The following is a 72,089-nucleotide window of genomic DNA, read 5'->3' as shown; positions in this document are numbered from 1 at the left end:
ATTTTGCCAAAACCCACTTTCCTTATTCAATTAAAAATCTCTATGTTCGTATCAGATCAGAAAAGCTTAATTAAATTCTATTCCCTTTAATTCTTCATCACCCTGCTTCTTAGCATGATTCTATTTCATTTCCATGAGTAATCTCCATAATAACCATAACACCAATTAACAAGGACCAGCCAGTGACAATCACAAATCAAATACCATAATGATATAGCACCACAGTCCCTTTAGCCTCTTCACTAAAAAATGCAGAATCCCCCATATCTTAAATTACTCAATCCCCTAAACCATTAAATGTAAACATAATCTCCACCTTCTCATCCTTTAAAGCATTAAAAACTAGCAAAAATTCCATAATTAAACCAGAAAGAAATGCCACCAGTACAGTCTTATTAGAGACCCAAACATCAGGGTAATGCTCAGTAGCCATAGACATTGCATAACCAAACAGCACTAATATCCCCCATAAATAAATTAAAAATACTATTAAACCTAGAAATGATCCACCAAAATTTAATACAATACCACAACCAACACCACCACTTACAATTAACCCAAGCCCACCATAAGCAGTTGAAGGTTTTGAAAAAAATCACACAAAACCAATCACAAAAATAATGCTTAAAATAATGTGTTATTATTCTCAGATGGACTCTAACCATGACTCATGACATGAAAAACCATTATTATTCAACTACAACATTAGTGACCAACATTCTGAAATCACACCCCTAATAACAATTATTGACAACATAGTTATTGATCTCCCAGCTCCATCAAACATCTCATCATGATGGAATTTTGGTTTTCTGCTAGGTATTTGTTTAATTCTGAAAATCTTAACAGGCTTGTTCCTAGTGATACATTGTACACCAGATATGATAACCACCTTCTTATCAGTCACACACATCTGCTGAGACATAAATTATGGGTGAATTATCCAATACATAATGCAAATGAGGCTTCCATATTCTTTATCTGCCTATTCATCCATGTAGGATGTGGCCTATACTGTGGGTCATATGACTTCTTAGAAACATGAAGCACTGGAGTTATTCTATTATTTACAGTCATAGCCACAGCACTTACAGGTTACCTACTGCCTTAAGGACAAATATCATTCTGAGGAGCAAGCAACAGTAATGACTTAATCTCCTTTCAGCAATCCCGTATGTTTGTACAGACCTTACTGAGTGAATCTGAGGTGGATTTTCAGTAGATAAAGCAATTCTCACATGATTCTTAGCCTTTCACTTTATCCTTCCATTTATTGTTGCAGCACTAGCTGCTCCACCTATTGTTTTTCCAGGAAACAGGATCTAGTAATCCAACAGGAATTTCATCTGACATAGAAAAGATCCCATTTCATCCATATTATACAATTAAAGATATTTAGGTGCCTTATGACTAGTTTCAATATTAATAATGTTTAGTCCTGTTTTCACCTGACTTGTTAGGAGACCCTGAAAAATCCCTTCAATACACCACCCCATATTACCCCAGAATGATATTTCCTATTTGCATATGCAATCCTCTGATCAATTTCTAGTAAACTAGGAGGGGCTTTATCCCTAATCTTTTCTGCTGCTGCTACTGCTAAGTCGCTTCAGTCGTGTCCGACTCTGTGCGACCCCATAGACGGCAACCCACCAGGCTCCGCCGTCCCTGGGATTCTCCAGGCAAGAACACTGGAGTGGGTTGCCATTTCCTTCTCCAATGCATGAAAGTGAAAATCTTTTCTATCCTAATCTTAATACTAAATACCATTACTCCATACATCTAAACAAGGAATCATGACATTCCAACAACTTTGCCAGTGTCTATTCTGAGTTCTAGTAGCAGACCTATCAACATTAATATGAATTGGAGGGCAACCATTAGAACACCCCTTCATTATCATCAGACAATTAGCATCAACCCTATATTTTTTCCTAATTCTATTACTAATACCAGTAACTAGTACCATCAGAAATAGTATCCTAAAATGAAGAGTCTTTGTGGCATGTTTGTTACTCTGGTCTTGTAAATCAGAAAAGGAGAATAATAAATCTCCCTAAGACCCAAGGAAGAAGCTATAGCTCCACCCTCAGCACTCCCCTCCTAAAATTCACGGTATACTTAAATATATTGATCTGTATATGTCACACATGGAAATACATTTCTTTAGGATGTACCAAAGAGTGGAATTGCTAGGAAGATCTTCAGATTTAATTTATAATACTTAATAGTTTTTCAAAATCATATATTTATGCTCTTATAAACTATCTGAAAGTTCCCAGTTGTCTACATTCTTGCTAACATATGATATTTTTATTTTAGCCATTTTCTTGTATATTAAATGATATCCTACTGTCTCCATTTTTATTTGATTAATCAGATAAAAGCAAACTATGGCCACTTTTGTGAAATGCATATTCAGATGTTTTGCCCATTTTTCTATTGAGTTGTCTGTAGTTTTGTTTTTTTATTTTTAAGATTTCTTTATATATTTTAAATAGAATTCCTTTGTTGCTAAGTAATGTGTGTTGTCTTCTTTTATTCCATGTATTTCCTATGAGCTATTTTATTGATGGAAATTTTTAATTTCTACTTCTAGTTTTATTATTTTGAACTTTAGTATAGTCCAATATTTAAATTTTTCTCAATAATTAGTTTTTATATCAACAATTTAAAAGTGATTCTATGTCATAAGATTATGTAACTATTGTTCCGTTTTTATCTTCTGTAAATATTATTGGTTTTATTTTATCCTTCTTTTTAAAACTCACCTAGAATGGTTTTTTGTTTTATTTTTTCTCAAGTGAACATTTTATTTTCTAGCAATATTTTTAATAAGACATCATTTTTCTGTAATTCTACAGTGTCATAGAATGATGATGTTTATGTGCTCTCTGTTGTATTCTATTCATTTATTTGAACATTCAAAAATAAATAGCTTACATATTTAATTACTATAGTTTTATAAATCTTGACATCCAGTAGCAAAAGTTCTTATACTGTGTTTTCTTATTCAAGATTGTCCTTATTGTTCTTGACCCCTTGCACTTCCTCATAAATTTTAGAGACACTGTCCATTTCCACAAAATTGAGATTATATTTAATCTGTATATTAGTTGCAGAGAATGGCATCTTTATAACATCTTTATAATTTTATTTTTTTAATCCATGTTTTATACAATTTTCTTAAAGAAATTTTGCCCATCTACTATTATAGCTTATATATGAATATAATATCAGAAAAAAGCACATAAATTATTAGTGAACAGTTCAATATATTTTCACAAAATATTCTTGTAACCAGCACCAGGTCAAGAAATAGAATACTATTAACATCCCAGAAGCCACTATACTCTCCTCTTCCAATCTACTTTTGAACTTTAAATAATGTGAATCATTCAGCAAATATTCTTTTATAGCTAATTTATTTTGATCAACATTGTATTTTTGAAATTTATAAAAATTTGAAAGTGAATATTTTATTCACTCTTTCTTATCACTATATACATTGCATTTTGTGAACACATGAATTATTTTATCCATCCTACTATTGATGGATAAAATAATTTTATATATTGATTTTCCCCCACTGCCACTTTGGAGCAGTCTCTCAGAGCTATCTGAGATGCTGCCTCCCTGGCTGCAGTCCTCATTTTGCACCAAATAAAACTTAACTCACAACTCTCAAGTTGTACATCTTTTTTTAGTCAACAGTTATGGCGACTGACAAAATGACCCCGAGTGGATTTCCTTCCTTCGACTGGACTCCATGAGGAACCAGAGCTTTGGTACCAGCAGTGACCACTTGTGCCCATCTGCCTCCTTGGGGAGTGCAGATGAATTTGGGTTTAATATAAGATAAATATTATATGGTGGAGGAAGATTGCAGATTAGAAGGACATGCACTCATCTTCCCCTGTGAGAACTCCAAAATTACAACTCGCTAAATGAACAACCATCAACAGGAAAATGTTGAATCCCACCACAAAAAGACACCACAAGCACACATCCAAGGGCAAAGGAGAAGCCCCAGCAAGATGGTAGATGGAGCATAATTGCATTTAGAATTAAACCCCATATCCACCAGAGACACTCGGAAGGCTCAAATAAATCTTGTGTGCACCAGGACCCAGAGACCCCACATAGACTGAGCCAGAACTGTGTTTGAGTGTCTCCTGCGGAGGTATGGTTCAGCAGTGGCCTGCCACAGGGGCAGGGGCTCTGGGTGCAGCAGACCTGGGTATGGCATAAACCATCTTGGAGGAGGTTGCCATTAACACCACCATAGAGTCACCAGAACTTACACAGGACTGGGGAAACAGACTCTTGGAGGGCACAAACAAAACCTTGTGCATACCAGTACCCAGAAGAAAGGAGCAGTGATGACAAAAGAGACTGACCCAAACTTGCCCATGAGTGTTGAGGAGTCTCCAGCAGAGTCGAGGAATGTCGGGGCGCTCGGTGCAGCAGTGCACCCATAAGACTTTTTGAAGGAGGTCCCATTATCTTCACTACCTCCACCATAGTCTGGCCTCAGGTCAAACAACCAGGAGGGAACACAGCCCTGCCCATCAACAGAAAATTGGATTAAAGATTTACTGAGCATGGCCCCACCCATCAGAACAACACCCAGTTTCCCCTTTAGTCAGTCTCTCCCATCAGGAAGCTTCCATAAGCTTCTTATCCTTATCCATCAAAGGGCCAACAGAATGAAAACCACAATTACAGAACACTAATCAAACTGATCACATGGACCACAGTCTTGTCTAACTCAATGAAATTATGAGCCATGCCATGTAGGGCCATCCAAGATAGATGGGTCATGGTGGAGAGTTCTGACAAAATGTGGCCTACTGGAAAAGAGAATGGCAAACCACTTCAGTATTCTTGGCTTGAGAACCCCATGAACAGTATGAAAAGGCAAGAAGATAGGAAACTGAAAGATGAACTCCCAAGGTCAGTAGATGCCCAATATGCTACTGAAGATCAGTGGAGAAACAACTCCAGAAAGAATGAAGAGATGGAGCCAAAGAAAAACAACACCCAGTTGTGGATGTGACTGGTGATGGAAGTAAAGTCTGATGCTGTAAGAACAATATTGCATAGGAACTTGGAATGTTAGGCCCATGGATCAAGGCAAATTAGAAGTAGTCAAACTGGAGATGGCAAAAGAGAACATCAACATTTTAGATTTCCAGAAAAGCATCTACTTCTGCTTTATTGACTATGCCAAAGCCTTTTACTGTGGATCACAAGAAACTGTGGAAAATTCTTAAAGAGATGGGAACACTAGACCACCTGACCTACCTCCTGAGAAATCTGTATGCAGGTCAAGAAACAACAGTTAGAACTGGACATGGAACAACAGACTGGTTCCAAATAGGAAAAGGAGTACGTCAAGGTTGTATATTGTCACCCTGCTTATTTAACTTATATGCAGAGTACATCAGGTGAAATGCCAGGCTGGATGAAGCACAAGCTGGAATCAAGATTGCCGGGAGAAATATCAATAATCTAAGATATGCAGATGATACCACCCTTACGGCAGAAAGTGAAGAACTAAAGAGCCTCTTGATGAATTTGAAAGAGGAGAGTGAAGAAGTTGACTTAAAATTCAACATTCAGAAAACTAAGATCATGGCATCTGGTCCCATCACCTTATGGCAGATGGGGAAACAACGGCGACACTGAGAGACTATTTTGGGGGGCTCCAAAATCACTTCAGATGGTGACTGCAACCATGAAATTAAAAGACAATTGCTACTTGGAAGAAAACCTATGACCAACCTAGACAGCATATTAAAAAGCAGAGTCATTACCTTGCCAACAAAGGTCCATCTAGTCAACACTATGGTTTTTCCAGTGGTCATGTATGGATGTGAGAGCTGGACTATAAAGAAAGCTGAGTGCCAAAGAATTGATGCTTTTGAACTGTGGTGTTGGAGAAGACTCTTGAAAGTCCCTTGGACTGCGAGGAGATCCAGCCAGTCCATTCTAAAGGAAATAAGTCCTGGGTGTTCATTGGAAGGACTGATGCTGAAGCTGAAACTTCAATTCTTTGGCCACCTGATGCGAAGAGCTGATTCATTGGAAAAGACCCTGATGCTGGGAAAGATTGAGGGCGGGAGGAGAAGGGGACGACAGAGGATGAGATGGTTGGATGGCATCACCAACTCTATGGACATGAGTTTAAGTAAGCTCCAGGAGTTTGTGAAGGACAGAGAAGCCTAACGTACTGCATTCCTTGAGGTTGCAAAGTGTCGGACACGACTGAGTGACTGAACTGAAATGACCTATTGATGGACATTTGCGAGATTTCCATTTTGGGGCTATTATGAATAGTACTATTATGAACATGTGATTCTTTTGGTAGATTTTGCCAAGCAGTTCTCCAAAATGGTTGTATTAATGTTGATATTTTTCTGCTACTTTTAAGTAATCTACTAAAAATGCTTAATTTCCATTGCTTCTGGTGAAGAGAAATGCAATTTATTTCTATTTTATATTTGCCTCATATCCAGCCATCTTATTAAGATTATTTATCAACTTTAATAATTTTATTTTACTTTCTTTGGAATTTTTTGCATATATAATTATGCTGTTTGAAAAGAATAACAGTTTTTTTTCCTCCTTTTAATTCTGATAACTTGACTTTCATCTATTGCACATATAATAAAAATAGTATTAATGACATCGTGTCTCCTTCCTGATCCCAGGAGAAAAGTTGATAATAATATACCAATAAAATTGATATTTGCCATGAGTTTTGCTACATTTTTTTTTGCTCCTAGTTTTCAAGTGTCTTTATCGTGATTAGATGTTGCATTTTATCATGTATGTTTGTTTCTACAGCCATTAAGTTGGTCATATATTTTCTTTTTTCTGTTAATGTGGATTACATTAATTGGCTCATATATTGATCTAATCTTTCATTTCTATGGTAAATGTAATGATTACTATGAATTAATCTTTGAAAATTTTTGGATTCAGTTCATATTCTTTTCTTTTTTATATGTTTTATAATTTTAGCTTTCTTCAGCTTTTCTTGCTTCATACCATTTCAGGAGGTCCTTGGAAACAGATTTAAGAAAGAACATTCATTTTAGTAAACTGTCAAAGGCCTTTCTGTCTGTATAAACTAGTGCAGTCTGAAACACCAAAATCTCAGAAGTAAAACTCAATAATATGCACATGCTTTCTAATCCAAATAAGTGTTCTAACTTCAAAGCCTCCACAAATTATGAAAACTCAGTTTTCTTTCAGACCCTTGTTGAACAAGATGAGAATGTGTCATCACAGGTTAGGTGGTTTAGAAAGCAGATTCTGACCCAGATTGGCATCCTGGAGATTTATCAGATAGTGAATGGGCTTGTGACCAACACCCCTGTTTTAAGGGAAGGGAAGAGGAAAGGGAAGGAAGCAGGTTTGTGCAGATGGATAAGGTTGGTTGTAATATAGTTTAGTAGGTGTCTCACTAATCCTGTGTAGAGTTCTCAAGCTAGAATTGCCTTTATATTTGTCCTAAGATATGGTGGGATGACTGGGCCTACCTATCACCATAATTTTCAGTCAAGGCTGCTTCCAGTGTATGTATGGTCCCTGACAAATATCTTTCAGTGAGACCTTGCTCTCTATAAGCAATTTCACTTCAAAAAATGGGTTACAGATTTCACAGGTCCATGATCATTTAATTATTGTCCAATTAATTGGTGAAGAATCTACAAAGTGTTCAGGCTTCAAGTCTTCTTGAGTTCCAGAAATCATAGTCTAACATTTGTGGCTATTTTCTTTTCTTTTTGTTAAAATTTTTATTTTATATTGTAGTATAGTTGATTTACACTATTGTATTAGTTTCAGGTATACAGCAAAGTGATTTAGTTATGCATATTCATATATCTGGGCTTCCCACATGTCTCAGTGGTAAAAAATTCACTTGTCAAACAGAAGGAACGATTTTGACCCCTGGGTTGGGAAAATTCCATGCAGGTGGGAAATGGCAAACCATTCCAGTATTCCTGTCTGGGTAATCCCATGGACAGAGGGGCCTGCTGGGCTGCAGTCCATAGCGTCTCAAGAGTCCAACACGACTTAGCAACTAAACAACAACATGTGTGTGTGAAGTCATGTCTGACTCTTCGATCCTGTGAACTGTAGCCAGCCAGGCTCCTCTGTCCATAGGATTTCCCAGACAGGAATACTGGAGTGGGTTTCCATGCCCTCATCCAGGGGATCTTCCCAACCAAGGGATCGAACCCCACATCTCTTGTCTCCTGCATTTGCAGGTGGGTTGTTTGCCGCTAGTGCCACCTCAAATCCAAACAACATCTCAATTCATATATCTATTAATTTTCAGATTATTTTCCCAGATAGGTTATTACAGAGTATTGGGTATAGTTCCCTGTACTCTATAGTAAGTCCTTGTTGACTATCTATTTTATACATCTTTACTGGCTACTTTCTTATTACCCACCCCCATCATCTGTGAGAAAAAGGGAACAACACTGTTATTCAATGCCATGACTTTTTGAAATCAGTATTGAAACAATATAAATCTTTTCCTGCAATTCCCTACATCATATTTTGCTAATATATTTCTATAAAAATATTTTATTTGTGACACATATTCTCTAAAATAAAAATCAAAGTATATGTATAATATATAACCATATAAATATATAGAGAGAAAGAATTAATTTTTATTTTAAATCGTTATAATCATGAGATTTTAAGCTTTGGAAAGTGTCCTCTGAAATAGACTTGATAAAAATAAGTATATTAAATTTTATTAATTAATTTTCAACACAAATTTATTGGAAGTCAACCTGTTACTGATATGTTTGGAGCTTTTACTTTTCAATTTATCACTTATTAATAGAAGAATACTAGTTTCCATATAAGTTCTATTTTTGTGTCTGGTTGTTATCAATATAAATACTAAGGAAACTCTTTTGCTTAAATAGGTAGAAATCAAAGTCTTATTACAGTGATGTCACTTTCTTTCAACTTCTGAGTTTTATGTCTTCCACCTAAACAATCACAAATTATCTAGCATCAGAAATTATTTTATGAAATACAATTTGTTCCTTCTTCAATGTGTTGAAAGTAAAAAAGCCACTGGAGTTTTATAAGCTTTATAAGTTTTATAAGTTTTATATGTATTATTTTAGCATTCTGTTTTTCAGCATCTATAGTATTATTTAGACTACCCTACGAGTGAGTAAGAGTGTGTATATGTGTGTGTGTGTGTGTGTGTGTGTATGCTAGAGGTTATGCTTTTAATCTGCAATGGGAAGAAACATGATTGATCGAAAATGAGGCAGTGGGAAAAATGGAATCAAAGCAGCAGTCTTCTTCTTAGGTGGATCAATACCAGTAATGAGTACAAATAGAAGTTGAACATTTGTAAAGTAATATACTTAAATCCATTTATATCTGTATTCTCCTTTTAAAGTCTTATTTTTCAAGGATACTAGTACCTCAGAATGAATACTAATAACGTAGTATAAATTAAGTGCTTGTGTGTGAAATGAACGAACAAGTGAATGAAGTGAAAACTAGTATGTTTAAACTTATTTAGTTAAATGTCATTCAATTTATAATTTGATTTATTATGATAAGTGTGCAATTTTTGGCAATCATTATATAAAAAATATAAGCTACAAAGCATTTTCAATGATATCATTTGTGAACATTGAAATTAATAATATGACATTGTAATGATGTTACAATTGGCAGACATAGAATTAAAAATTAATTTTAATTTTGGAGTTTCTTTCTTCTTTTGTACTAAATGAACATTTTTCTAGAAACTCAAAGCATTTTCATAAGCCTTTGAAAATCTTATAGTCCCTAAGCACTCTGTTTTTTGTGACTAACAGGTAAATTAGCCCTAATCCAGCCTTATATCCACTGAGAAAGAAAGGGGAGACATTACATTACAATACATTGTATTACATTACAATAAGCAAGGGCTTCAACTTTAGAACTTTTTTTGAACTGACCTTGATCATGGCTAGTTTATAATAGGAGTTGTCTCTTCTGCCTCAAACAGGCTTGCCTAAGACTGAAGTCCTACCATAGAGATCGGTACACCTAAGACAGGCCCCTTTTTGGAAACTTCATATAATAAACTTCGTATTTGGAGGTATACATGATACACATAAATGAGTCAGTCAGTTCAATTGCCCAGTCATGTCCAACTCTTTGCAATCCCATGAACCGCAGCAGGCCAGGCCTCCCTGTCCATCACCAACTTCCGGAGTTTATCCAAACTCGTGTCCATTGAGTCAGTGATGCCAGCCAACCATCTCATCCTCTGTCGTCTGCTTCTCCTCTCGCCCTCAATCTTTCCCCAAATCAGGGTCTTTTCCAATGAATCAGCTCTTCGCATCAGGTGTCCAAAGTATTGAAGTTTCAGCTTCAGCATCAGTCCTTCCAATGAACACCCAGGACTGATCTCCTTTAGGATGGACTGGTTGGATCTCCTTGCAGGCCAAGGGACTCTCAAGAGTTTTCTCCAACACCACAGTTCAAAAGCATCAATTCTTCGGCGCTCAGCCTTCTTCACAGTCCAACTCTCACATCCGTACATGACTACTGGAAAAACAATAGCTTTGATTAGATGGACCTTTGTTGGCACAGTAATGTCTCTGCTTTTTAATATACTGTCTAGGCTGGTCATAGGTTTTCTTCCAAGGAGCAAGTGTCTTTTAATTTCATGGCTGAAATTACCATCTGCAGTGATTTTGGAGCCCAGAAAAATAAAGTCTGACACTGTTTCCACTGTTTCCCCATCTATTTCCCATGAAGTGATTGGACCAGATGCCATGATCTTAGTTTTCTGAATGTTGAGCTTTAAGCCAACTTTTTCACTCTCCTCTTTCATTTTCATCAAGAGGCTTTTTAGTTCCTCTTCACTTTCGGCCATAAGGGTGGTGTCATCTGCATATCTGAGCTTATTGATATTTCTCCTGGCAATCTGGATTCCAGCTTGTGCTTCTTCCAGCCCAGCGTTTCTCATGATGTACTCTCATTAGAAGTTAAATAAGCAGGGTGACAATATACAGCCTTGACGTACTCCTTTTCCAATTTGGAGCCAGTCTGTTGTTCTATGTCCAGTTCTAAATGGTGCTTCCTGACCTACATACACATTTCTTAAGAGGCAGGTCAGGTGGTCTGGTATTCCCATCTCTTTCAGAATTTTCCACAGTTTATTGTGATCCACAAAGTCAAAGGCTTTGGCATAGTCAATAAAGCAGAAATAGATGTTTTTCTGCAACTCTCTTGCTTTTTCCATGATCCAGCAGATGTTGGCAATTTGATCTCTGGTTCCTCTGCCTTTTCTAAAACCAGCTTGAACATCTGGAAGTTCACTGTTCACGTATTGCTGAAGCCTGACTTGGAGAATTTTGAGCATTACTTTACTAGCATGTGAGATGAGTGCAATTGTGTGGTAGTTTGAGCATTCTTTGGCATTGCCTTTCTTTGGGATTGGAATGAAAACTGACCTTTTCCAGTCCTGTGGCCACTGCTGAGTTTTCCAAATTTGCTGGCATATTGAGTGCAGCACTTTCACAGCATTACCTTTTAGGATTTAAAATAGCTCAACTGGAATTCCATCACCTCCTCTAGCTTTGTTTGTAGTGATGCTTCCTAAGGCCCACTTGACTTCACATTCCACATAGGTATTGAATTTCTGACTTAAAGGTCTTACTCTTTTTAAAAATCATGTATGTTTTTCCTGGGCAAGAAAAAAATCAGGCTGAGACTTTTGAGAGTTATGTGTGGCCAAAGGCATGAGGGCCCACATGAAACAATGAAGAGTATTGAGAAGAATACAGTAAGAATAAAATTGGACTTCCCAGTGTCTCAGTGGTAAAGAATATTCCTGCCAATGCAGGAGACACAGGAGATGCAGGTTATTTACTGGGTCTGGAAGATTCCCTGGAGGAGGAAATGGCAACTGATTTCAGTATTCTCGCCTGGAAAATTCAGTGGATAGTGGAGCCTTGTAGGCTCTATGGGGTCGCAGAGTCAGACACCACAGAATGACTCAGCAAAGATTATACTTCTTCCTGTAGCTGGTTGAATGCTTTTTCAGTCACTTAGGTTTCCTATATCAATAACATCCAAATGATATTCCCTGCGTTAGAGCCATAAATAGGAACAGAGAGCAGATATCGATACAGAGACCGTATTTTTGACATGAGGCCTCTGTGAGCAGTGTCTCCCTGTAATTTTAAAAAGTTCTCTATTTAACATGTATTAATGGCAATTGGAAAGACTATCCAGAACTATTTTTTCCCATAATAACACCCTAGATTATCATGCTTCCTTGATCTCCAGTTGCACTTTTCCTACAAATCCTAACTCTAGGCAGATCTCACTATTGACAATCAGTCAGTACTCTTGCTTCCAGCCCATTGAACAAACTGCAGAAAGCTATCAAGAAGTGGTTCTCTTTGCTCCACCACAAATCCATATCACTCAGCCTTAGCAGGAAACTTATCCATCCTCTTCCATATCTAGTTGGCTCTGTATTTCATTTCCACAACTGCTGGTCTAGCTTTTCCCAACTGCTGGTCTAGCTTTCCCCACATTTCTAGAGCCCCACACTCATCCCACAACTCTCACTAGTGATCCTCTCTTTCTCTCTCTGAGATCCCATTGCTTTTGGCATATACAGTGGTCATAGCACTTAATCATTTTGCATCCCATCCATTGAGAAAATTAAACATAAAATTGTCCTGTGAGTAGTATAAGGTCACACAGCTGGTAAGAGGCAGAGACAGATTTAGAAGTCACGTTTTCTAAATCCAAATTTGCTGTTGTTTCTGTTTTGTCAAATAGCTCTCTTAGAAGGAAAAACAATTTTCCGTAATAAAAAGCTCCAGAATCTCAATATGGATGGAGAATCTTCAGAACTTAAACTAATTATCTAACAGTTTAGAATTATGACCACCTTTCTCTTTCCATGTTTCTTCATTAAATTAAAATAATCTGTCATCATATCAGTTCACAAAGAGGAACTATATTCCTTCAGTGGCTAAAAACACCTTCTCTTGGGTTAATGAAATAACTGGTCAGAATGGGAATTTCCCAGAGACTTCATGAGCTATAGTTTTTTGTTTGTTTATTTTTATGCTTATTGCATTATCTGCATTCAACTTTTGTTTATTTTCCCTTGGTATTTAGGAAAATCTGATATAGTTAACACTCTCACTTGCAAGAGCTGGTAAAATATATAGGCCTAAGGGGGTATAGGTCCGCAGAGTCAGACACATCTGAGTGGCTGAACTGAACTGAACTGAAGGGGGTAACCTCTAAGATGATGTCCAACAATCCTCATCTCTGGGTATTCACAGTTTTGTGTAATCCTCTCTTCATTAGTGTGGGCTGGACTGACTCACTTCTCACAAACAGGATACTCTAGTACTTGCAGGATGTTGCTTTCAGTATTAGGTTATAAACGGACTGTGACTTCCATCTTGGGATCCCTCTCTCCTCTCTCACTCTCTGTCTCTTTTTCTTGCTCTTTTCCTCTGAAGCTTGCCAATAACTAAGTGAGTAAGCTTGGAAGCTGATCTGTCACCTTGAAATTTGCCTTTACTTTTCATAAATTTTCTCCTCAAATAAGCAGTGGTTTTCTTAAGGGCATAAATCATGTCATATTTACCTGTCTATCTCTCACACTGTCTAATGTTTTATCTAATGCACATTATACATACATATTATGTCATGATGTTTTGAGTCAGTGATTCATTGTATATGCTTCAATCAAGATACCTTTATTGAATAAAATATTATTTGAGATTGTTTCTCTTATAAATTTCAACCATGCATTTATAAGCCATCATTCACAAATCAACATCTTTCAGGAAGAAAATGAGTGAAATGATACACAGACACAGAGGCTACTTTTTTACTTCAAACAATGTATTTGTGGAATTTTCATAAGACAAAAAAAGAAAAACATCCAAACCTTCACTCTAAACTATCATCAAGCCTGCAGAGAAGTGTATTTCTTGCACTAATATTATTAATAAGATAGATCAAATGGTTTATAAATCCCCAGGTAGCATGATTAAAAGTATGATGCAACGGTTATCATAAAAGACTTTTGTTTATTTAATTTAACAAAAAAGATCTCTGGCTCAATATCTTTTGTGCTCTATATTTTCAGTTTTAACAATTAATGTTGCATAGGGAATTCTTTATGCTAATGTTATAGCTCCTTGGTTGAGCCCTAACACCATTATCTGCTGTAATGAATAATTCATTCCCTGTTGAAAACTTAGCTATATCATTTTTACAGGATATGAATGAAACTTTGAAGTGCAATTTAGTTAAAAGAATTTAAGATTGTAGAGAATTCCCATAAACCATCAAAAAGTGCTGTGCTGGCAGTATTACCTAGCACTCCAGTGTAATCGCTTTACAGAAAGCTCATGTGAGATTCTAAATTTTGTTTCTTTTGTAAAAAATATTGATGGAGTTCATTTCTTACTGAACTTTTACACTGTGTAGTGACTATTTCTGCCTCTAAATATCTAAAACAATATGCGTTTTTTATTTCCGGTTGTAGCTCGAGGACCTAGAAAGTCACTGTAATAAAAAGCTGGCATTTGCTCTTCCAGTGTTGTGTTTGCCATGGAGAGAAGTATTTTCTAGTAAAGAACCCCGACATGGGAAAGGGCTTACAAATATCAAGAAGATTCACCAGAGGAATTAATGGACTTTCAGTTCATTGCATTCCTAAAACTCAATAGATGAAATTGTGGTAACCCATTCTAGGAAACCGGAGAAGGCAATGGCACCCCACTCCAGTACTCTTGCCTGGAAAATCCCATGGACTGAGGAGCCTGGTGGGCTGCAGTCCATGGGGTCGCTGAGGGTCGGACACGACTGAGCGACTTCACTTTCACTTTTCACTTTCATGCATTGGAGAAGGAAATGGCAACCCACTCCAGTGTTCTTGCCTGGAGAATCCCAGGGACGGGGGAGCCTGGTGGGCTGCTGTCTATGGGGTCGCACAGAGTCGGGCACAACGAAGTGACTTAGCAGTATTCTAGGAAACAAGCTAAACAGTTTAATTGTCTCAAAGTCTTAAAGTTTGTCAACAGTGAGAGCATCTGCCCTTCCTGACCCTGGAATCAGGGATGGGCTAGAATATATATGGAGGATGAAGATTTTCCTCAAAATTGGAAGAGGCTAGTCACCTTGGCCAAGATGGCAAAACATCTTAAAACTGGAAAAGCGTTAGGTTTACACCATGTGACATAAACAAACAGGAAAAATTTGTAACACTCCATAAACAAACAAGCCTTTGGGGAAATAACAAAAAAAAAATGTATTCCAATAAGTAAATTTGCTTATGTTCAATATACATCTTATAAGCACTTATTTCTCTTCATTGTTTTATCCAAGAGGAAGCTCACATTAAAATTTATAGCCAACTTGAGCATAACTATCTAAAAATATTTTCTGTAATCTACATATCTGTGGATTCTATTAACCTTTGTCTTGTTTTCTGATTAACTGGGTGTTATTTCAATTTTGCTTTTAATGTGCTTTATACCCTTCTAGAGGAGCCTGTTTGTTTGCTGTTTTAGTTACATTTTATATATTTATGGAAGCAATTGAAAGGATTCATTAAACTAGATAGAGAAGGAATAGACAGAAAAAGAAGGAGGAGGGAGGAAGAAGAAGCAAAAGATGAAGAAAAGGGGAGAAAGGAGGAAAGACGAGGAAGGATGGGGGAGGAAAGAGGGAAGAAGAAAGACTAGAAGGAAAAGTGGGAGTTAAGGGAGGAGAATGACAAAAAATGCAAGCAGGAAGGAATGGAGGGAGGAAATAAGATGTTAAGGTATTATTCTGGGATGGGAAATTCTTGAAGATGTATTTAAACTTGGCCCAAACCTACTCCATTGATGTTCGAAAAGCAAAAGCCCTCTGCAAACTAAAGACACTGTCTCGTGCTTTTCTCTGGCTTTTTGCTCCAGGTCCTGTTGCTGATGCCTCATACAACCTCATACAGAACCACTGATGGGTAGTCAGCTGCTTCATCAACTTACACTAGAATCTGCTTGCTTTGAGATTTTTAAAAAAACTTTATTGAACATTTTGGAGGGGACCTGTTGTGGTATTCACATTGTATAACTTGGGTAGTCCATAATCTCACTTTTTCACATCCTCCAACTCCCTCTTATTCTGCCATCTCTTTTTTCTTGATGTCAAAATAATTCAGAACAATTAATGACTCCTTTACTTCTTATGAGAAACAGTTATTCTCATTTGCAGACATTGCACAGGCCTACAAGATGACTGTATATACACATAAAGAATTTTTCTCTTCCTAAGGAAATTATTTGCCAATTATTAATATATTAACACATACATAGATATATGTATACACACATGTAAATATGTACATGTTTCTGGAAAGAAGGAAAAGGGAGACAGTGCTAGTCAGAAAACAACACTTAAGATATAGATATAAAATACTAAAAGAATCAAAAGGCAGAATGTTTCAGCAGTTAAAACTTTCTGGGATTCCCTGGTCAATCAGATGGTAAAGAACGTGTCTGCAATGGGGGAGATCTGGGTTGGGAAGATCCCTGGAGAAGTAAACGACAATCCACTCCAATACTCTTGCCTGGAAAATCCCATGGACAGAGGAGCCTGAAGGGTCATAGTCCATGGGGTCGTAAAGAGTCGGACACAACCAACACACACACGTGAAACTTTGGCTAGATTGAAATAATGGCTTCACCTACTGACTGGCTTTGAAACCTCGAGCAAGCTATTGAATTCAGTTTCTTCATTTATGAAATTAGTATATCAGCACTAGTACATAGCTTATGGACTCTTATGGGTCTTAAGTGAGATAATGTATACTGTACTGAAAACACTACTTAGAAAGTTATAGATAAGTGTTGGCTATCATTATCACACATGTGATAATTATAGAAATAAAGACAAGATAATAAGATGACAAGAAATGTATAAAGTCAGATGGGGGCAAATGTTCTGAAACAATGATGCAATAAACATAGTAAATATTAGATTTATTAGATAATTGTGCTAAAAAGAGTTTCTCCACAAGCAACCCCCCCATCCTCCCCCACCCCCTGAACACACACACACACACACACACACACACACACATTCTTATCTAAACCTCAACCTATCTGACTGCCTGGCTATCTCCATTACCCAAAAGTCTCAACTACAAGGGACTGGATAAAAGCGTTTTTCATGGCAGAATTGTGATCAGAAATGAAAGAAAAGAAAATGGTAGAAGAGACCTCTCTTCTTTCAAAGCTTTAAATACTCTGATTTATAAATCAATGTCCAGGTATAGAGAAAACACACTTGAAAGCAAATTGACCCCTTCAAAACTGAATTTTTTTAAGACCTCAGATATGAACAAAAGGCTGAGACACTGCAGATCACTGGTGGGATCTCATTATCTTTGAGGGAGATTATATATCCTATGTTGGTGAGCTGCTTGCTTTCTAGTCTAATGATCTCATAGTAAATTTCTTAGAGTGTAATGGAAAGGAAAAATGATATTCAATGAGATCCTATTCTCTGGAAATAGTGATAAGGATGCTACAGTAGCTGATTTGGGGCTACCTCCTTTCCTAGCACTGAGCATTATGGGTTTTTTGGTATTAGCCCCCTTCTCCAGATTTTAATTTTTAGCAGTTTATGAATAAGAGTAAGAGGAACTTTAAAACCACCACCTGTGGACTTTCAGATTCTCATTCTCTTAAGTCACAAATTTAAAGCGTGAGTTTTTTGAGGGAAATTAAAGCCTATGGTAGTATCACCAAGAGGATAAAAAGTAATAATCTTTTGAATTTGCTTTTGTGAAGATAAAAAATGCAGTCTTTCCATTTCTCTTAGATATTATTTTCAAGATAAAAGCACTATATTTCCAAACACTTCTATTGTCAGCTTTCTGGCATGTAACCCTTTTTCTTGAAAAATAAAAAAGGCAGAAATGTGCATAGATGCTTCTTAACTTGAATCTGAGGACATGGCACTGCACTTTCTCTCTTAAATATCATTTTATAAAACCAGAATTTGCTTCATTTATATTCCCTACACATCTCTCCCTTTTTGTCTGCCTTAGGTCTTTTAAATTTAGCTTCAAGAAAAGTGCTGTATTATGGAATCAAGTCCCCTTATCTTTCTTCCAGAAAGAATTGTGTGCAATATTTATTTCCCTTATGTTGCAATTTAAAGCACACAGGAAACTGTGTTGAATTCCATTGCTCCAACTCTCACCTCTCTGTCAAGATATACACATTTTTACATAGTGTATAATGAAGTGAAGCTATACATTTCTTCATTTTCTGCATAGCCTACCAGAATTTAGACTTCTAAACCCAAGGAAGTATTTACGTGTAATACTCCATGGGGTAAATATTTTTCATGTTTGACAGGGTGAATAATAAACAGAGTTCTATATTTTTTAAAACATACAGTTCCTACCTAACTTACTCCAGTAAATTGTAATTCCAGGGGTTAAAGAATGTGTACATACTTATGATGGTTTGCTCACAATTGGCATTCAGTAAGCATTTAAAATTTGAGGGTTGAATGGGTGAAGATCTCTCAGTTCTAAAGAATCCCCATGTAGTCAAAATAGTACATCAATTAAACTGCTTAAAGTAAAGATGTTATTAAATTTTTTTCACGTTTTTTTCTCTAAAAATGAAAATTGAGGCTGGACTTCTATAATCCATTTCTCCGGAAAACTTGGTATTTTTTATAAGTTTATGATGACCTGTCATTAAGTTTCATGAGCCATTTTTTCCCACAAAGGATCGCTGGTTCTCTGAATTAAAAAAATACAGTCAGGCATATGATTTTTAAAGGAAATTTTTAGGCAAAATAACTTACCCTATATACAGATTCATTGATCTAGTTTGTTTGTTAAATTTATATCTTGAATTTTCAAAAACCCACTCAGGAATTAAGTGTTTCTTTTAAATCATCCAAGGAGTTTAAAGTGTGAAAAATATTTCTTAGTATTTTTCTTGAAATTATGCGTGATAATTGATGAGAAAAAAGAGAATAAAGAAAGACATAAAAATTAAATTCATTGATTTGAAAAGCACATAAATTAGAATCACAAAGTAAAAACAAATCTTCTGTTGTCACTACAGTCGCCTTTAGCAATGTTTTCAGCACTCAGAAATATCAATGACTGTATGCATCACATAAATCCTTTAGGAATTAAGAATTGGAAAGAAAATGTTATAAAGAAAGGCACTTTGGGTGTAGTTACTGCTTCTGTCATCAGTTTCAAAAATATAAAAATTTCTAAAAAGAACAATAACATTTGAGCTTGAAAGGTTTCACCCGAGTTAAAAAAAAAAAAAGTAAAAAATAGTTTTCTGTGTATTTTTCAGAAAATTAATTTAGATAAATGTGGCATACCTACAATTCAGTTCAGTTCAGTAGCTCAGTCGTGTCTGACTCTTTGCGACCCCATGAACCACAGCACGCCAGGCCTCCCTGTCCATCACCAACTTCCAGAGTCCACCCAAACCCATGTTCATTGAGTCAGTGGTGCCATCCAACCATCTCATCCTCTGTCGTCCCCTTCTCCTCCTGCCCTCAATCTTTCCCAGCATCAGGGTCTTTTCCAATGAGTCAGCTCTTCACATCAGGTGGCCAAAGTATTGCAGTTTCAGCTTCAGTCCTTCCAATGAACACCCAAGATTGATCTCCTTTAGGATGGACTGGTTGGATCTGCTTGCAGTCCAAGGGACTCTCAAGAGTCTTCTCCAACACCATAGTTCAAAAGCATCAATTCTTCAGCGCTCAGCTTTCTTTATAGTCCAACTCTCACATCCATACATGACTACTGGAAAAACCATAGCCTTGACTAGACAGACCTTTGTTGACAGAGTAATGTCTCTACTTTTTAATATGCTGTCTAGGTTGGTCATAACTTTCCTTCCAAGGAGTAAGCGTCTTTTAATTTCATGTCTGAAATCACCATCTGCAGTGATTTGGGAGCCCAGGAAAAATAAAGTCAGCCATTGTTTCCACTGTTTCCCCATCTATTTCCCATGAAATGATGGGACCAGATGCCATGATCTTCGTTTTCTGAATGTTGAGCTTTAAGCCAACTTTTTCACTCTCCTCTTTCACTTTCATCAAGAGGCTCTTTTTGCCATAAAGGTGGTGTCATCTGCATATCTGAGGTTATTGATATTTCTCCCAGCAATCTTGATTTCAGCTTGTGGTTCCTCCAGCCCAGCATTTCTCATGATGTACTCTGCATGTAAGTTAAAAAAGCACGGTGACAATATACAGCCTTGGCGTACTCCTTTTCCTATTTGGAACCAGTTGGTTGTTCCATGTCCAGTTCTAACTGTTGCACAATTAGCATGCCTTGTTTAGGTGTAATTCTCTGAAAGTTGTATTTTTTACCTTTCTGCCCATTATTAGTCCTGAAACACTTTGTTGTTCAGTTGTTAAGTCGTGTCCAACTCTTTGTGACCCCATGGACTGCAGCAGACCATCTCCTGGAGTTTACTCAAGCTCATGTCCATAGTCATGTTCAGTTTCAAGTACTTCTCTTTCATTGTAGTTAAAGAGAAAGTTTTAAAGGCCTGTTTAAGAAATAAAGCCATGTACTTATGATCAACTGATCTTTGACTAAGATGCCAGGAACACAAAATGGGGAAATAATAATAGCCTCAATAAATTGTGTAAGAAAAATTGGATATCCACATGCAAAAAAATGAAATTGAACACATCTTATATATTTTAAAATTGACTCAAAATGGATTAAATTTTGGGCAAGGGACCTAAACACATATTTTTCCAAAGAAGTCATGTAAATTACTAACAAGTACATGAAAAGGTGCTCAATATCACCAATCTTCAGTGAAATGCAAACCAAAACTGCAATAAAATATCACCTCACAGCTTATCATCATGCTATAACAAGTGTTTTTGCACTTTTGCTTTTGCATGCAAACATTATGTCAAAGTGGTATTACCCTTGAACAATGAGTATAATTTCAACTGTTTTGATTCTCAGTAGTGGAGAAGGAAATGGTAACCCACTCCAGTGTTCTTGCCTGGAGAATCCCAGCGATGGTGGAGCCTGGTGGGCTTCGTCTATGGGGTCGCACAGAGTCGGACATGACTGAAGCGACTTAGCAGCAGCAGAGACAAATAAGGCTTAATTAAGTAAATTTAAGAGTAAATAAATTCAATTTGTTTGAATAAAAGTAATGTTCCCAATGAGATAAAGGAGCTAAGTATGACTTAGAAGAAATTTAGTTAACAAAGTAGAATATATAGTATCCATGAAGTACTTTTGTAAACTTTTTTGAATCCTAGAGAAACTTGTGTTAACAGTTCAATCAGCTATAAAAGTTTTTCTATAATATGCAAATTTATGCTAGTTTTCCCCAGACCGAGTATGAATCCTTCCTTGTAACAGCTGAGTCTAGGTCTACTGACCAAGAATGTACAGATCTAGAAAATATTGCAGAAAATACCATATTGGATAACAAAGAAAATAGACTTGTGAGTTTGTATTTCTCTGAGGAAATCAGTATCCTTCCTCTAGCAAATAAGTAATCCCTCAATCTGAAGAAGACTTTTTAATGGTTTTAAATTTAGTATTATCTAAAATAAATATATGCATGGGTAGTAATGTAAAAGCAGCTCAATTCAACAAACATCACTGAACTCTGTGTACAAAATATATTTTATGTGGAAAGATAGTATAGCCACATACAAATGTACGTCATTTTAAGACTATATATTTTTTTTTTATTTTTGTCATGGACCCAAAGCAACAAAGTGTCAGTTGCTGGGTTGTGTCAAACTCTTTGTGACCCCATTGACTGTAGCCTGCCAAGCTCCTCTGTCCATACGATTTTCCAGGCAAGAATACTGGAGTGGGTTGCCATTTCCTTCTCCAGGAGATCTTCCCGATCCAGGGATCTAACCCAGGTCTCCTGTATTGCAGGCAGACTCTTTACTGTCTGAGCCACCAGGGAAGCAACAAAACATGTGTGCATATGCTCACTCTTTAATTTGTTTAATTGTGTGCATGCTTATGGGGATGAATTGGACCTTAAGAAAATGAGTTTGTTTCTTTAATAGTTCATTAGCAAATTGAGGATCATAGATCTTTCTAAATTTATTTGAAAGTTAAAAACTAAATATATGACTCCAGAAGATATTAGATGTTATTATAAAATGAAATGAAATAGAAAAAATAAGTTAAAGTTGGAAAAATCAGCGTTTATTTGGAATTTTTTATTTTGAAAGATACTGTTTTTACAATCAGTGTCAAGATAAATAAAGTGGCATATCATCCTTAGTTTTGGACAAAATAAGTGAGATAATGTTCTAGGTATTGACAAGGTTAAGAAAAAGTGATGTTTAAGGCACTTAGTTTATTAAAAGTCACTTATACGGAGAGTTTGATGAAATGCAGTGTATGATAATAAAATATCTGAAAGTTACTTATAATTTGAAGCTTGACAAATGAGTTTAACTTGACCTACTTTATATAATTAAATTTTGTACTTCAGATCTAATTAGTGTGAGCTTACAGATATACTTTCAATAAATAAAAATTGATTGAATTTAAAATTTTATGAGGGAAAATTGAATGTAAATAAGATGGATAAAAGTCTAATTGGAAATATTCATTGTTCTCAGATTCATTTGTTTGATGATATCAATTATAAGAACAGAAATTATCAAGAATTAGACTATTATTATTTGATCTTACTTCATTCTAATTAATGAGAAATAGCTACACACTTTTTCAGACATAATGAACTTGTTGTAATGCACTCCTTTCTTATAGTATCAAATGCAGTCATTGTGGATTATAAATTTGGAAAAGAAATACATAAAACATCAGCCCATATGAGAAGGTCAAGGATAGTTGTACCTGGGAAACAGAGGAAAGTATTTAAATTTGGACAATATATGGGTTTGGTTACTTTGTTTAGACTCCTAAATAAAGGAAACTTTTTAATGATACCCTAAAAGTAATTTTAACAAGAATGAAAATGTCTGAGAATAAATTTAACAGCAAAGGAACTTAAGAGCCATCAGTATTGGATAGCTGTAGTTTGAAATTACTCTGATGCTATCTGAATAGTTACAAAGGAGCTTTGTTAGGTTATTAAGACTATACAGTTCTTAAGTACAATAAGTTTTCACAGTTGTATATGCCTGCGTAACCACTACCCAGACACTCCAAAAAGTTCCCTCTAGCCCCTTTTCAGTCAATTTCCACTTTGCCGTAGGTCTGACACCTTCTGACTTCTATTATGTATGATTATACCTGTTCTCGGAGAAGGCAATGGCACCCACTCCAGTACTCTTGCCTGGAAAATCCCATGGACAGAGGAGCCTGGTAGGCTGCAGTCCATGGGGTTGCGAAGAGTCGGACACGACTGAGTGACTTCACTTTCACTTTTCACTTTCATGCATTGGAGAAGGAAATGGCAACCCACTCCAGTGTTCTTGCCTGGAAAATCCCAGGGACAGCGGAGCCTGGTGGGCTGCCGTCTATTGGGTCGCACAGAGTTGGACACAACTGAAGTGACTTAGCAGCAGCAGCAGCAGCAGCATACCTGTTCTAGGATTGCATGCAAATAAATCCTGTAGTATGGATTCCTTTGTGTCTATTATGTGGCTTCTTTCACTGAATATAATGATTTTGTGATTCACCCATGTGGTTGCATACATAAGTAATTTATTCCTTTGTTCTGAATATAACCACAATTTGTCTATATTTCTGTTCATGAACATTTGGGCTGTTTCCAGCTTTAGGATGCTATAAATAAAGCTGCTATGAGCATTCATGTATAAGCCTTTCTGTGAACATATGTTGTCATTTCTCTTGGGGAAGTACCTAGGACTGGAATTTACTGGGCCACAGAGAAGTTACATATTTTTGTTTATAAGAAACTACCAAACAATCTTCAAACCTGTTTGGTTTCTGTTTATTGATTACTTTGTCAGTAGTGCTTTTGTGATTTTTAAAATAATTAGTTTCTAATCAGTTTATGTTAATATGTAATTTCTACGTGATTGGACCTGGTTTACTGTATATTAAAAGATGGCAAAGATAATTAGAAGCCAAATGTCATGGCATAATTACATCCCCCTAAAGAAGTTCACATCCTAATCCCTAGAATCTGTGAATATGATATTTTATATGGCAAAGAGAAATTCAGGTTGCATGTGGAATTAAGTTTGCTAATCAACTGACCTTCGAATGGAAAGATTACTCTGGATTATCCAAATGGGCTCAGTGTAATTGCAAGAGCCCTTGTAAGTGGAAGAGGAAGTCAGAAGAGGAAGAACCAGAGAACCAGAGAGATGGTGTGAGAAAGACTCACCCCAACCTTGCTGGTTTTGAATGGAGGAGTGAGGATATAAGCCAAGGAAGGAAGGTGATTACTGGAAGTCAAGAGGGCTTCTGGGTAGAAAAAGCAAGGAAATGAATTATTTCGTAGACCGTCCCTAGAGCTTCCAGTAGGAATACAGGCTTACTCGCAGTTTAATTTTAGCCTAAGACCAGCAGAACTGCAATATAATAAATTTGGATTAAGTCACTTAATCTATGGTAATGGGAACTACACCTATGACAAGATAAAATTTTGAAGCTTCAAATTGACATTAAGTGTCTCAAGTTGTAGTTATTTTATATTGTTCTGATACATTTAGCTTGATCCACATGTTTACCATTTTCTTGGCTCTGCATACCATATTATGGTGTATGTCTGGTGGTAGAAAAAATTACAATTTTGCTCTTCTTGTTGAAAATTAGTTTTGTGAATTTAGAATTCTAACTTGACAGTTATTTTCTCTTAGCATATTGAAAATGTCATTCTTTTTTTTTTTCTAGTTTCCAATGTCACTGCAGTGATATCAGCTGCCAATTTAATAGTTTTCCTCTAGAGATAACTGATATTTTCACATTGTCTGATTGTAGGATTTTCCCATCTGTGTTGGATGTTCTTTAGTTTCTCTTGTTATGTATCTAAGTGAAGCTTCTTTTTTAGTTTATCATAGATGAGATCTTCTTGTCTTCTTGTATGTAAGTATTGGTGTTTCTGATCTGTATAGGAAACATTTCAGCCATTACAACTGAATATTGCCTTCTTTCCTTTCTTCCTTCCTTCCTTTCTCTTTCCCTCCCTCCTGCCCTCCCTTCCATCTTTCCTTTTGCCCTTCCTTCCTTTCTTTTTCATTATTTTAGACTTAGATTTTAATTATACATGTATTAAAACTCTTCAGTCTACCCTCTATATATGTTAACTTCCTTTTATTCTTGCTTTCTTCTTTTTCTGTCTTATTCAAGTTCTGAAGATTTTTCCACATAGCCCAATCTTGAAAGGGCTCTCAGTGTTACAGGAAAATCAATTATGCTAGGACTTTATTTTTTAAGTCTCAAAAAATACTTTTCTCTCAAAGTTCTTATTGTAATTTAGGGCTTCAGGGGCCTCATTTGGAAGTCTTAAAATGAACATTGATTTCTTTTGGCATTCATGTTTATAATCAAAACTGTTCCTGAGACAACACGTGCTTCTGACAATAGGGGGAATGTTATACACAAAAGTATGAAATGGGAGGCAAAGGATAAATTTTCAGGATTTTATAGTAGTATTTCTCCTTTTCTAGTTTATTCATTCATCAGATATATGTATATTGATTATTTCTCATGTTCCAAGTTCTGTGCAGGTAACAGTAGATCCGATTTCCTATTTAATGGAGCTTACAACCTTTGGAGGATATAGGAGACTAGATTATAAAGCAATACCTATTGATTTTTTCCCCTATTACAAATGAGAACTCAGGTTAGTGAATGTTCCAGGTGCCCCCTGACCTTCTGTTTAATATGGCATGTGTTTTTGCCCCTCCTCCATTTTTGCCCCTCCTCCTTTTTTGCCTTTGCAGTATATTATTTTCAAAGAATGGGCTTTAGAGTGAGACAGCTTGAGTGTAAACGTCAGTTCTGACAATTAACAACTCTGTAACTTTGGGCAGGCTATATTGTACCTCCAAGTATCTGATTCCTCATTTATGCAATAAGGAAATGGTACTTTTCTCAAAGAGGAGTTAGAAGGATCAAATGAATTAACTTAAAAAGTACCCAATAAATATAAGTATATGCTGCATTTGTCCAAAGAACAAAACCACATCTCTCACATAGGCCAGACTTAAGTCTATATGTTGCTTCTCCTTCTTAAAGAAGTTCTTCTGTGTCAAAAAAGTACAAGTCAGTTTAAGAAGCTGCTAGACTAACTACAAGTGCTTCTCAGGTGGTGCAGTGGTAAAGAATATGCCTACCAATGCAGGAATCTTTGGAGATGAGAGTTTGAGCCCTGGGTAGGAAAGATGCCTTGGAGTAGGAATTGGCAACCCATCCAGTATTTCTGCCTGAAAAATTCCATGGACAGATGTGCCTGGCAAAGAGTAGCAAGAAGTTGGACATGACTGAGTGACTGAGCATGTGCACAGACCGGCTATCAATGTCAAGGGATAGGCATTTGTTCTAATGGCCATTTTTGCAGAGAGAGGTTGCTAATTCCTAAATATTATGTAACTTTTCAAAACTTATTGTACTTACTGCCAGAAACACTCCTTTTTGAAGAAAAGTTATATACTAGCTCCTCTCATATTCCATATTTTGGACCCAAATACTTAATGTGAATTATTTAATAGGTGGTAAAAATTGCATTTAATTTTTGATGACATTCAATGAGAATTAATTTTAGTATTGGTGTCATCTCATTTTCCAATCCGTCTTTCTTCCACTCCCTTGAACATCATTTTTGCTTATGTGTGCTATTTTTTATGAGTTTGAAGCCTAGGGAAAAAAAATACTCAACAGATAACTCTTTTGTTTTCAAGTGTTATGAAATGATATCAATCAGCCAAAGGACCATTCTGAAAGTAGGGGTGGTAGTGGTTTAGTTGCTAGGTTGTGTCGGACTCTGCAACCCCATGGACTGTAGCCCGCCAGGCTCCTCTGTTCATGGGATTCTCCAGGCAAAAATACTGGTGTGGGTTGCCATTTCCTTCTCCAGGAGATTTTCCCAACTCAAGAATTGAACCTGGGTTTCCTGTATTGCAGACAGATTCTTTACCAACTGAGCTAGGAGGGAACCTAATACAAGAGAAATAGAGAAATAATAATTGTCAGCTAAAGCCTATGACAAACCCAAGGTCTATGCTGAGACTGGTGAAGTTGAAATTTCAAAGTTGAAATTTTCAAAGGCATTGAATATAGAGTATCATGTCTGATGTTGTGCACAGTTTTATTTGTGATTTACTAATCATTATGATTTTCTTGGAGGGAGGACAGTCTTTAATATATCACACTTTCATTGCTTTAAGCCCCTGCTATCTTACCACAGTATGGGAACTCCATTTGAACTAAAATATTAGCAAACTTTAATAAAGAATAGAAAACAAGCATGGAGGACCAAATCTGAAGGGGCATTCTATATCTTTATTTTAAGCATGTTTTATATAACCAAAGGAAAAATAGAAATATATATTGTCAGCAGAAATTGGCTAAGGGCAGTAAAGGTCAAATATTGTTTTAATTGTTTTCAATAACGGGGAAGGGTGAAGGATCAGCTGAGAGAATTAAAGAAATTTTTGTAATATAATATAGAGAAGAACATAAATGTTGCATGTGCAACCCAGAAAACTGAGTTGTTGCTAAATAATGTGTAGACTTAAAAATTAGAAAAATTACTCTGGACAATTGGAAAGTGAAGTGAAAGTGTAAGTCAGTCATGCTCGACTCTTTGTGATGCCATGGACTGTAGCCCAACAAGACCTCTGTCCATGGAATTCTCCAGGCAAGAATACTGGAGTGGGTTGCCATACCCTCCCCCAAGGGATCTTCCCAACCCAGGGATCAAACGCAGGTCTCCTGCATTGCAGGCAGATTCTTTACCATTTGAGCCACCTGGGAAGCCCCTGGAAAATCAGAAGCCACCATTGAAAAAATGCATCCTTAAAAGGGCTCAGCTACTAGTGCACTGGTGACTGCCATCTGCTGCTGCAGGAAATCTGATTAAATCTGTTTTCTCTTACATATTTTCTTGTCACAACTATGACAGTCGCTGAAATCATTCATTCCATCGTTTGATGCTTTTCAACACTAATGTCTCAGGTTAGATTTCCTTAAAGAAGAGGTTAAGATAGAGACTTGCATGCAGCAAGTTTATTGGGAAACACTCTTAAGATCAACACCTCTGTGGGCATACTGGAAGCAGGAATAATCAGACGGAGATGATGAACTGCAATGCGGATGTGACCAAGGCCTCAAAAATTCCTAGGACAGCTGTGAAGCTGGCGTGGCCCTTCAGATTCATCCCAGGTGAAGTCAAGTCAACCATGCGTTTGGTGTCCTCTACTGACCCTTAGAGAGGCCTGACCTGGGGTGAAGTTGGCTGTCTTAGTTAAGAGCGGTGGGCCACCACCACTCCCAGCAACTGGGAAATGAAGCTTCAGCTGAAGGCAAGAGGTGGTGCCCTCCACTGTTTATTACCATTGACCTCAAAAGCCTTCAGTTTCTTACCCTCTAATCTATTCTGTTCTAAGAGCTTCCACCTCCTTTTTAATTTCCTTTTCCATGTCCCTGCCTAAAGTGCTTCTGGTCTCCTCTATGAGGTCTCTACATTTCCCTGCGGCTTTGCTACATGGACCATTGCCTTTTAAAATATTTAAACCCAGAATGTCACAGTGAGTTACTGACACCTCTCTGCCAGGTTTAGGGGTTTCAGTACCTTAAGGAAATGTGATAAATCTATCGGAGAGTTAGTATTAGAACTTGTAGTTCCTGCTTTTTCATTTATAGCTTAGCTTAAGAAAAAATCTTTTTTCTTTTTAGTAATCATTTCTTTTTCTAGTCCAAAAATTGGAAAGAAAACACAAAATATATATTCACCTTTGCAGCCAGATTGCTTGGGATTCAGAGATAAGGGAGAAAAACATTGGCTGTGTTAACACAGGAAAATATCTTTTCTGTATGTTCAAATGTTTCCCCTTTCCTCTTCTTTCTTTCTCTCTCTCTCTCACTCCCTCTGTCAGCCACCTCCCCCCTCTTTTCTCTAGTCTCCTACCTCCATTAATTGTGAAGTATGTACAGTGACCTTCAGATTTTCTGTTAATAAGGTCAGATAGTCAAGTGTTTAGCTGGGAGAAAACTATTCTTTATTATGCATTTCCATATGCATTAAGTCTTAATTTTATCTTTCTAATATATTTGCAATATAAATGCTTTTGTATCTAATTTTATAGTTAAGGAAACTTAAGCCCAGGGGGATAAAATGGATTGCCCAAAGCACATGGAATTCAAATATGAGTTCTTATCATCTGAAGGCTCATTCTTTTGTTTTTTGGGGGTTTTTTTTCTTACCACTATTAATAAAATTTACTTTTTAGAGCAGTTTTAGGTTCACAGGATAATTGAGTGGAAAGTTCAGAGAGTTCTCTTATAAATCCTGCCCATACACATGGATGTGAAAGTGAAAGTGAAAGTGTTAATCACTCAGTCATGTCTGACTCTTTCCAATCCCGCCAGACTCTTTTGTGGATGGAATTCTCCAAGCAAAAATACTGAAGTAGGTAACCATTCCCTTCTCCAGGGCATCTTCCCCCACCTAGGGATCAAACCCGGGATCTCCTGCATTGCAAGCAGATTCTTTACTGTCTGTACCACCAGGGAAGCCCATGCACATGCGTAACCTCCCCCATTATCAACATTCCAATCAAAGTGGAACATTTGTTAGAATTAATGGATCTGCACTGACACGTCATAATTACCCAAAGTCCACAGTTCATATTACAGTTCACCTTTGGTATTGTATACTCTGTGAGTTTGGTATTGTATACTCTGTGAGTTTGGACAAGTTTATAATGACACATATTCACCATTATAGTATCATATAGAGTAGTTTCACTGCCCTAAAATCCTCTGTAATCTACCTATTCATCCCTTCTCCTTTCCTAACCAATGGCAACCATTGATCTCTTTATTTTCTCCACATTTTTCCTTTTCCAGAATGTCATATGGTTGGAGTCATACTGTATGTAGCCTTTTCAGTTTTTTTTTTTTTAACTTAGTAATACAATGGCATTTTAATTCCCTCCATGTCTTTTACTCATTTGATAGTTCATTCTTTTAGTATTTAGCAATATCCTGTTATCTGGATGTACCACAATAAATTTAGCCATTCACCTATTGCAGAACATCCTGATTATATCCAAATTTGGCAATTGTAAATAAAGCTGATATAAATATCCCTGTGCAGGCTTTTCTGTGAACATGAGTTTTCAACTCCTTTGGATAAGTATTTAAGGGACAAGACTGCTAAATCTTACCATTTTGCGTTCCCACCAGCAATAAAAGGAGAGAGTTCCTGTTGCTGCACAGCATTTATGGTTGTCAGTGTTCTGGATTTTGGCCATTCCTGTAAGCTGGCTTTGTGTTCTAAAATTTAAGTTGGTTATGAAGGTGTATGGGACTTCCATGGTGGCTCAGCAGTAAAGAATCTGCCTGCAATGCAGGAGCTGCAGGAGACACAGGTTTGATGCCTGGGCTGGGAAGATCCAATGGAGGAGGGCATGGCCACCTACTCCAGTATTCTTGCCTGGAGAATTCCATGAACTGAGGAACATGGCATACTACAGTTCACAGGGTCACAAAGAATCAGACACGCCTGAAGTGACTTGGCACGCACACACGCACGCACATGAATGTGTACACCAGATAGCCAATTAAGAGATTTTTTTCAGGTGGTCCTGTTTGCTTAAATTGTTAGCTTTCTAGTTTGATGGCAGAAAACTACATGCCCACTATCTACCTTGCATAATTGCTTTGGAAGCATTTCTTTGAGGGGACTCAGTGAGTAAATGATGCATATTTTAACTCCTAAATTAATTCCTAAACACCTCCTTTGCATCAGTTTACAGGTTTGGAGAGGAATTTGTCAAGAAAGATTAGATGCATGAGAAGCTTATGGAAAGTAACTGTAAAGGATAAAGAAGGAAGGATCATGAGAAGGCTGGAGATCATTAAAATTATGATCAGGTTTGACATCTGTGAAAGGAGAGAGGAAAAAAAAAGGATGAATTCAGAAGAACTTCAGACTGCAGTGTTTTCCTGAGAAAGCCTCAGCCAGGTTGGTGGGGAGGAGTCTTGCATTGGGGCAGAAATTACCCCCAACCTGGTTCCTCTGCTGTGCTCAATTTCTGACAGGGAATAGCCCAGTGAAAGCATGGCCTAAGAACACTAGTGTGGAGCCAAAGATGGGACAGAGAGGCTGCCTGCCTATATGCCCTGTAGCAGGTACTTGCAGGGAGATCTGGGTGGTGCATCCAGGTCTGCCATGTTCTTCATTCTCCTTCCCTCTCCGCAGGATTTCTTGCCTTTCCATTCTTAAAAATCTTAATTGCCTATCTGTATGCAGTTGTCTACATTCATATATAATGCACTCCTAGAACAAACACAAAAGTATTTTTTTAAGTTTATTTGTAACCTTTTTTTTTTTTTTTTGATTCTACACCGAAGCAATGTAGACACTTGTCTAACTTGTCTACAAAAGAGAAATAGAATTAAAGATGGAACAAGTAAACTTATTGTTGCAGGGGTAAGGGGTGGGGAGGGATGAACTGGAAGCCTGGGATTGCCAAGTGCACACTGCTGTATATAGAATAGATAGCTGACAAGGACCTACTGTATAGCACAGGGAGCTCTGTTCGGTGTTCTGTGATGGCCTGTGTGGAAGGGGAGTCTGAAGCGGAGTGGATGTATATGTGGCAGATTCTCTGTGCTGTACACCTGGAGCTGACATAACACTGTCAGCTCTGTTCCAATAAAAATCATAACAAAATTAGCTTGATATAAAGATAAAAAATTAAAATAAGGAGAATTACTATAATCCTTTTGCTTTAGTACCAAATACCCAATGCTGTACACCCAGCCTTCTGTACATGTCCTTTAATTTTGTCTGTTTCCTTCACAATCAATCACATTCTGATACCTTATGTTGATTTAGTCTGAATGAGGCTCAAGATTCACCATTTCAGTACAGCTCTAATGATTTTCACCTTTGCTTCAATTTTATTGTTTTTTCTTGTCTTTATTGTGTGTACTTTAATTTTTCAATTTTTTATTAATTCTCATAAAATTGTATGGGTGAAAAGCAATAAAATATTCAGATAATTGCAAAAACTTTGCTCTACCAAGAAAAGTAATATTCATATCCAAGTTTAACTGCTGTCTGGAAGTGCCATGATAAGATTCTTAAAATGCACGTTCAATGATTGATGAACAGAAAGTCCACATTTAGAACATGAAATGGCATTTAGGAACATTTTTTAACATAATTTATAACTGTTTGTCTTAGATCTGGCTCTCTTAGAAGCAGAGCCTGAGACATGATTCTTAGGTAAATGATTTATTTAGAGAGTGCTCTTAGGAGGAGACTCAAAGGAAGCAAGGGAATTAGGATAGGGCAGGGAGAAGCTAAGTAAAGACATGATATCAGATGACTTCTAGCCCCAGCCTGATGCCACATGAAGGCTTTTGGCAACAAGATGTTGGAGTTTTTGTTACCACCACCTTCCACCAACTCACATCCTCATGTTACTCCGTCAGCCATCAGTCCCAGGCTGCCTCTGGTGAAGCAGAGTGTATCACCCAAGGACAGTCTCTGGAGAAAGTTGCAGGTGTGGTTGGTTAGCAGCAAAACCTGTACTAGCAATGAAATGAATGGGGTGGGGTGAAGTGTTGTACTGAGTGTGTCTGCTCAATAGAATTCCTCTTAGCAGAGTCAGTCCTAGAAAGCTTTTCTATATGAAAGTAAACAGTTATTGTTAGACTGTGAAAGCAGAGAAATAGTACCAAACCAAATATCTCTGTTCTTTATTATTTCATGTATTTCCTAATTAACTCCTAGGCACTGAATTCCTTGTGTCTCTAATGTGAAAGGCTTTTGGTTAACCCTTTTGGCCTACTATCCAGAATTTCTGTGTGTTTTCTGTCATTCACTTTACATCATACACATGCACTCACACACTCTGTCTCTCTCTCTCATACACACACACACACACACACACCTACCTGGAGCAGTTAGACAATATTGCATGCACACTCATTTCATTCATGAAATAGTTTGATCACCAAACAGTTTTTTTACTCTTTACAGAGTAAAGAAAAGCCTCATGTTATTAAATTGAAATTAAGTATGCTTCAGTATTACTATTAGGTTTCCTGAAAGATCATGTAAATTTACAACATTCATATGTGCGTTTTCCTCAATTACCAAAGTGAAACATCCTTTAAGCAGGTGCTTACTCAGCACGATGATCAAAAACAGAGAAAGAAAATGCATCAAGAGCCCAAAAGACTGTTGTACTCTGATTTTCCATTTCACATGAGGAGAACAAAAATGGTAGAATGTTAAAAGTGAATGTTTTAGATAACATGGTGTCATTGAATTACCAAATGTATCTTTCTTTTTCCTTCCTTTTAACTTTTGAAATTTAAAAGGGCTATAAGGAAACCTTATTAAATGATTTTAGCTAGGAAACTTCAATTTCAATTACCCCAAATGGTATATTCAGACACTGCTCTCCTCGTGAGTTCTTTATGTGGGAAAGAGAGACTAGTTTTAGGACCTTGTCAGTGATAAAGTAAATTGATCTATTACCTACCCCCTGAGGAAATTCCTACAGGGCTATCTTGCTCTAGACTGCCTAAGTGTCTCATTTGTACCTAAAAACAAGAAGTGTCATTTTTTTCCCTATTCAAGATGTCACAAGCCCAATTTTCTTTTGCTAAGGATCACAGTTATTAGTCTCTGAAGGTGCTAGCACTTGAGGCCAAGTCTGAGGTGATTAAAATGCCTCGGCACTTTGAGGACTGGTGCCCTTCCATTACTTCTCATCTCCAGCTGCTTCCCTGTCTGACTCTCCTTCTGTCTTTCATTATGATCCATCATTATCCATTTTAAGGTCTGTGTAAGTCATGTGAATTAAGGGAAATTGAGAACCTTAAGAAAATACATCTTGACAGACATGTACCACCGGTAAAGAGATGGAAACACTGACCCAATCCCATTATCTCTCCCATTTTATAAATACACTTATTTTGCCTTTCAAATTCCTCCTTTTCTCACTAATGCTGTCTCTCTCTCTCTGTCCCTCCTTTCCCCTCTCAGTCACACACACACACACGCACACACACACTCACACATATACCATCCATTGGCCTAAAGGAGATATAAAGGCCTCATACCAGCTGAGGTTTTGGTTCTAATGTCCTTATAAACAGCACTGCAAAGGTAGTGCAGTATTATGTAATTAGCTGAATTTGTGGATTTGTCTAATATATAGTTTCCTGGCCAAGCTCAATAAACACCACCTTTACTGCACTCAAGAGAACCAAACAGCTTTATTCTATAGTTTCCTCTCAGAGACAATGGTCTCAGTGCATTCCAGCACTTCTAAGAAACCCCAGATCAGAAATATATAGAATTGGGATTATCTACATTTTCATTATTTCCTTCCTTCTGAATTCAGTGGAGAGTGTGATAGAAGACAGAGAAAAGAAGGTGTTATGAGTATTATAGGGTTTTGAAGTTTTTTTTTCCTCTTTGTGGTGAATTTTAGTTCTTTAAGATCATCTCTTTGGGGTAGTCTTGTTGTTATTGTCTAGTTACTATGTTGTGTTTAGCTCTTAAGACGCCATGGACTTAAGCCTGCCAGACTCCTCTGTCCATGGGGCTGCCAGGCAAGAATAGTGGGGTGGGGTGCCATTTCCTTCTCCAGGGGATCTTTCTGAACCAGGGATTAAACCTGTGTCTCCTTCATTGACAGGCAGGTTCTTTTACTACTGAGCCACCAGGGAAGCCCTGGAGTAGTCTACACCACGGGTAATTAGTTGTGAACTTTAATGGAAGTGAGAACATAAATTCATTGGGCTCAATTCTGCAATATATGATGAGATGGCAGTGAGTAACCTACAACCAGAGACTGAAGAGCTTGGCATATTAAACAAATACCCTAAGCAAGACATCCTTGTGGAGTTGTGGTCATATATGCTAGAGACCAGCAGGCTATGTGCACAGAATGGCACTGCTACACAACCAGGATGTCTCAGGGAAATGGTCGGGCAAATCCTGTGTTATGATTACTACCAGCACATGCAGTCCTGTAAAGGGGGACACTGAGACCAGCTCCTGAGAGGAAGTGCCTTCTTGAAGCTGCTCTTTTTCTGTTCCTTTATTTACCACTTTTGTCAAGCATGTAGACATATATTTATGCACTCTTGGAGCCACATAAGGAGGCCTAAATGAGACTTATATCTGCCTTAAGGCAAAGCATACAGAATTTCCTAGATGAAATGTTCTTTTTAAATGGCTTAAAGGGAAATAGTCTTAATACAAAGACTATTTTGTATTTGGTATTCTGTAACCAATAGTTACAGAAACAGAAAGAAAAAACAGCTTTGGTAAGTATAGCAGTGACCAAAAAGACTAAAAAAAAAAAAAAAGTTTATTAATGAAAGCTTGTAAAAGAGAGACAAATAAATAATTTAGCTCAAATAAGTATTCAGTTCCACTGAAACACTAAATGCATATATAAAATAAATTTTAAAAAATTATTGCATCTATTCTATGTTGACTTTCTCCCTCATTTTTCACAAAAGAAAAAACAAATGCCACTTTTAAATGGCTGCTGGCATAAGCCACACTTGGGTAACTGTGATAGAGAGATTTAGTACATACGGACTCCAAAGTAAAATTTTCAGATAAGAAATCCTGATGCCTGTTTCCCAGGTGTTGCTGGGCTGTCAACAGAAAAAAAAAAAAACAAAAAAAAAACAAAAAAAGCAGCAATAATTCTTGGTCTACAAACTGTTAATCCATTGTTTATATCTCAACTGTACATGATTTTATAATTAGCATCCAAGTTAACTGAAACAGAAGTGGGCAGGTAACTGGGAGGGCACAGTCAAGTTTTGAAACAGAGATAGTGGTTGGAAATGTCTGAAGATGATATTTCTGTTTATGCTACCTGGGAGGTAGAGACTTGAAAGAGAAACTGGAACTTAACATTTTCTTTTATTCCAGTAATCCCTGTACTCTTTGGAATTGTCTCCACTTCATAAACAGAACATAAATTAACATCTGCTGCTGCACTTTTCCATTACTTATCACTTGTAGTGATTCAGAAATCAAATATTTAAATATGAAAATCACATGGTTTTCTAATGCATTTACCTCATGTACAGGATTGAAATAGTCAGAAATAATCAGTGCTAATCCATTTCTTCTGTCTAGCATTCTGACTCAGCTGTCCCATTTTTTTTTCTTCCTCTGAATCAAAATCACACACATGTAAAAATCTGTTTTTACCTTGAATAACATAAGCAGTAATCATCACCCACCATTATTACAGAAGATTAGCAGTAACATTAAGGGACATAATCTGCACTATACTTTTATTCATCAAGCAGCATTTATGTGAAGAAAATTTAGATAGATAATTCCACAACCTGGAAATTATAAAGAATGAGCTAATGAAAAAGGGCTGCAAAACAGGTAGCAGTGTGTTTCATGGTATTCATCAAACACCTAATCCTGTGTGGGGGGACTTTGAGACTGATCCCTGAAAGGAACTGCCCATTGGAAGTGCCACTGTTTACTGCTTCTTAATTCACCAATATTGGCCTGATATCCATCTGACTCCATTCCTGAAGCCACAGGTAGGGACTATACTTGCCTTACCAGAAGCGTGTAGAAATTCCTAGATGAATTAAAGGGATGCCTAAATTATAAGGCCCTCTTCATTGTGGCTGCTGCTTTTTAGTCACTGTCATGTCCAACTCTCCGCAACCCTGTGGCCTGTAGCCCACCAGACTCCTCTGTCCAGGGATTCCCCAGCCAAGAATACTGGAATGGGTTGCCATTTCCTTCTCTAGGAGATCTTCCTGACCCAAGGGTCGAACCTGTGTCTCCTGCTTGGCAGGCAGATTAGCAATGAGCCATCTGGGAAGCCCCCTCCTCATTTCTAGGAGATGGATTTGGATTTCTTGTTTTGTTCCAGTTAATTTTTTCATGAGCAGCTTACTGACTCTAATCAATTTATCTTTTGAATCACTGATTTCTGATACTTAATCTCTATGCAGAGCATCCTACAGCATGGTAGTGAAAAAGAATAAAAAAATAGAAGTGATAGTGTGGCAGTATCAATAGGATCTGTCAGCTGAATATGGGAAGTCATGGAGAAGAGGAGTCAAGAGTTTTTAAAGCTTTGAAACTGACAAAGTAGAATAGTAATTATTTTCACAAGTAAAAAATGAAAAGAAGTGAGATCAAGGGGAAAGCTTTGAAATTTTGTTGGATACTTTTGAGCTAGTCATTGAAAGTAAGCAAATGGCTGCGTATGGAGACTGCAGCTCAGAGAAGTTGACTATACAGGCTGGAACCTAAGGTCAGGGAGTCATCTGCACAGGTGTTATGGCTAAAGTTATGGGAAAGAATATTTCTAAGGGAGGAATTATGAAGAGATAAAAGTTAATGACTGAGTAAATAACCTAAGGAATGCCTACATTCAGATATGAGGAAAAAGGGAAGCAAAATGACATAGAAGGAATACTCAAAGGTAGAGAGATTAAATTGCACACTCATGAGTGATGAATTGATTCATTCATTCATCCATTCATTTAACAGAATATTTTAAATTCATTCAATGTCAGTCACTGGTATGAATGCTAGGAGGGAAAAAGTGAGACAAATTAGACATACCACTACTCTCATGGAATGTACAGTTTAGTAGGGGAGACAGACATTAATCAAATAATCTGTCAAACATATATGAAATTAGAACTGTGATACATTCTCTGAAAAGAGGGAATGGCATCCTCTCCTAGTATTCAATGAGAGCAATAGACTCAGTCAGGGAAGTCAGGGAACTCTCTCCTGGAAAACTGATGACTAAAAAAGGAAGCTAAAATATGGGTTAACAAGACTAGGATGAGGGCAAAATTGTGCAGAGGGACTCTACTTAGTCCATGGCCAGTGGGGAGATTGGAATTGTAAATGAGCGTAAAGAAAGTTGGTGTATCTAGAGCTCATGAAGCAAAAGATAACCTGCTGGATGTGAGAGTAAAACAGTGAGGGAAGAGACTGATCATATTTGCCCTGGCCAGCCATGTTAGGAATGTTTTTCTTTATCCTAAGAGCAAAGGCAAACATTGATGGCTTTTATGAAAGTGGTATAATCAGATTTGTATTCTGAAAAGAGAATACTATCCAAAGTGTAATAAAATTATGAGATTGGGGAAAGACTGAGTACAAGAAGACTAATTAGGAGTCATTTTTGTCTCAGGAGTTTATAAAAACTACAATTACATGCATAGCAATACATATGAATAGAGGGAAGTTGCTGCAAAGATTTTCTAGGAGGTAAAATCAACATATTTGGCCATGACGGATATATAGACCCACTTGGGTGCCATGCCTCTGGTAAGGAGCAGCATGCGTTTTGGGAAGTAGAGATTTGGCATCACTAGCCAACTGACTGATCCAATATTATAGAAATAAATAATGATTGGATTAATTGTTAAATTATTAAATTGATTTTAAATTAATTATAGAAATTAAAACAATTGGATTTAACAATTAAAATGTTACTAACGACTTTGATATTTTTTGTGGATTGATGGTAATGGAAGTCAGGGTTTAAAGAAAAGTTAAAGATAATGCATATAGACTCTTCTTAACATATTAATTTATTCAACAAAATTATATTAAATTCTTATTATAATACCATGCTAGGCACAATGGGTGCATGTTCTCGGTTGCTTATTTGTGTCTGACTCTTTGGAGCCCCTTGGACTGTAGCCTGCCAAGCTCCTCTGCCCATGAGATTTTCCACCCATGAATACTGGAGTGGGTTTCCATTTCCTACTCCAAGGGATCCTCCCAACCCAGGGACTGAACCCACATCTCTTGGGTCTCCTTCACTGGCAGGTGGAATCTTTACCACTGAGCCACCTGGAAAGCCCAATAGGTACGTGAATATCACACAATTGCTGCCTTGTAGTTTATTAACCTAAAAGACTGGTCAATGTTTATTGAACTCTTACTGTATGACAGCAAGATTATTTCATCTATAACAACTCAATGAAGTTAATATTTTTACTTTGCAAATTTTTATAGGAGTTGAAGTACAAAGAGGTTAACTTTTCCAAGCTCACTCAGGTAGTCAGTCCAATACTAAATATGAATCTCAATCAGTCTAGCACCTGAATCCATCATATTAAATGGCTTGATTTGCTGAAACCCAGAAAAGGAGACAGGCTTCCCCAGCAGTGGCTCTAACAGAATTATGGATAGAGAGTTATAGGGGTGGCAAGGAGACAGGGCCCCATTATGGCCTGTGAGGCAATTGGAGTTGTCAGAAGACATTTAGACTAAGCAGATAGAAGCTGGAAGAGGTAGCAGAGTGGAAAGGTTTATGGTTTTATTTTTTGTGACAGAGGGAATTTACATCTTGGCAAGGCTAAGTGGTACAGACTACAAGCTTTAGATTGAAACAGATCTGACTTTAAATACTAACAGTGCAGCATATTATCAGTGTAATCTCATCAAGTTACTTAAATTCCTGGATTCTTGGATCTTTGATATGCAAAATGAATTAGAAATGGTGAACAGCACATATGAAGATTTGTAATTTTGAGGGATGTTGAAATAAGAAAACATACATAAGTTGCTTGGGTCAAACTATGTACTCAATAAATCTTAGTTCTCTCTCCGTATTTCTTGTCATTTTTGGCTTCCCTCTCAGCCCATGAAACATGTGTTTAAGGGAAAGAGAAGGAATATGAGATTATATAAACAAAAGAGGTTGGTCAATGGAGAAAAGTCAGAATGGGATGGGATCTAGGGAGACAAAGGGATTAGCTTTGGTTGAGGGGAAGGGCAGCTTTTCCTCTGACATCAGAGCAGTCACTGATGGTACAGAGAAGTAGACTTGAGAAGTAGACTCCTGGAATGCATGCTATTCCTGTGTCTATCCCTCCCATGCCCCAGCCAGAGAAACATATACCTTGTACTAGTAAGCTGTACTTGTTCATTTGGCTTTCTGACTATATGCTCAGTTGCTCAGTCATGTCCAACTCTTTGTGGCCCCAAAGTCTGTAACCCACCAGGCTCCTCTGCCTGTGGAATTTTCCAGGCAAGCATACTGGAGTGGATTGCCATTTCCTACTCCAGGGATCTTCCTGACCCAGGGATCAAACCAGCATCTCTTGGGTCTCCTGCATTGGCAGGAGGATTCTTTACCACTATTGCCATCTGGGAAGTCCCCCGATAGACTTGACTAATTCTTTAGAGGAGAATTCTTTCATAACAGAAGGACCCTAGCTTCCTGAGGAGTCAAACTATTAAAGAAATATAATAATATTTTAGATCAATACTTATAGCCCGTGAATTTGTGAATATAAAGGAAATTAAAGGGTTACAGCTATGTAAAATATCTAAATTATTAGACAGAGCTTAGCTTTGTTTAGTTACCTCTATTTTTTACTTTGCTGAAAAATTCTGGCTTTAGATGAAACCAAGCAGGATAGCTGTATGAAGCTAACATCAGGAAAAGAAAAAAAAATGGGGCACAGAAAGGAGGGAAATTCTGAGCTATATGCCCAGTGACCATCACTGTCCTCTGGTCAGTGTGACCCTTTTACTCCTGGTTCAACACATGGAATACAAGGGCAGGGTTACTCTTGAGTCTAGAAAAGAACCATGGCCCTCATGGGATTTAGGCCCTCATTGCCTCTGTGAGCTCCCAAATGTGCATGAGATGTGACCAGCCTTGTTATCAAAGATGTTTTTAGCAAAGGTGACAGAAAACTATGGGGATCTTTTAATTTTAACAAAGGATTTTTTCCTTTTTAATTTTAACAGTTTTAAAGAAAGTTAATATCCTTGTTGATTTTTAAAAAGCTCATTTATTTTTCCTCTTTAAACCTACAATTATACTCAATTTAAATAATTTTTTAAAAATTTATTCCAAAAATCTTCACATTGGAGTAAAAGACAGGTCCATATGTTATTGTTCTTAACTACCTTGCAGCAGTTGAACCCATCAGTCTTGGTCTCACACCACAGGGAGTAACACAAGGTCTCATGCCTGATTGAAAATTCCAGCACAGGGACTGCCAAAGGCTCTACTATAAAGTAGATGCTTTGCCTTCTGTATTCCCAGAAGCCCCTTTCATGCTCTTCCTTTCACCACTCCTCTCTTCTTGGCTTCACCCTGAACAGAAACCAAAGTTCAGACTCTTGCTATCACCAAATCCTTCAAGCAGCTCCTGCCGTGAGAATAAAATTTGCCCTCAACAAAGCTGTGTTTTTGAGAATTTGGGGGAAAAAAAAATCCTATTTCAACATTGGATATCAGTATTAGACTCCAAAATATATTCCAAACCCATGAAAGAGATAAAAATGAAACTATTGCTTTAAAGGGGAAAATAAAATTGTTATCTTACCTCTGAAAGAGATGGATTTCTCACTTTTGAAGCAAAAAGAACAATAATATAGGGAAAGACTGACCAAAGTATATTTAAAATATACTTGAGAGGCAAAACTTCACTAAAGTGTAAAATAATGAAACAAGTTAAATTATTTGCATCAAGTATAGCAGTCAAAATTGTACTGGGCTTTGTGTGCAAGTGGTATTCAAATCTAGAAAAACAAAGAAAAATATTCACCATGTAGGCAATAATCCAAGAATGTGGACAAAGCAGTCACACTAGAGAAAATACAAATAGAAAACAAATATATAAGGAAAGTATTTCATCCTTCTGCATAGTAGGAAAATAGAAATAATGTTGACAGTGTTTTCCTATGACTTTTGTACACAATGGAGAGCTCTGTTAACTGATATAAACTATTTTGAAAATAATGCGACATAGAGATAATCCTGTCCTTTGAATCAGTAATCTCTTTTCTGGGAATTTTTCCTAAAGAATTAACCCAGCAGGTGCTAAATCCAAATGAATAAAAAAAAAATATTTTTTGTGGTATTTTATAAAATGAAGCAAAAACAACTAGCTAAATACTAACAACAAAATACTAAAGACCACCAAAATATTCAACAATAACAGAATAATTTATTAATTATGGAACATCATCAGATGATTTAGTAAGCCACTAAAATGATAATTACAAAGGCTGTGTAACAGAAACAAATTCTAATAGATTCACAATGTTTCTTCACTATATACTGTTATTGCTTTCTGAGGATGTGAAATTTATTCTGGGGATGGCAGATTGTAGCTGCATACCTGGATGGTGTTGTAGAGTAGTGGGGAAGGGAGGGATGAAAGGACCTGGGTGTTCTATACAATTGAGGAAAGAGAAACAGACGTTTGCAGGGAAACTCAGAAGTTGCAGAAAGTTGCCAGAGGAAAGCTGCGTGGGAGTGGGGCCAACACACAGAAATGTCCTAAAGGAGATGGCATTGCCAAGAAGGGATTTCAGAGAATAAAATATGCAATTTGTGTTTTAGATTTTTTTTTACTATTGTTGCAGTGTTAACCCTTCTCTCTCTCCCTGTCAAAAATCTGCATTGTTTCCTAATGATTTGTGTGGATAAATTCTTCAGGAACTCCATAATTGAAAACAAGAGGTCTAAAAGCTGTTTCAGACTTTAATATTGTTGTAGTCTTGGTCAGCTTTCTAAGCCTCTTTGGGCTTTACCTTCCTCATCTATAAAATGCAGATAGTAGCCTGTCTTCTTTCAAAGGGTTTTTGACAATTAAGCAGCTTAATATGGATAAAGCACTTAGAACAGCACAAGCAGTAAGCCCTCCATACAAATTTGTTATCATCAATTGTCAGCATAATCACCATCACAGTTCAGAACAGAGATGGGTTAGGAAAATTCAGGATCCAGGTGACAAAAGTAATTAGAACTGTGGGCCTATAGAAAACATTTCATAGATGTCTGATGTATTTAGACTTCACTTAGAGATGTTTGATAGGTGACTATTTAAAGCAAAGGGAACAATAAGATTACCAAGTTGAACCAAGAGCAAAGGAGAAAAATCTCAAAAGTTGAGCAAACATTTAAATATGAGAAGCAATAAGTAAGGAAAAAATATTATTTAATCATAAAAGATCATGGATTCAGCTATATATATTTATCAGATATCTATATAAAATATAGATATAGACATATTATATATATATTATTTTTCATTATAGGTTATATTACAAGGTGTTGAATACTGTTCCCTCCGTTACATTGGTTGGTTACACAGTAAATCCTTGTTGCTTGAATATTTTATGTATCAGTTCAGCTCAGTTCAGTCACTAAGTCGTGTCCGACTCCTTGAGACCCCGTGAATCGCAGCACACCAGGCCTCCCTGTCCATCACCAACTCCCGGAGTTCACTCAGACTCACGTCCATCGAATCCGTGATGCCATCCAGCCATCTCATCCTCTGTCATCCCCTTCTCCTCTTGCCCCCAATCCCTCCCAGCATCAGAGTCTTTTCCAATGAGTCAACTCTTCGCATGAGGTAGCCAAAGTACTGGAGTTTCAGCTTTCGCATCATTCCTTCCAAAGAAATCCCAGGGCTGATCTCCTTCAGAATGGACTGATTGGATCTCCTTGCAGTCCAAGGGACTCTCAAGAGTCTTCTCCAACACCACAGTTCAAAAGCATCAATTCTTCGGCGCTCAGCCTTCTTCACAGTCCAGCTCTCACATAGTAGTTTTTAATCTGTTAATCCCATACTCCTAATTTATCCTTCTTCCCCTCCCTTTCCCCTTTGGTATACTTAAATTTGTGTTCTATGTCTGTGAGTGTGTTTCTGTTTTGTATATAGATTCATTTGTATTATTTTTTAGATTCCACATGTCAGTGACATCATATAATATTTGTTTTTCTTTGTAGGAGTTACATCATTTATTATAAAATTCGCTTGGTCCATCTATGTTGCTGCAAATGAGCAATATTTAATTCTTTTCCATGGCTGACTAATATTCCATATATATGTATATATATATATATATATATACACACACACACACACACACACCCCTTATCTTCTTAAACCAGTCATATGTTGATGGATATTTGGGTTAATCCACATCTTGGTTATTGTAAATAGTGCTGCTGTGAACATTGGGGTGCATGTATCTTTTCAAATTAGAGTTTCTCTTCTTCTGGATATATATCTAGGAGTGGGATTGCTGGATAATAGAGTAACTCTATTTTTACTTTTTAAAGGAACTCCATATTGTTTTCCACAGTGGCTTCATCAATTTACATTCCCACCAACAAACAGTATAATAGGATTCCCTTTTCTTGACACCCTTTCTAGCATTCATTATTTGTAGAAATTTTGATGATAGGCATTTAGACCAGTGTGAGGTAATACTTCATAGATCTTGAAAGTTGCTTTCCTTTCCTTTTTTTTTTTTAATATGTCTTTCTGCCCACACTTGATTGGGTGATTTCCACTATTCTATCTTCTAAATCACTTATTAATTCTTCTGCGTTATTTAGTCTGCTGTTCATTGCTTTTTAGATGGATTTTTACCTTGGCAACTGAGTTGTCTAATTTTGATCAGTTCCTATTTATAGTTTTTAGTTCCTTGTTAAAGTGATCTGTATTTCTGTTGATAATCTTTCTTAATTCCTTTAGCATTTTTATTACCTCTGTTCTGAATTCAGGGTCTGGTAGACTGGAGAGGCCTGTTTCATTGTTTATTTTTTTAGGGGACTTCTCTTGTTCTTTTGATTGGGAGTAGTTCCTCTGCTTTTTCATTTTACTTAAATTTCTCTGTCTCTATTAATTTAGGAGAAACAGTTATCTACTGTGGTCTTGAAGTGCTGTTTTTATGTGGGATCATCCCTGTATACTATTTGACTCCCATATTTTTGGTGCCAGGGCTGGCTTGGGTATGGAGGCCTGCCATGTCTTTCTTTAAGGTGTGCTGACCACTGTTCCTTTGATAAGGGTGTGATTGATGTTGTGGTGACCAGAGCCTTCCCTGGATGTTTAGAGGAATCCTCATTTCTTCATGGCTGTCATCTTGCCAGGGTGAAACCCCACTCTTTAAGGCTGGATTCGATAAGGTTCCATTGCCCTTAAGGGTGTGCTCTGTCCTGAAGGAGGTGATGCTGAAGCAAGTGAGGCCCATCTGGTCACAGTGAACACATGTACTGGCCAGACAGGTGCTGTGGTTCTGCTTCAAAGTTGCCAAAAGTCCCATTTCTTTCTGTATTGTGTTTGTTCCAGACCTAGTGCTAGGCTGTTGCTGGGTGCCAGGAATTTAGGGAGTTGTCTGCCATCTGAGAGCTATCCTGTCTCTACGGTAGGGCCCTCCAAGGGCTGTCTACCCCAGATCTCACTCTGTACTGCATTGTGAGATGGAACTGGAGTTCTCCTCTTGGGAAGGAAACCACTGCACACTGCTGCCCGCGGGCTGTCTGTTGGAGATGTGCAGTTCTATTGTTGTAGCCCTGCGTTCCAGGAAACAAACTCACTCAGAAGGACAATGCAGATGGTGGAGTGCAGTTTATTACACCGTCGGGCCCAAGGCAGAGTCTCCTCTTAGCCAAGGACCCCGACCAGTTTTTGTGAAAACCTTACATAACCCTAAGTGTACGTGCTCAAACCCAGATTCCCTGAAACTAGTGTGAACAAAGGAAAAGAAAGATACAATCAAAGTTAACCCATGATTAGTATGTCTTAAACCCATGATTCATATGCCTTAAGCCTAGGTAGTTAATAGTGGACAATTATCAATAGGCCAGTGGTCATACCCCAATAAGCATAATAGAATTTATGATTCTATTCAGTTACACAGATAATTAGGGTGTTCTTTTAGGCGATGGATAGTCTAGGTATGAGCCCTGGGGTTCTACCATCCAGGGGTCTGGTTTTCCAGTTGGTATGTCATTTCCATAGATACTGGGCATATAGCTCAGAGTCCACAGTCCGGCCGAAGATGGAGTCCTGCTTTCAAGATGGAGCCCATTCTGTCTGTTTCCTCCTTCACTATGACGCTGCCTCAGTTTGCTTGCCAACAAACTCAGTTTGCTTGCCAAAAAAGTCCACTGCTCCCTGACCTACCCCTGCTGTGGGAGTGCTGACAGTGGACTCTGATATCCACCCTGTCCCTGCATGCTCTGAGCACCCTTATACAACCCACTGCTGCTAAAGCCATGCCCAGCTGTTGAGCATGTGGACAGTGGGGCTCCTATGGCCACCCCCTACACACCACCCTGTGCACACTCACAATGGGCTCTCAGGTTAGGCCCTCACTCCATTATAAGCCCTTGGGCGTTTTACACACAGCTAGACAGATCCTCTCCCAGGGTCCATCTCCTGAAGCCCAAGTGAGGCACCTCTATGCCTCACACACTGGCAGCCCTGCTCAGGGCATGTTTTGGGCTGGGGAGTGCGTCAAGGTGGCAGCTGTCGGTGCTGGTCTTTTCTTGCCGTGGTTTCTAGCAAGCCAGCACGTTCCCATTCCTCAGGAGCAGAGTCCAGAGTCCTCTATTTCCTCTGTCTGTCCTAGTAGACCTCCCAGAAGGCAAAGGGATTTCCTAGGACAAGGAGCCACCCATCCGGACCTTTCCTCTTCCACAGCTCCCTCCCAGAGGTGCCAGTCCTGTCCTGATGCCCTTATCTGTCCTACCTGGTTACATGGGACCTTTCTTGTAGCTTTGGTTGTATACAAGATCTTTCTGCTAGTTTTCAGTTGGTGTTCTGTGAGAATTGTTCCATATGTAGATGTATTTTTGATGTTTTTGTGGGCAGAGTTGAGCTCTATATCCTCCTGTTCCTCCATCGTGATCTCTTTCCTAAAACTTTACATTTTAACTTAATCTAATTGTGGGAGGGCAAGTTACCAGAAATCTGATCATTCAGAAGGCTGATTGGTAATGCTAGGATGTCAACCTGAAATTTTCATGGAATTGTGAGAAAATATCTACAGCTATTTTATTAAAGAGAAAAATAAAAAGTTATTTTAGCTTGAATTTTAGTATCTATCAAATTTGAAACATTAGAGGGCTTAATGTAATGGATAAAAAAAGGAGAAATTATTATAAGATGACATGAATATATGATTATGATATAAATTTCAATTTGTCTCATTTACTATGACTTTTTAAAATTCTGCATTATATATATAATTATTATTTTTAGATGTCTAAATATATATATTTAGTTTTTAATAAAAAATATAACTATACAGAAGAAATTATTAATCTAATTTTTGAATTTAATTTCAATATAGAGCTTATGCCATAATCCAGGTAGCACCATCTACTGGTTGGGAGCTTAAGTGGGCAGCAGGGACAAATACCTTTTAGATATTTGTTTCAAATTCAAAACAATTATGCAAGTGAAGTATTCTTATAAATAATTTTAATTAGTTAATTAACAACAGAAATATGTTCTCATATCTGGAAATAAGGCTGAAAAGGTTGAAGATGGGCTGGATTCAAATGTGTTTAGAGGTGGCTAGATTACGGGTTGGGTCCTAGTCCAGATCAATCATTCACACCCACATAGATATACCATAACTCTAATTGCCTGGCCCATGGACTCCAGTGTCCATCACTTTTCCCCTAATGACCACATATATCCTTGATGATGATTATTAATGTTCAGAAGAATTACATCTGTGATGTGGCTATCTCTGAGCATATCTCTGAGCAACAGGTAAAAATATTTTAAGAGCTGCCCACTGGTTCTTAAATTATGCTGCTATATACAGGTCTGTTATGGATGAATGGGAGAAAAAAGAGGTAGAGCTGTAGAAAACTTCCAGTGAATTTCAAATAATTCCCAAACTAGCTTATGCATTTAATGTTGCCATCCATCTAATTATCCATCATGTATTATTAGCAGACATTTTGTTTTGTCAAAGGAAAAGCATCCATAAAACATTTGGTCCATGCCAAAAGGTCCTTGATATTTGGTCTTCCCCAAAATATCAAATATCCCAGAGTTGGACACAACTTAGTGACTAAGTGACAACAACAAAATATCAAAAGAAATGTGGTCTAAATTATTTTTGATATTTGATTGCATTTGATTCTGCAAAGCATCCATGGAGACACTTGGTCCACACCAAAAGATCCTTGATATTTATTTGATCCAGTCCAAAATCATTTTGGGTGAACCAAATATGCTCGTGGACATTTTGGCATGGGTCAGATTTCCAACTCCTTGTGTCATGGACCAGATGTCTTATGAACATTTTGGACAGGACCAAATATTCTACAAGGGTCATGGGCAGAAACTTTGTCCTTCCTTCAGCTATCCCCAAACATGTCCTCACTCCAAAAAAAAAAAAAAAAAAAAAGAAAGAAAGAAAGAAAATGTGAACTGCTAGTAAGCAAATGCTGCAGGAAAAGAACACCTAGCTCCAAGTCAAGCTACTCAAGCTGTGAGATGCTGACCTGAGTTGGTGTCAGATCACATGTGAGTTATTGGTGTTTCTATGTTTGTTCCACTTTGCAAGAAAGGGTCACTTGGCTTCATGGCTCCAAGTAAAGACAAAAGACATTTTTCACCAACGGTATCTCAGGAAACGTCATACCAGGGGTTTTCCTACAAAGGAACAGCAATGCAGACACATGTGGGGGTGTTTCTAAGATAAGATTATGCCCTTGGTACTTTGAAGTCAGTGAAAAAGAGGAAAGTTAACTTCCATTTACTCACTTTCAGAACCCTCTCTAGATATGTTTGAACCTTTCTCTGTATTTGATTTCATCCCTATCCCCTTCCAAGCATATCCCAGAAGGGATGCTGTCTTGGTAAACATCTCATTGATCTAAGATATGAGCATTTCATCTCTGTCCAGCAGAAGACTGGACACCCAGGGTAAAGTTGGCTTAGTGATAAGACCAGTTACATGTTTTTTCCACTTCAGAGCCTGCACACCCTCCCTCCATCTCTAACACACACATAGAACTTCCATTGTGGATGAATTTCCCTTGCTGATGGTAGGAACTTGTGCAGAGAGACCAGAGGGTTGCAATTTCTATTTCCACCTTCTGATCCAATCCTGATCCCAGCATTTTGCATAGCAAGGGCACAGGCATGCAATGCACCCTGGGGCATGAAACTGATTGCTCAACTGGAAATGTATTGAAAAGAAAGAAAAAAGATATGAGCATGTTAAATGCATTTTGGTCTGGGTTTTGTCTTACTGTGTAGAAGGTTCAGAGCCTGCTGGGTTTCCAAAGCTTTGTATAAACTAAATATTACAAGAAACAGTGCATCGCAGCAGTCATTACTCAGTGCAGTTTCTCTTTTTATGCAGTAGAAAAGACTTGTCACTCCATACATCATTTACAACTTGCTGCAGTGACTCCTCAGATTTCAAAAATAGTGTGTATTGTGAATAAAAACATAAGGAGGAAAGCGGTTTATACTATAGGATTTTGCTCACCTAGCATCTCTAAGTAGAATGGATCTGGTGCCAATAGGAGGAAACATGGACTGAAACAAATGCCAAGAAAATTTGGAATTACAGAAAGAACATATGCTCATGTACTTTTTCTTTTAGTGATGAGTTTTTCATCTTATGTTTAAAATATTATAAAGGAATACAGACATTGTTAATTGCTTTTCATAACTTATAAAACTATGGCACCTAACAAGAAGTCAGCCCTCAGTTCCTCGAGAGCATAGCTTAGAACACAGAAAGACAAAAGAAAAAAAAAAAAAATGCCAGGAGACAGATATCCCAGAACCAGCTCCCTCAACCTACTACTTTGCTCCCTAGAAAAGCCATTGACCACCATAGGAGACTGATGGAGTCTTACAACACATTCACTGCTATTATTTATATGAATACCTGTCTTCCAGCCTTAAACAAATTAGAAACATTAATTTGAAAGAGTGGAAGGGAATGAAAGGAAAAGAAAAAGAATGGGAAGATAGTACTTTCAGCAGGCACTCTGGTACCATGGCTCAACTGAAAACTGCCTGTCCACAGGGGAGGAGCCAGAGAAACTTAAAAGGAGAAATGGAACTGCTTGAGGCCATTTAATGGAGAGTAAAGAAATCTTACATGTGTCAAGAGTCTCTAAAGGAATCAATTTATAGAGTACAGCAAAATCATTGATGCTCTTCATGTGGTATCATTGAGGGTAGGGGGGGCCTATTCACTACGTTTTGTTTTAGAAAGTCAAGGGATATGGATAAACTTTACAGAGACTTTTTTTAATAATGATATTTCAATTTTCAAAGGGATTTTTTACTTGAGATAGTTACATGTAAATTCTCTTTACATAAAAGCATTTCCCTCAGTGACAATGCCAAGTAAATGAAGAATTACTGAGTATGTTAGTTTGGTGAATACACTGTAATTATATCCCCTTTAATTAAGATAAGCATTTAACAAATCACTGATCTGCATTTATTAGCCTGTGTTGATGAGTAAGTGTTGGATGGCGTAGGGAGTCAGCATATCATGAAGTTTACACCTGGAGCTTTGTATAACCTCCAAAAGTTCCTTTTGTCTTGAAGAGAGTATGTCCTCTAGAGGTTTAGCCCTCTGTTCCCCCATACAGTTCTGCGCCCTCACACATTCATAGATGTATTTTTGTTCCTAAAATCTGCATTCATCTCTGAGTGGACTTTATTAACACTCTCACATCTGAGACACCACTTCAATAGAAATGGATATTGTAGATTTCGTTCTGCATTCCACCACTACTCCATGTAGATATTGTCTACATCATTGACTCCTCATTTGATCCCTGTGAACAAATTCCTGAGGAATAAAACTAAAAAAATTAAGTCCCTCTAGGAAAATATACATAGCTTAGAGACATTGATGCTCTGCTTGATTACCCCCAAAATATTTTCCTGTGGTGTAACAAGTGACCCACATAAGGTAGGTGAGTTATGGGAAAATAATTTTAATCTGTATTTCAAAAATTCAAAATATGAGATTGTGATCTTTAGAGAAATCTTGTTTTATTTAATTTTCATCTTCTGTGCACTTTTTCAGGGGGTGAAATTTATCAAAGCTAATATAATTTCACATCATATGTATTCATAGCAGGGCTTCCCAGGTGGCACTAGTGGTAAAGAACCCACCTGCCAATGCAGGAGACGTAAGAGATAGGGGTTCAATCCATGGGTGGAGAAGATCCTCTGAAAGAGGGCATTGCAACCCCCTCCAGTATTCTTGCCTGGAGAATCCCATGGATAGAGGAGCCTGGCAGGCTACAGGCCATAGGGTTGCACAGAATTGGGCATGATTGAAATGACTTAGCACACATGCACATATTCATAACATGTATATTGTATTTATATGTAGCATATGTTTTATTTATATTTTATGTATATGTCAAATTTACATTTTAGTGTATTGATTTGTTATCTCCCTCTACAAAAATGGATCAATAGCTCCAAAAATTGTTTACTGAAGCATAAAAACATGATAGAGGAAGGGACACTAAACACCAACCCATCTGAATATTCTTGTTAGTAGAATAAGAAATGGGACTTCAGTGGTAGTATAAACATGTGTGTATATTTTATATAACTGAATGTTTAATTGTAATGATTTCACAAAATAAGCCAAATAAAAATAAATTATAAATTACAGTATTGGATTCGGTTGGACCATTAAATAATGTTCTTGGTCCACAATGATTTAATTGTTAATAAAATTTAACAAATGGTAACATAAAGTCATTGAACTTTTCTTTTAATTTTTAAGTAATGACAAGATTTTCCATACATATAATAAATTTTTAGTATAAAGTTGATCATATATTAGCACTGAAGAGCACAAATGACATAAACATTATCTAAAAGTACATTCCTTGGAGTAAAAGGAAATACGAATGACCTTTACTGTTGTTGAGAAGGTTGTAAGATAACTGCAAATTAATGACAAATAATATGCCAGAAATATAAGTCCCTGGAAAAATTGATCTAAAAAATTATACTATTGAATGTCAATGATATCATAAGAATGTAAAAAAAAAGATTAAACTGCATATGAATTGAGGTATTAATATGTATGTGTAGTGTGCATGTCTATGTTGTATGTGCATATCTGTGTGTGGGGTGGATGTATTCCAGCAAATATTTATTGCAATTGCTTAGAATTATATATGTGTGTTATATATATATATATATATATATATATATAATGCAATCTCAAAATGTTTTTGAGATTGCACCATGAGAAATGCTGGACTGGCTGAAGCATAGGCTGGAATCAAGAGTACCAGGAGAAATATCAATAACCTCAGATATGAAGATGACACCACCCTTATGGCAGACAGTGAAGAACTAAAGAACCTCTTGATGAAAGTGAAAGAGGAGAGTGAAAAAGTTGGCTTAAAATTCAACATTCAGAAAACTAAGATCATGGCATCTGGTCCCATCACTTCATGGCAAATAGATGGGGAAACAATGGAAATGGTGGCTAACTTTATTTGGGGGGGCTCCAAAATCACTGCAGATGGTGACTACAGCCATGAAATTAAAAGACAGTTGCTCCTTGGAAGAAAAGTTATGACCAACCTAGACAGCATATTTGGAGAAGGCAATGGCACCCCACTCCAGTACTCTTGCCTGGAAAATCCCATGGATGGAGGAGCCTGGTAGGCTGCAGTCCATGGGGTCGCGAAGAGTTGGACACTACTGAGCGACTTCACTTTCACTTTTCACTTTCATGTATTGGAGAAGGAAATGGCAACCCAATCCAGTGTTCTTGCCTGGAGAATCCCAGGGACGGGGGAGCCTGGTGGGCTGCCATCTATGGGGTCGCACAGAGTCGGACACAACTGAAGCGACTTAGCAGCAGCAGCAGCAGACAGCATATTAAAAAGCAGGGACATTACTTTACCAACAAGGTCCATCTTGTCAAAGCTATGGTGCTTCCAGTAGTCATGTATGGATGTGAGAGTTGGACTATAAAGAAAGCTGAGCACAGAAGAATTGATGCTTTTAACTGTGGTGCTACAGAAGACTCTTGAGAGTCCCTTGGACAGCAAGGAGATCCAACCAGTCCATCCTAAAGGAAATCAGTCCTGAATGTTCATTGTAAGGACTGATTGTTGAAGCTGAAACTCCAATACTTTGGCCACCTGATGTGAAGAACTGACTCATTTGAAAAGACCCTGATGCTGGGAAAGATTGAGGGCAGGAGGAGAAGGGGACGACAGAGGATGAGATGGTTGGATGGCATCACCAACTTGATGGACATGAATTTGAGCAGGCTCCGGGAGCTGGTGATGGACTGGGAAGCCTGGTGTGCTGCAGTCCATGGAGTAGCAAAGAGTTGGATACGACTGAGCAACTGAACTGAACTGATATATGTGTAGGATATCATCTTTGAGCACAGGTATAGAGCACATAGAAAGAACACGTGCTTTGTTTTCTTTTTCACCAAACTCACAAGAATGCAGAAGAGAATGTTTGTTTTGAAGCAGTTAATGATTATTTTGTGAGGTGTGATATAGATAGAAAGAGGTACCTTTGGAACATGGGGAAAGAACATTGACATTTTACAGCAAGGAAAACATGTGACACAGACAAAGAAGCTGTCTATGAAAATCAAACCAAACATTATTCATTCAAAGAGAATAGATTGTGATCAATAATATTCTTAATTCATTTTTCTAGAATAACATTGACCAAAAGAACTTTCTGCAGTGATGAAAACTGTTTTTTATTTGATCTGTCAAGTATGTCCTAGACATATATTGCTGTTTAGGACTTGAAATGTGGATAGTGTAACTGAGAAATTCTAATTTTGTTTACCTTTCTTTTAAATTTAAATGTCTACATATGTCTAATGGCTACAGTATTGGACAGCACATTTCTCTAAAATAGGAAACATATTGAATATGATGAAATCACAGCTACAGTAAGTCTGTCTTTTCATTATGGCATGTGAGTGGACTGCAAGTCAAAGGCTGCTTTTCTACCCAACTTCCCTTGCTCTTGACGGGTAAAGATTTGAGTTGTTGAGTTAATAAAATAAAAAAAAATTCGTTATTGCACTGATAATACTAGTAAAGAGAGTTTGTATAACTTGAAGAGGCTTACTCAAATAACATATTTCAAGGATATACTCAATATCTTGAACAGTCTGGCCCTAAACATTCAAGGGAAATATGATTATTGAGGACAGTGTCAGGATTTCTTTTGGAAACCAAAGGATGGTATGAATAGCTTTCCTTCAAAGGATTTAACTTTTCCCTTAATGCTTTTTTTCACTTGTTGAAGATAGAAATTGATAAGGTATTACTGAGTTTATTATTTCTCATCTAAAAGAGGAAATAATTTTTGACACCCACAGCAATGAGAGTAGATGTGGGAATTGATTGCTGCTTTTGTCCAAGTTGAAATATTCAGTAGTCCAAATTTACAATGTGACATAGTCAGTTGTTTTATATCTGATATAGCCCTGAAAATAGCCTTTAATAAGAAAGAGGAGTTACTGCTTTGTAATTTCTGAATCTGTGTTTGAGATATTACTAACAAAGGTGTATATATTTTTTCTATTTCCTCAAAATCAACAATTGAAAATTTTATGTTTTAACTTTATAGAGCCTATTGCATATAGAATTTGCCTACTTGATCCCACTAACCATGTATGCTATGCTAAGTCGCTTCAGTCGTGTCCGACTCTGTGTGACCCCATAGACGGCAGCCCACCAGGCTCCCCCGTCCCTGGGATTCTCCAGGCAAGAACACTGGATTGGGTTGCCATTTCCTTCTCCAATGCATAAAAGTGAAAAATGAAAGGCTTAAAAGCAGTAGTATATTCACCATAGATATGATATCAACCTTTTAATTTACTGATTAATGTTTAACAGTTTTATCTGAGGTATAATTGATAGACAAAGAAGTGTACATATTTATTCAGTATAATTTAATATATTCAGCCACATGTAAATGATCACAACACCACCACCACAATCAGGGTACTAGATCCAACACCTACTGAGTTTCTTTGTAACCCTTTGTGTGTATGTGTGTATACGTGTGTGTGTGTGTGATGAGAATACAATATGAAACCTACCTTTTTAAATTTTGAAGTGTGCAGTCACTGTGTGTGTTAGTCACTCAGTTGTCTCTGACTGCAACCTCATGGAATATAGCCTGCCAGGCTCCTCTGCTCATGGAATTCTCCAGGCAAGAATACTGGAGCAGGTAGCCATTCCCTTCTCCAGGGGATCTTCCCAACCCAGGGATTGAACCTGGGTCTCCTGCATTGTAGGCAGATTCTTTACCATCTTAGCCACCAGAGAAACTGAGTAATACTGAATCATTAACCATAGGCACTAGGTTATACAGCAAATTACTAGAATGTATTTATCTAGTATAATTGAAACTTTATGTTCTTGGGATGATAACACCACAATTTCTTCACCCCTAGCATCTGGCAGCCACATTGTCACAAATGGCAGAATTTCTTTTCTTATAGCTTAATAGTATTCTAGTGTGTGTGTGTGTGATATTTTCTTTGTTAATCTCTCAACGGATACTTGAATTGTCTCCGTATCTTGGATGCTGTGAATAGTGCTGCAGTGAATATGGGACTGCGGGTATCTCCTAGCCATTCTCCTGTACCTGCCGTGCCAGAAATCTGAATGTGAATTAAACACCTAATTTGTCCATATATCCCATATAACATTAATATCTGAGTTCTACCAATTTTATCTCAAACCAGTTCTTTCATGCTCCATCTTCTCCACCTTGGCAGCTACTCTTTGACTCAGGTATTTGTTTCTTCCCATTAACTCTAATAACAGTCTCCTAACTAGCCCTTCTATTTCCATTTTTGTTCCCCTCAAATCCATTCTTCATATGATTACCAGTTTTCTACTTCAAATTCATGTGTTGTGTCTCAGAACAGTTTAAAATTCTTCTGTGTTTTTTAACATTAGCAAAAAGCCCCAAGAAATGAAAATGGTAAAAATATTCCCTTAATAACCACCACCACCAAAACAACAACAACAAAATATATATGCATATATATATATATTATAATATATATATAATATTTAGGAATACTTAACAGCAAAGGTGCAGAAAGGGAAGTCTGATTTAAGAAAATATTTTAAAAATAAGAAAAAAATGGAAATAAAATACCATGTTCTCAGATGGAAAAAATTATTAGAATGGAAATGTCACTCGATATTAATAAATAAATATATTTCAACTCCAATTAAAATATTTACAAGGATTATGCTTTAAAATTATATTTGAGAATTGACAAATATCTTAAATGGATAAGAAAGAATAATTTCTGAAAATAACCAGTAAAAATAAAAGCAAGAATAGTGAAAAGGAATTTACCTCAATAAATCCTGTAATGTAAAAATGAAATATTCTTATAGAGATAGAAATCAGTAGGATTTAATGGAAAATTCAGACTCAGACCACAGAATCATATGAAAATTTAATATATGACAAGGATGCTATTTTATTTCAATAATGTTCACACACTGATTCTGCATTTAAAAGCAAGAAAGTTGGATGCCTATTTTACATCATAAGTAAAAGAAAAATTCAGATGGATTGAAAACTTTAAAGGAAAAGACAATTTAGTGAAACCTATAAGAGATATACCTATTATAAAGGAGTATGGAAGATCTTCATGATCAAGATAGGAAATCCAGAAACTATAAGACTATGAAATAGTAATATCATGCTACAAAATTATAAAATTTATTTGAAAAATTTCTATAACAAAACCATTTGTTAAATTATGCACATTTGAATTATAGAAGGCAGACAAAATATTAATATTTGAACTGAAGACCAAGTACAAATTCATATGAAAAAGCTAGTGAACAATGAGCAAAAAATCACAGAAGAGAAAATACAAATGACCAGTAAAGTGAAAGTGAAGTCGCTCAGTCGTGCCCAACTCTTTGCGACCGCATGGACTGTAGCCTACCAAGCTCCTCTGTCCATGGGATTTTCCAGGCAATAGTACTGGAGTGGATTGCCATTTCCTCCTCCGGGGGATCTTCCCGACCCAGGGATCAAACCTGGGTCTCCCACATTGTAGACAGACGCTTTACCATCTGAGCCACCAGGGAAGTCCTCAGTCAATGACCAGTAAATATATCCCCAAACCTACTAGGAGTCAGAGAAATAAAAAGTATAGTAACAATGAAATATTTTATACAGTCCTGTTGGTGCAAATTATCAGAGCAATAATATTTACTGTTGAGAGGGATATGGAGAAAACAACCTTCTCTTAATTTGCTGATGGATGTAGGGGATAGTCTTTTGGGGAAGTGATTTAGCAGCAAAATCTATTAAATTTGAAAATACACATACCTTTAAAGTCAGTAATTATGCATTTGGGATGCAGCTCATAAAATTAAAATATTGGTGTGTCAAGATATATGCAAAAGGATGTTTATTTCAGCATTGTTATTGTGGCATAAAATTGGAAATAAAGATAATAACCATCAGTAGAAGAATGGTTGAATAAATTATGGTACAATGACATGACTACTTTGAAGACATTAAGAATAATTAATTAAAGCTATATGAGTTAATATGAAAGGATTTCTGTGAGGCCAGCTGAGAATGGTCAATGGAATCTAGTTTTTTAATAGCCAAGCAGACTTGAAAGAGATAATAGATTAAGACATGAATGTAGAAATAGAGAAAAGACAGAGGAATATCTACACATGATTCTTTCAACATAGATAAAATTATGGAACAATACAAACCATCATGTTTAGACATGACAACTTATTTCAGTGGAAGAAAAATGAGAGCTGGTTGTTAGAGGAGGTAGAGAGAAAAGGTGAGAAGAAAATTTAGATAGATGCAGATATATAGATATAGAGAGCTGTTTTAAAGCAAAGACGACATAGGTACTATCATCCTATTTTGGGGAAGAAAAGAGTTAGATCCATAATTTCTAGTCTATAAGTGATATCTAGTTGGTAAGTTGGCTCAGTCACTTCAGCTATGTCTAACTCTTTGCAACCCCATGGACTATAGCCTGCCAGGCTCTTCTGTCCATGGGATTTTTCCAGCAAGAATCCTGGAGTCGGTTGCCATGCCCTCCTCCATGGGCTCTTCCTGACCAAGGGATTGAACCCACATCTCTTGCGTCTCTTGCAATGCAGGAGGATTCTTTACTGCTGAGCCGCCAGGGAAGGCAAAGATAGGAAAGTTATACAAAGTGATTATATAATGAAATAAAGCTAGGAAGAAAATCCTACCAAGACACCCAAAAACCTGCAAAAAAAAATTCAAGCTACTTGCCATGCCATACCATAAGACTTTGAGAAAGTACCTGTTCTGGACTTCTTTTCTGCCACATCTGTCATGTATTATACTATAGTAACTCTTCTAAAGCTCTTCTAGTGGTACACAAGTACACAAGACACAAACATATTATTTTGTGACTTCATGCCTTTGATTATACTTGTGCTTTTTATCCCCATGCCTAGAATTATGTCTGGAATAAGATGTAAATGCTTATTGAATAAATTAGTAAATAAATGAATGAAGGTCTCTCTGCTAGGAAAGTTGTTTATCTACTTGTTCATTTGATTCTTTGTTGTTGTCCAGTCGCTTAAGCATGTCCGAATCTTACACATCTTTAAATTTTAACTTACGTATCTTTTCCAGGGAATCTTCCCTTAAATCCACTGAGATATGTACATCCTCCACACACCCATCCTCCTATTTATCCCACCTATCAGTACTTACCATTCAGTCAGTTCAGTTCAGTCGCTCAGTTGTGTCTGACTCTTCGCGACCCCATGGACCACAGCACGCCAGGCCTCCCTATCCATCACCAACTCCCAGAGTTTACCCAAACTCATGTGCAATGAGTCGGTGATGCCATCCAACCATCTCATCCTCTGTTGTCCCCTTCTCCTCCTGCCTTCAATCTTTCCCAGCATCAGGGTCTTTTCAAATGAGTCAGCTCTTCACATCAGGTAGCCAAAGTATTGGAGCTTCAGCTTCAATATCAGTCCTTCCAGTGAACACTCAGGACTGATCTCCACCAGGATGGACTGGTTGGATCTCCTTGCTGTCCAAGGGACTCTCAAGAGTCTTCTCCAACAACACAGTTCAAAAGCATCAATTCTTCAATGTTCAACCTTCTTTATAGTCCAACTCTCACATCCATACATGACTACTAGAAAACCATAGCCTTGACAAGATGGACCTTTGTTGGCAAAGGAGTGTCTCTGCTTTTTAATATGCTATCTAGGTTGGTCATAACTTTCCTTCCAAGGAGTAAATGTCTTTTAATTTCATGGCTTCAGTCACCATCTACAGTGATTTTGGAGCCCCCCAAAATAAAGTCAGCCACTGTTTCTACTGTTTTCCCATCTGTTTGCTATGAAGTAATGGGACCAGATGCCATGATCTTCGTTTTCTGAATGTTCAGCTTTAACCCAACTTTTTCACTCTCCTCTTTTGCTTTCATCAAGAGGCTCTTTAGTTCTTCTTCACTTTTTGCCATAAGGGTGGTGTCATCTGCATATCTGAGGTTATTGATACTTCTCCCGGCAATCTTGATTCCAGCTTGTGCTTCATCCAGCCTGGCATGTACCCTGCATATAAGTTACATAGGCAGGGTGACAATATACAGCCTTGATGTACTCCTTTTCCTATTTGGAACCAGTCTGTTGTTCCATGTCCAGTTCTAACTGTTGCTTCTTGACCTGCATACAGATTTCTCAAGAGGCAGGTCAGGTGGCCTGGTATTCCCACTCTTGAAGACTTTTCCACAGTTTGTTGTGATCCACACAGTCAAAGACTTTGACATAGTCAATAAAGCAGAAATAGTCATTTTTCTGGAACTCTCTTGCTTTTTCTATTTATCCCACCTATCAGAACTTACCACATTAGAATGCTATTATCAGATTTCAAGACTATATAAATTATATTTGATTGTTTTGAGTAAATCAAAAAAATTAAAGGACAATATCTGGGACTGATTCATCTTTGAGCTCCTTTTCTTTAGCACAGTGCCTGGCATATAACAAATGTTCAATTAATGCTTTGTTCAATTAGAATTTATAGACTGAGGAAAGTAGCAGATTTCTGGTTTTAGAATTGTAAATATAATCCCATTATTTTTTCCTCTAAAAATTTAACCACCCCAAAAATAAATTCACAACTCAGTCATTGACACAAAATCAAAATAAATTCGAGAAGAGAAATTTCCAAAACTAAAGGACAGTTTCTGAGAATTCAGAATTGAAGAGGCCAACCAGCTAATCACACAATTACTTTGCAAAAAATCATATCAGAGGAATATTTATGGAATTTTAGAATGTCAGGAATAAGGAAAAGATCCTATAAGTTCTTTGAAAGAAAAAAAAAAAAACAACGTTACCAATAATCAACAGTCATCATTTTTTAGGAACTTATTCACAACAAAATGGAAAACAAAATGTAACATTCTAGTTGAATAATGTAAATTTTTATGCCAACCAAATTAGTAATAATGGGTGAAGCTGAAATAAAGTCATTCTAAGACATTAAAAGCACCTCAAAAACTACTTTTCCAAAGGAAAGGAGTGAAGGATATTCTCTACAAATATTAATGTAAGTTACAAACAACTGAGGAAAAGAGACCATGGATACAGAGGACAGAGAATACAAGTTAATGAGAGAATAAAGACATTCTCAAAATAATGACTTTGTTGTTAAGTACTAAGTCATGTCCAACTGTTAGCAACCACATGGAATGCAGCACACCAGGCTTCCCTGTCCTTCTCTATGTCCAGGAGTTTGCTCAAACTCATGTCCATTGAGTCAGTGATGCCATCCAACCATCTCATCCTCTGTTGCCCATTTCTCCTCCTGCCCTCAATCTTTCTCAGCATCAGGGTCTTTTCCAGTGAGTTGGCTCTTCCCATCAGGTGGCCAAAGTGTTGGAGCTTCAGCTTCAGTCCCTCTAATGAATATTCAGGGATTATTTCCTTTAGGATTGACTGGTTTGATCTCCTCGGTGTCCATGTGACTCTCAAGAGTCTTCTCCAGCACCACAATCCAAAATTATCAGTTCTTTGGCACTCAGCCTTTTTTATGGTCCAGCTCTCAAATCGTATATGACTGTTGGAGAAACCATAGCTTTGACTATATGGACCTTTGTCTGCAAAGTAACATCTCTGCTTTTGAATATGTTGTCTAGGTTTGTCATTGTTTTTCTTCCAAGGAGCAAATGTCTTTTAATTTCATGGCTGTACTCACTGTCCACAGTGATTTTGGAGCCCAAGAAAATAAAATCTGCCACTGTTTCCACTTTTTCCCCATCATTTGCCATGAAGTGTTGGGACCAGATGGTCATGATCTTAGTTTTTTGAATGTTGAGTTTTAAACCAACTTTTCCACTCTCCTCTTTCACCTTGATCAACAGGCTGTTTATTTCATCTTTGCTTTCTGTCATTAGAGTTGTATCATCTGCATATCTGAGGTTATTGATATTCTCCCAGCAACCTTGATTCCAGCTTGTGATTCATCCAGTCTGGCATTTAGCATGATGTACTCTGAATATAAGTTAAATAAGCAGGGTGACAGTATACAGCTTTGATGTACTCCTTCCCAATTTTGACCAAGTCTGTTGTTCCAAGTCTGGTTCTAACTGTTGCTTCTTGAGCTGCATACAGATTTCTCAAGAGGCAGGTGAGGTGGTCTGGTATTTCCATCTCTTTAAGTATTTTCCACCGTTTGTTGTGATCCACACAGTCAAAGGCTTTAGCATAGTCAGTGAAGCAGAAGTAGATTTTTTTTTTTTTCTGGAATTCCCTTGCTTTTTCTATGATCCAACAGATGTTGACAATCTGATCTCTGGTTCCTCTGCCTTTTCTAAATCCAGCTTGTACATCTGGAATTTCTCAGTTCACATACTGCTGAAGCCTCATTTTAAGGATTTTGAGCATTACCTTTCTGGAATGTGAAATGAGTGCAATTGTATGTTAGTTTGAATATTTTTTGGCATTGCCCTTTTTGGGAACTGGATAACTTAGAGGATAGCAAGCCTAGAGAACAATTGTCCAAATTGTTTGAGTGAAGATGCCAAGGAGAACTGAACTAATAGATTATCAGATACTTTTCTTCATGTGGAAGAGTATACTGACCTACAAGAATCTATGGGAGGATGAAGCAACAGGTTCAAATAAATCCAAAAAACTAGGACAGTAACAAAACCAATTCTAGTAACATAAAGTAGGATAATGTATCATGACCAAGTGGGAATTAAAAGTATGTTGAACATTCATAAATTCATAAATCATTTCACTAATAGTTATTGTTGTTGTTCAGTCACTAAGTCTTTTCTGACTCTCTGCAACCCCAGGAACTGTAGCACATCAGACTTCTGTCCATCACTATCTCCCTGAGATTGCTCTAACTCATGTCCATTGAGTCACTTGTTCCATCCAACCATCTCATCCTCTGTCACTGCCTTCTTTTCTTGTCCTCAATTTTTCTCAGCATCAGGGTCTTTTCCAATGAGTCAGCTCTTTGCATCAGGTGAAACTAATGGAGCTTCAGCTTTAGTGCCAGTCCTTCCAATGAATATTCAGGGTTGATTTCCTTTAGGATTGACTAATTTGATCTCCTTGCTGTCCAAGGGACTCTCAAGAGTCTTCTCCAGAACCACAGTTCAAAATTGTCAGTTCTCTGGCACTCAACCTTCTTTATGGTACAACTCTCACATCCATACATGACTACTGGAAAACCATAGCTTTGACTATATGGACCTTTGCTGGCAAAGTGATGTCTAACAGTTAATTTTATTAATTTAAAGAATTTAATCTTAATTCACCATATCAACAGGCTAAAAGAAAACACACAATTAACTCAATTGATACAGAATATGCTTTGAAAGAGTTCAACATGCCTTCATGATAAGTCTTAACAAACTACAAAAAGAAGGATATTTTCTCAACTTGATTAAGGATGTCTGAGAAACTACAACTGACAGCATGTCTAATGTTTTCCCTTCAAGATAGGGAAAACAGAAATCAGAGGCCTTGGAGACCAAGACAGCTATTGCTTTCCCTTTTCAGACTGATTTTAGTTTTAAAAACTTTATGTTACTTTGTATATATATCAAATGCATTCTTTCAGTAAATGTAAAATTTAATTTGAAATGGTCCTATGATTTATGAATGTAAAATAATAAACCAAGGCAAGTGAGCTATATTTTGCTGATATTTCAAAGTGCTTCTGAGTCTGATGTCTTTATTTATTTATTTATTTAGTTAGTTAATCTGGGATCACAATTTCAGCATTGAGACCAAGCATTTAAGCAATACATACTTATAAAACTAATTTTCTACAAAACTCTCTATGAAATCCAAGAAAAGTAAATAAATTCCTCAAAAATAGGAAGTGAGTCCACATAAAATGATCTGATAAAAGCCAAATCAAAACCTTTGCCTCCACAGAGGGTCTAATCTGGTTAGTGGGAAAAGATTTGGAAAACAACATTGCCAAAGCAACAAAGGAAAAGAAACCTGTTCTTTCCCAGCTGCCACTTTGGAATAGAGCTGACAAGCTGGTTCACACTACGTTACTTTGATGGATTACACTTTCACAGATTATTTTCCTCAGGAACATGCATTTTAATAAGCAAAAAAGCCTAAGCCAGTAAAGTTAATGAAGGTAGTATTTTAGGCATTTACGTAGGCTTAGAAGGACTTCCCAGGTGGCCCTAGTGGTAAAGAACCTGCCTGCCAATGCAGGAGATATCAGAAATGCAGGTTAGATCCTAGGTGAGAGGATCCCCTAGAGGGGAGCATGACAACACACTCCAGTATTCTTGCTTGGAGAATCCCCTGGACAGAAGAGCCTGGTGGGCTAAGTCTGTAGGGTTGCAAAGAGTCAGACACAACTGAAGCAACTGAGCATGCATAGGCTTATAAGAGTAACTAAGCAGTTTGGGGCTTTGCTGGAATCACCCAGATTAAGCCAACAGGTAGAGATCTACTTGGCCTGTGCATCTTATCTTGGGAAGTGTCTGAACTAGATGATGTGAAAAACAGGAAAACAGTCTACTTACTTTCCTGTGGTCCAGCTCCTGGAATTTTACTCTACTGTGAAATCCAGTATAACCAACATATCATTTTCAATTTTAACTTGTAAATTACATCTATAAGGGGAAAGTTTTAAGAAGTAAGCGATATATTTTCAGAGCAACTGGAAAATCCCAAGACCTAAAATTTTTAGCATCTGCAATCAAGTTTTTACTTTCCTTAATCCATGCAGAGCAAGGTATTTGCAGTGTAAAGCAGGTAATTTCATTCATAATCATGAACTGTGTATTTAAGTAATCAGTTCTATGCATAATTATTCATTCTAGCTTTTCTAGGGGTATATGCATATTTTTTTCTAGTCCCTAGCTTTTCTCAGGATATATGCACATTTTTTTTTCCAAATTCAAAACCAGCCATAAATGCTTCAGAACTTGGTTTTGTACTGATTTATGCCCATTGATAAGATATGACGAATGTCTTGGAAACAAATGAGGGAGGAAGGGACAGTTCTGATGAAAGAGGAATGTGACTTGTCTGTAGTGTCCACAGCTTGTGACTATTATATGACTCTGTTAACAATAATGCTCATTAATTCTGTGAGATCAGTAACTCACCAACATTATTGACAATATTCAGGTTCCTTCAAAGTATACCCCACCCACCCCAAAACCTTCTGTGCAAGTTCCAAATGAATCCCACCTGTGTCCAACAATGTGACCACAGCTGCTAGAGGCTGTTGCTTCCCACTTCAGAGGGAGTCCCCTCTGGTGACTGGGTATTTACTCCTTTTGCCAAATAAACTGAACTATTCTATAGGGTTTGGCCACTCATGGTCTTGCTATTTCTCTCAGAAAACAGTAACCTCCACAGGTTGCTTCACTAACAGAACATCTCAAAACAGCAGGCACCTAAAAGGTAAAAATGATGCTCACTTCCTGCCAGTATTCACTGCCCTGAAGCAATGTAGTGTTCTGTGAGGAAAAGGCAAGTGCCTTCCTCTCTTTGTGCCATTTCCTGAGAAAGTGGTCAAAAGTAGCCCTCTCTCCTGGCTCAAGTGAGAATGTCCCTCACCTTGCACTGAACTAACCGTGTTGTTGTGGTTCAGTCACTAAGTCATGTCTGACCTTTGCAACCCCATGAACTGCAGCATGTCAGGTCTCCCTGTCCCTCACTGTCTCCTGGAGTTTGCCCAAGTTCATGTCCATAGAATTGGTGATGCTATCCAACCATCTCATCCTCTACTGCCCTCTTCTTTCTCCTTCAGTCTTTCCCAACATCAGGATCTTTTCCAATGAGTCAGCTCTTCACATCAGGTGGCTAAAGTATTGGAGCTTCAGCACTTGTCCTTCCAATGAATATTGAGGGCTGATTTCCTTTAGGATTGACTGGTTTGATCTCCTTGCTGTCCAAAGGACTCTTGAGAGTCTTCTCCAGCACCATAGTTCGAAAGCATCAATTCTTTGGTGCTCAGTCTTCTTTATGGTCCCACTTTTACATCTCAAATTTCTGCCAAAGTAGAAACATACCATATTGTCCCTCAAATCTGCTTTTCCAGTTGAGGTTTATTTTTCTGTAATCGTTACCACCACTCTCTCATCCATTCATGTTCTTTTTTCAAAATTCTTTGAAATCAATCTGTTTCAGTCTCCATATCAGATAATTCTGAAGAGTTCATTGATTTCAAATTGTCTTTTGCATAGTATTTCCTATGTATCATGGATTGATTTATTCACTTACTAGAACTGTGTTTCATAAAAAGCAAACTAGGTTAGCACTGCATTAGAAGTTTAGATGCAAAAATTTAAATAAGGTATAATAGAAGAGTTGATAAATAATTGTAATATTGTATAAAAATAATTTAGGTCCTCATTACTTTTTCGGAGAAGGCAATGGCACCCCACTCTAGTACTCTTGCCTGGAAAATCCATAGATGGAGGAGCCTGGTAGGCTGCAGTCCATTGGGTCGCTAAGAGTCAGACACGACTGAGCGACTTCACTTTCGCTTTTTACTTTCATGCATTGGAGAAGGAAATGGCAACCCACTCCAGTATTCTTGCCTGGAGAATCCCAGGGACAGGGGAGCCTGGTGGGCTGCCGTTTATGGGGTCGCAGAGAGTTGGACACGACTGAAGAGACTTAGCAGCAGCAGCAGTATTCCATTGTTGGAGAAGGCAATGGCACCCCACTCCAGTGATCTTGCCTGGAAAATCCGATGGACGGAGCTGCAGTCCATGGGGTTGCAAAGAGTCGGACACGACTGAGCGACTTCACTTTCACTTTTCACTTTCATGCATTGGAGAAGGAAATGGCAGCCCACTCCAGTGTTCTTGCCTGGAGAATCCCAGGGACGGGAGAGCCTGGTGGGCTGCCGCCTATGGAGTCACACAGAGTCGGACACGACTATAGTGACTTAGCATTACTTTTTACTTCAATTATTTAAATATTATTTTTTGATAACTAATTAAAGTTATCAAACATTCAGAATCTTCAACTCAATCCAAATTGCTCCAAGTAATCAAATTAGTTTTCTAAAAGCTTGGTTCTGTATCTATACACATTGCCTTAATAACCATGGGATCATTCTTATTGTATAGTTAATAAAATCCTAAGTCCTTTGATCAGCATTTGGACCTTCAAACCACCTTTCTAAACTTTTATTTATCCATTCTCCTACAAATAACCTATGCTCCAGCCAACTTTGACTAGTAACCATTTCCCTAAAGATTTTGCCTTTTCTTGTTCTTTCATGTATTGGTTATAATGCTATTGTTTCAGCTAAGAATGTCCTCCTTCTTGCCATTTCCAGATATCTCACACCAAACAGAGGTGGAATTACTTTCTTTTGAATTCTTACATTACTTTCCTTGTTATCTGGCATCTCATACATATTGTTTTACATTTTGTTTATTTATGTCCATCTCTCACCTCTCCTAATAGAATAGAGGTTCTGTTAAAGAAAAAGGTTACAGCTTATCCATCTTTTATTTCACAAGTCACACAGTATACAAAACAGATTGTATATTCAATTTGTTGATTGCATGAACATTTATTTTATCAGCATCAAATCCCTTGACTTATAGCAAAGGTGACTGAATGGAAATATTTGTCATGGAAATCCTATTTTATATTAACTTCCATTATGTAATTAAAAATATGTTTCCATGGGGAAAAATAACAGTAACACATTTAGGAAGAAATTGGTGAGAAATGTGGTGACTAACTCTATGAAATACTGAGCAATGTACACAGAAAACATTGTCTAGAAGCTATTAGCCTTCCTTACTTGTTTTCATTTACTGACACCTAATTCCATAAGTATTTGGTGAATAATTAAATAAAAGAAAGTTTTCATTCCTTTTTGGAAGTCAGTTTTTGCATTTAATCTGTTATTTTAAGTTAGGTGTCTACACTGACCTATCTGATGGGAAAAGTCAAAGCTAGACTATTGAATAAGTCCAGTTAGGGTAAGCCTCATGGCTCTCATCCTACCTGTTACAGTCTGTGATGACACAATCAAGTTTGGGTCAGTCAGTCAGTCAGTTCAGTCGCTCAGTTGTGTCCAGCTCTTTGCGACTCCATGAATTGCAGCACGCCAGGCCTCCCTGTCCATCACCAACTCCCGGAGATCACTCAAACTCATATCCATGTCTCATCCTCTGTCGTCCCGTTCTCCTCCTGCCCCCAATCCCTCCCAGCATCAGAGTCTTTTCCAATGAGTCGGTAGGTAAGGAATAAAAAAGATGATTTGAGGGAAATTACATAATGCATTTAGAATAAGTTCATTTCTATTCAAATGAAAAATTGCTTAATTTACCTTAGTTTATATTATTTGCTGTGTTCAACATGTAAATGTGCTCTTCAAATCCCTCATTAAGATAGGACTTACTTTCCCATCTTTCAGAAAAGTGCTGCCAGCTTTGAAATTCTTCAGGGTTTGCCTCAACTGCCAAATGCTGCATTATCCAAAGGCACGTGCTTCCAGGGACAGTTCATATACAAGAATGTAGTAAGTGATGCTATAAGTAAATTAATACATGATAGGGACCAGTGCCCCTGCAACATGTAGGTCTTTAATGGTGGCAACTAATATCTGCCATCACTTAATCTCCCTCCTGGAATGAAGTGGTGTTTTTTATTATTCTTTTCACTAGGAAGGGGGCCATTTTCTGAGGTTTCCATTTGGTCTTCCAAGCCAAGGACCACCTGGGACAGGGCAGTAATCGCTGTGTGGGTCTGCAAACACAATGAACCCACTATGAGCTAGATGTAACCAGGATTCCATTCATTAGCTCATTCTCACAAAATCTCACTCTAATGAAGTGCAAGAAGGATCATAGAAATTAGGGATAAATCAAACAAATTAGGGATCCAGGTAGGATTAGGGATAAATCAAATAACTTAAGGATCTAAGTATCAGCTTTAGTTGACATCTCATGCCCAATAGTTATTTAAATGTCTAGATAACCCTTGTCCACAAGTTCAGGCACTTTAGTATTGCTATTAGTGTAAGTCTTCTGGCAAAACCCACAAACAAAAAACCTGTCTTTTATTATTATCTTCAAATATCCTTATATTCCCTTCTTACTTGGGAACAGCGTTCCTGGTTGTCAGCTGTTTTCCTCTTTTGTTTAAAAGGTAACCTTTAATTAATGTCTGATTTACATCACTAAAAATAGCTGTATAACTTATGGTTGCTATTTGATGTCCCTTTTTCTCTCGATGATTTGGAGATGTTCTTTTTATTGTTACTTTTCAGCAGTTTGACGGTAATTGTCTCAGGATGGTTTCTTCACATTTCTGAACCTTGATGGGCCTCTAAGACGCCCCTTCAGAAATGTAGGCTACGTTAACCATAGCTGATGGGATCGCTGCTAGCATGGCCTCTTCACCTGCCAATCCTCTTAGGAGATTGCCTTAGTTGAAGAGAGTCACAATGGCCAAGGTTATATCACTTTCCCAAGGAGATGCAGACCCTGTGATTTACATAAATGTGTATGGAGAGCTCTGAAAGGTCATTCTGTCTTCAAATCCCCCATTCCACTCCCCTCACATACACAGGGTCGACTGAAACTTTTATACAGACTATATCACAGTTCATCTTTTCCCTGTACCCAGTCTTGTGTCTTCCCCCTCACTCCCCCAGTATTGATGACAGGATTCCCAAGTAAATCTCCTACATGCTTAGCAGATAGTTGATGGAAAGAATACTTTGCAGAAACTGGAGTTAGGATGAGATTTTGAAGCTAGATTACCTACTGTCTGGTCAGCAGTGAGGAACTTATCACTTTGATAGGTAGATTAAAGATGAACCCTGGCACCAGGCTGTAGTCCAGTTATGTTAAAAATTTCACCAATAGGCAACCAAATGGTATACCAGCGGAAGGTAATGCATTAGCTGCTATGAAATGAGAATTTTGGGGATCAACAGACACTGACAGAACAAAGGACTAGCTGGCTGTTGCTAAACTACATTGATGTTTTGAAAAAATGATAAAAGGTTGAATATAAATGATTAGTAAGTAAAAGCTAAATGTGAAAGAAGTGGTAGGGTAGAGGGAGTTGATGACCAAACCTAGGATTAATCCTAAGTAGAGAAAGTTCCTAAAAACTACAAGTCCCAAGCAAACAAGGTCTGCAGTGCTAACGTGAGGATCCAAGATGGAAAAGAATGACTCTAACATGTGGTATGAGGATTTTGGGGATGAAGTTCCTGACAGTCTTGAATCCCCAAATTTCCCTGGAACTAAGGAGCTTGCAAAGCTCTAGTACTCCACATTAAAAACTATTATTATGTAATTGCTGGAAAATTCTGCATGGGCCTTTCCCCCATGTGACCTTTCCTAAATCTGTCTTAATTTCCTTCCCAGACACTATAGGATTATAATTAAGATTAAAATTGGAGTATAATTTAACTAGAGATGTTCTGGGTCTGGTAATGGAAGAAAGGGAATATACTCCAGAATGACTGTGGAATTTAGGTAGGATTCTAAATGTGCTTGATCAAAGAGATATGAAACATAAGCTGGAGAAGGGATAGTCTAGTAGTCTTACAACACACTACTGGAATAGAATACTTAATAGCCTGGCAAAGATGCTGGCAATGGTATAGACACATCACTAGGATGGCTTCTAGAAGCATGAAAAAAGTGATGTCCCATTCTAAACTGAGGTGGAAATGCTACAATTGCCATGGAAGATGGCGGACAAAGGCATAATCAGGCTCAGAGAAAATGACATGCTCTCGGGGATATAGTATGTAATGTAAGGAAACTCAATGAAGAACTATATTTCAAAGGAGGACCTGAAGGATACATCATTTACCAAAGCAATATGAAATGCACGAATTGGTTCCAGTTCTGCATAGGCTGTAAGTAGCCAAAAGAAAATGTTGCATCCACCCTAACTAGAAAACATTGGATAATGCAATAAATTGCAACATTTTCTATCAGAGAATAAAATAATAAGGTAAACTGAATTTCAAAGGATGATAAGCCCCTCTGAGAAGATGCAGAACCCATATACTCTTTTGCCTTTGGCAGATTATGGGAGGAAGAAGCAAAATCCATAAAAGCAGAGTTGCAAAAATCCACTGATATATTAATTAATTTTTAAAAACAGTGTTCCCAAGCATGGCAGCTTAGTATCCCTGGGAACCCAAGTTGTACAGTTAATTCTGCTATAAATTCATTTCCTGTGTGCTTAGTAAAAAGATTGGGGATTAGGTTCAGAGAGTGTGATAAAGCTCAGTAGGTGGTAACTGGCTGACCCTGGAAGACTGGCACAACTATCTGCTTCTGCAATAGGACAGAAGCAAGACATGTCTGCCTCGGGGGAACGGACACGAAACCTTCCCACCACCAGGTCACAATGACTGATTACTTGTAGGTAAAGAGTACACAGAAAAATACTCTGTTCCTGATTGAGGAGCAGGAAACTTCACTGAGCTCAGGATCCAAGCTGTTACAAAACTGAGATCTGCTTCTACCAAGGAAGGTCAAGAAATGCTCTCCTGCATAAGACCTACCACAGAGGCAAGACAGAAGTAGGTAGACATGGGAAGGGGAAGGTAGAAAGAAAGAAAGAAAGTGAAGTTGCTCTGTCGTGACTGACTCTTTGCAACCCCATGGACTGTAGCCTACCAGGCTTCTCTGTTCGTGGGATTTTCCAGGCAAGAATACTGGAGTGGGTTGCCATTTCCTTTTCCATGGGAAGGGGAAGGTAGGACACTGTAAAAAAAAAAAAAAAAAAGCCTAGTTGCACAGAGCTTGCTGAAGACAAAAGCTGAACCAGGAGAACCGAGAACACTGTCACTGTGAGCTTGTCACCAAGTGAAAAATCCACTGCTGTGGGTGGATCAAGAATGATGGACAGAGGCCCCACTGTGGTAATCCAAAGGAGGACTGCTAAAAACTGAGATGGAACAGAAACCCTTTGGTACCACAGGTCAACCCACAGGTGGGTTGTAAAGCAACCCACCAGAGTCATGAGCAGATTATGAAAGGGGTGACAAAACCCCAACCCAGCTCAGCTCCTCACTACACCAACTCAGCTCCACTCCCCTCAAAAAACATAATGGCCCATTTCTGGATGCAAATACCCTTTGTCTTAGGCTCTAATGTTCTTATATATACAAAATATGAGCATAATAAAAACCTATGAAACATACAAAAGATTAAACTGAAAATAAAATACATTGTTAGGAAATAAAGCAATAAAAAAATTTAGAAAAGATCTTGATATTATATCTAGGAGACAGGGACTTTTAAAATACTATGATTAATGTCTGAAAGAAACTAGCAGAAGAGGTAAACAACATACATTAAAAGATGCAGAATTTCAGCAGAAAGATAAAAAGCATTAAAAAAGAGATCAATGAAAATATAGAGCTAAAAAATGTCAAAGATAAAGAATTTTTTAGTGTGAAGAAGATCAGATATATCTGATTGAAGTCACTGAACTTAAAGATAGATCAATAAAAA

Source organism: Bubalus bubalis, chromosome 11 (genome assembly GCF_019923935.1).
Source record: "Bubalus bubalis isolate 160015118507 breed Murrah chromosome 11, NDDB_SH_1, whole genome shotgun sequence".
Lineage (NCBI taxonomy): Eukaryota > Metazoa > Chordata > Mammalia > Artiodactyla > Bovidae > Bubalus > Bubalus bubalis.
Note: the sequence above shows the minus strand (reverse complement) of the source record.